Source organism: Eubalaena glacialis, chromosome 17, assembly GCF_028564815.1.
Source record: "Eubalaena glacialis isolate mEubGla1 chromosome 17, mEubGla1.1.hap2.+ XY, whole genome shotgun sequence".
Classification (NCBI taxonomy): Eukaryota; Metazoa; Chordata; class Mammalia; order Artiodactyla; family Balaenidae; genus Eubalaena; species Eubalaena glacialis.
The window spans coordinates 34,614,929-34,687,017 of record NC_083732.1 but is presented as its reverse complement, the minus strand read 5'-3'; positions in this window follow the sequence as shown (position 1 = coordinate 34,687,017).

Sequence of the window (72,089 nt, the reverse complement as noted above, 5' to 3'; positions counted from 1 at the left end):
AAAATATAAAAGCTGCCTGCTTTGGCCACATCTCAGGTCCCATTTCTATGAGAACTCCATGTGCACAAATTAAAATTTTGTTTCATTTTCTCCTGTTAATCTGTCTCATGTCAATTTTATTATTAGTCCAGCCACAAGAACTCAAGAAGGCTAGAGGGTGAAATCCCTCTCCTGCCTGGGTGAGCCAGACTGGAGGCTGGCTGGACCCTGTTTCCTGTCCTGAGGCTGCTCCAGCTGAGAGATCCTGGGAACATGTGACAAAGGTCTGCAGAAGGTAAGATTTCTTATCATATCAGCATTCTGGATCTCTGCCTGCAAGCTGTGGTGGAAGGGAAAGTGGTGAGAGTCCCTTTTCTCTCTATAAATTTAGATTAGCAAGGGAAAGTATTTGTAGAGCAGTTCCTTGATTAACAACTCTTGGGGATTTTTTCCTCTCAGGCATGGTCACTGTTTTTGTCTCTGTCTGTTGTTTTTTCTGTCATAAGGAAGAAGAACCATAGGACAGAAGGCAGGAGTAGGCCCTGTAAGCCTTTTGTTTGAGCTGGCCTCACTCACTGGTCAATTAACTGTTCTCACCAGACCAGCATCTATTCAGACAAACTTTGCTGTGGGTCCTCTATGAAAAAATGGATGAGGTTTTCCCTTCCATCTTGTTCTATGTACTGAGAGCTTGGCTTTGTACCTGGTGAGAATATTCTCTTTAGTCTCCACCATCTGAAAGGTGATTTACCAGGGTTCATCTGGTGGCCAGTCAAATTGACTGGGCTTCCAAGACACAAAGTGACAAGCAGCACTCTCTTTGTCCAGTTATGCCAGCTATCAGGGGGTTTGTCATAAGGGGTCCCAGTCCATAAGGGGCCTTTGTCATCTGTCTTCATTGCTTGTTAGTGCTGGAAAAGTCCCATTCCAGTAGTGCCTGCCTGGTTCCATAAATTAGTGGGATATGGCTGGAGGCATCCCACAGTTTTGTGGGATGCCAGAGACACCATCTCCACTACACCACTGTAGCAATGAAGGGCTTTTTTCCTAGACTAACAACTTGGGAGTGAACTTTCTGGATCTTATGAGGGCTAAATACTCTTGTGAGATAACTCTTGCATCTTTGTTTAAGTAATAATAAAATAGTGGTATGAGTCACTATTTGTTGTTAATATAAGATCCTACTTGTCAATAGGCACAGGATGGATCATTTAGATTGGCTATATTTGAAAGGAAAAAATTTTTGGTTTTTTTAAGGAACCTCCATACCGTTCTCCATAGTGGCTGTACCAATTTACATTCCCACCAACAGTGTAGGAGCGTTTCCTTCTCTCCACACCCTCTCCAGCATTTATCGTTTGTAGATTTTTTTTGATGATAGCCATTCTGACTGGAGTGAGGTCATTGTAGTTTTGATTTGCATTTCTCTAATAATTAGTGATGTTGAGCATCTTTTCATGTGTTCATTGGCCATCTGTATGTCTTCTTTGGAGAAATGTCTATTTAGGTCTTCTGCCCATTTTTTGATTGGGTTGTTTGTTTTTACAATATTGAGCCACATGTGCTGTTTGTAAATTTTGGAGAGTAATCCTTTTGACATGATCCAGCAATCCAACTCCTGAGAATATATCTGGAGAAAAACATGGTTTGAAAGGATATATGCACCTCCATGTTCATTGCAGCACTGTTTACAGTAGCCAAGACATGGAAGCAACCTAAATGTCCATTGGCAGATGAATGGATAAAGAAGATGTGGTACATATATACAATGGAATATTACTCAGCCATTAAAAAGAATGAAATAATGCCATTTGCAGCAACATGGATGAACCTGGAGATTATCATACTAAGTGAAGTAAGTCAGACAGAGAAAGACAAATATCATATGATATCACTTATATGAAGAATTTTTTAAAAAGTGATACAAACAAACTTATTTACAAAACAGAAAGACTCAGAGACTTAGAGAGTGAACTTATAGTTACCGGAGGGAAGGGTGGGTGGGGATAGATTGGGAGTTTGGGATTGACCTGTACACACTGCTATATTTAAAATAGATAACCAACAAGGACCTACTGTATAGCACAGGGAGCTCTGCTCAATATTCTATAATAACCTACATGGGACAAGAATTTGAAAAAGAATAAAGACATGTGTATGTAAAACTGAATCACTTTGCAGTACACCTGAAACTAACACAACATTGTTAATCAACTATACTCCAATATAAAATAAAAATTTAATAAAAAATAAAATAAAATAAAAGGAAAAAAATTTTTGAGAGCCCTCATCATAAATACTTGTCATATTGGTATTTATGGGAGGATAAAACTGAAAGAAAAAAAGAAAGAGTTATAAGGACTAGTCTTAAAGAATCCCTCATTAAGATGAAAGAACAGAAATTAGACTTAAAACAAAAATTCAACATAAATTCCCTTTCTTAAAAATTGGCCTATCTCCTCAGCAGTTCCCCAGGCCCTCTTACAAATAATTAGGAAATAAATCAGCTGGAATCTAACACTCAAGAGAATAGAAACAACTGTCTTTGTCTTGCAAATATCTACAAGACCAGAAGTACAACTCTAGAAACAAGTCAAAGCCCATCTAAATTTACCAGTTCCAAGGCCTCATATACTCCTCTCAAAATACTTGTAGACACTATAATAGATCAGGATATTGGAGCAAAATTGTCCTGTACTTAAGAAAAAAATTAAACAATAATTACCCTGAGACTTATGATAACAAACAAATACACTCCAAAACTCCTAGGAGAAAATTTACATTTTATTTAGCTCTACCACTTAAAGTTAAAATAACCCTTAAAGTCATAAATCTTATCATGTATTTGAAATGTAAATGCATTGCACATAGCCTGAGCCTGAGCCAAGATTAACTCAATTGGAAGAACCTGAAATTAATAATAATAATAACAACAGCAAAAATAATATTAATACGAAAAAAAGCCTTTTAAAACACTACTTAAAAAACTCTCTTGCCCAACAAACTTCTTAAAATTGTTTGTCAATGGCAAAAACAGATCTTAAAAGTTTTCCCCACAAATAAGAAAACTTTAGCCATCTCATTAAATAATCTTATTTTTCCAACTGTTATTTGTAAACTAGTGAGGTTTTTCTTTAATTGTACCTGATTCTAAATAAAAACTAGATCTCTGGTTGTGTCCATCTATATGTCTATATGTATTTTACTTCTGGATTGTATTGCCAAAATTAATTGTAAAAGAGTTCTATTTAATTGATTTAAGCACTATTAGTAAAAATTCTCAAAAATATAATAAAAACCTACCCAAATAATTTTCAACTTCACATGATCTAGGATAATCTTTAGTAAATAGAAGCTAATTTTAATCTTCTTTGTTCAATTAATACAGGTAAGACTTCAGAGTTAGCATCAAATATAATGCAGATAAACAAATTTTGTTCTACCTGGGTTTACCAGTCAAATGGGTTAATATTGTCTCTGTTGCAGTTTTTCAGCCAAAAAACCCAAAACAAACAAACGAACAACAAAATAAAACCATGGTAATGACTAACTGCTTTAATGTCTCATAACGTTTTCATGAGTAACATATGTATGATTGTTAAGAACAAATAGATTAAATAGATGTAAATATTTTAGGTGAACATTTTAACAATTGTTTTATGATATGACATAAATCTCTTTGGTAACTTACATCTATGGAGTTTTACTAAATAAATTAAATAGTGGGAATTCATTGAATGTCCAGATCATTTTCAAATGAGTTAAAATATTGAAACATTAGTTGCTAAACAAGTGTAAGTTTACACCTACTTTTGACCTCTTGTTACAGGTACACTAAGTATGTTTGGCTCTATCAGTAAATATATCTTGTGCTTTATTGAAATATTGTACTATAAAGTAGCATATGCTTCTAGAAATTACAAAATGTGTTTACAAGTTCACCAAGCCACAAAATGATGTTAATACAGTTCACAATTGTTTAATTCTTTATTTTCACTAAAAAATTAAGATTTCAAAGGGTTAAGAATTCTAATTAATATGTGTGGTTATAACTACCAGACACAATAATAATAAAAAAAAAACCCACAAGATTTTGTGTCTTGTCAAAATAATTTCTTATATTCTGTGTTGTCTTTATCAGATCTTTGATTACTTAGCAAACCTAGTCTTCTTGATATTAAAAGAGTTAAGTTTGCTCAACTATATAACCTTCTATATTTACCTATGAAGTCTTTGATTGTTGTTTTGGTTAAAAGGGTAGTTAAGCATTGTTTCATAGTGACTTATTTGACAAAATGTTTTAAAACCCTTTTGATATTCTTGACAAACTTCCCCCAAATCAAATTCTAAATGAATTTTTTTTGACTTAGAACTAACTTTGTGATATGAGATACTTAAAAGGCCCCTGAAATATCTCAAAGATTTGTTTTCTTTCCTTATAAAGAGAGAGAGATTAGACTCATTAGGCATATTTCTTATGTTAAATTACATGGGAAGCATTATCAAATAAGAAGTAACATTGAGCCTGTGTCTGTAAATATTCCAGAAATTGTGTGAATTTCCTGGAAGTTATATATATCCTGGCATAAAATGTTATCTGTTATCAAAATTGAGGCTCACTAAAAAAACTGAACCCAGGGAACAGAGAAATGCCGTTTCATGCAAAGGCAGCAGAAACAAAAATATCTAAAAGATTGTGACATGTGGGTGAAGTCCATACTGCTTCTGCCAAAAACAAAAACAAAAACAAACCTGACCCCTTATTTCCAGACTTTTGTCATGCTGATGTCCTTGTGCCAGAGCAACAGTCTGCTCTTGAGTCAGAGAAATTAAGATGGATACACAATCGTGGTAAATTAAACAGTTTTTATACCCAAATTACTGGTATACAGGTGAGTCTGATGACAAGTCTTTGGCATGGCTTTCTGGACTTGAGAGGCTATTAAAAGTTCAATCTGAAAAGCAAAGTATATTTAAATGAGCCTATATGACCATTGCTATTCTTGCTGCACTTACAAATAATTAGGCCAAATTTATTGAATATAGACTTATTTTTTTTAAAAGGCTTAATTTGGTTATCTTTGGTAGAAATGAAGGTGATTTTAGAGAGAAAAATGTTTCAATAAAAACTATAATACACTAGTGGATAATAGATTCTAGTACTATTAATTTTCCTTTAGGTTTTGTTATTTACCTGCAAACCAGACTAGAACCTGAATTTTTCTAGTTTCCTCCAATAACTGACTACAACTCTCTAACCTAACATTTCCAATTTTCTCCCACCCTTTGACTTGAAATCACTGAGAACTAAAACTGCCATCTCCCTGAAAATTGAAGTTGGACAATTTGATATAAACTTAAGAGATATTGCCACAACAGCTCATATTTAAACAATCCTCATGTCTGTTGCTGTATGAGATACTCAGATACCTTAACACCTGCTAACATCATCAAAGACATTTCCAACTGCAAAAGATGGTTTGACCCTGACATCTAGAAATCTTCTTGACTGACTGTCTCCTGGGCTCAGAAACTAGTTTATAATCTGCTCCAATCATTAATTTTTTCCCCTTTGTTTCCGTAGAATTTTCTCTTATTAAATACCCAATTACTTGCACCATATGCCTAGCTTTGGGAGCCCATCTGCATCACTGCTTCCTGAAATAAGATATAACTGTTTAACTGAACTGATCTGTTCTCAGAACAAAAAAACTGGTCAGTGAAACAGAGGACTCTACTAACGTGTTCTGTCTCTCCACAGCTACCACATCAGCTTTTAATATGTGAAACTTCCAGGGAATTTTCAGAGGTGGGAGTTGTTGGGGCTCAGGACAATCCACCCCAAAATGTGCAATGACATACTGATTATTTTGAATAGAAGTTATCTAAGAAACAGCCAGCACAAGAGGGACACTCTGACTCTCCTTTCTGTCTCCCTGAAAACAGAAAATAAATCTCTCAGGTGAAAGGTGAACTCACTGCATCTGGAGGTAAAAGGACACCCTTAATGCCAAAGATAGGGAATTTGTGGCTGAGAAGCCTGTATAAACAAACCATGTAACTTCTTTAATTTACTACACAAGCCCAAACTCTGTTTAGATTCTTAACTACTGGGCATTCAAAATCTAAATTTCTTTTTATAAAAGAAAATGTATAAAAGCTGTCTGCTTTGGCCACTTCTTAGGTCTCATTTCTATGAGACGTCCATGCATATGATTAAAATTCGTTTACTTTTCTCCTTTAATCTGTCTTGTGTCAATTGTATTAGTCCAGCCACAAGAACTCAAAGGGGTAGAGGAGGAAATTTACCCTTCCGTAACAGTATTTTCAGTGGTTGCATAATAGATAGAGACATCAATGGAACATTTAGTTGTTGCTCGGGTTTGGGGAGATGTAGCCAGCACCTTGGGGAAAAGATTCAGTATTCCAAATGACCTAGGTGGATTCATAAGTGATTCAAAATAAGCTGAAGAGGCTCAATGAATGGATCTTCAAGAAATTGCCCTGGAGCAGGAAAATCCAATGATGGGGAAAAAAATGCAAGCCCCACTGAAGTCATATCTCTCCAAGAAGCTTTACCCAACTATGCCTTCCAGCTTGACCATATGGCATGCCTTCTGCCCTACATCAATACTAAGTCAAAATTAAATCAAGTTAAAACTTATAGGCTTCATATATGACCCAGATACTTTTTTTACTTAAGTATTCTATATTTAGAACATTATTAATATCATATTAAGAACATGATTAAGAATATCTGAAATATTTCCCTATGTAGTATTCTTAGCTCACCAAATAGGCTATGAATTCACTGAGGACAGGGACCATGTTTTATTATTTCTAATTTCTTTTCTCTCCAGAGAAATATATAAAACATATTGAAAAAATATTTTTGGTTTGTTTAATGGCCACAAGTACTGGTAAATTAAGCTTAGGAATTTGCTAGATGAAATTTCAATCTGACTCTATTACTTATTTTCATGTAAACTTGGACAAGTCATTATCTTTTCTGGGCATCCACTTTCCTTACTAAAGATCACTTGAAATAATTTATATAAAACCCCTGGCAGGAGTAAGTGCTAAAAGAAGAGATATCTTCTTTATTACTGTATTATGACCAAGAAGAATGGGATGTGCAAACAGTTTAAGAAAGAAATCTCAATTACTAAAGGGCTAGAAAAGAACCTGGAGGACCAACAACACAATGACCTTGACTACTTTCAAGATGGTAACCTAATATTAGTGTCTACCTAATATATTACAAGGAAGGAAAGACAACTACAGGACAACATGAAAGATTTGGGCTAGATATGTAGAAGGGCTTTCAAAAGCGTGTTATAATGTTAGAATACATGATTATAGATAAAGGTTATAAAATTCCTTGAGAATACATGAAAATAGTTTGTAGGAAAGAATAAGGTAAAAATGCATGCACAAATTTTTGTGGCATATATATATATATATGTATGTATACACTAAAGAAATGTAAACATAAGAAAATTGAGATTCAACAATATGAGCCTATGGTTACAAATAACATTACAGCTGAGAAAGAAAAAAGATATAAAGTAACTTACAGTGTCAGTTGTGATGAAGAAAACGTGCACATATAAGGAAGAGTGATAGTTTAAGTATAGAGTTCATTAAAGCATGACTCAGCTCTAGTATGGTACCTACAACACTGTTATTTTAGTAAGTTTCAATGATATAAAACCTATCATTTACAGGTTTGATTTACAAAACATCAGGGTCCTCATTTTGATCTATTAATTAGAGAGAGAGAGAGGGTCTATCACAAACACTAAAAGGAATCCAGTAAAAGAGTGCAATCAAAAGTTAGGGTTCTGTCAACAAATGTTTGTTAGCCACCTAATATGTCTCAAGATTTAGGACCTCAATGATTCAGGAGAATATAATGGTTTTTTTTTTTTTTTTTTTTTTTGTCTTTTTAAATTGGAGTATAGTTGCTTTACAATGTTGTGTTAGTTTCTGCTGTACAGCAAAGTGAATCAGCCACATGTATATATATATCCCCTTTTCCTTGGATTTCCTTCCCATTTAGGTCACCACAAGTGTTGAGTAGAGTTCCCTGTGCTATACAGTCTGTTCTCATTAGTTATCTATTTTATACATAGTAGTGTATATATGTCAATCCCAGTCTCCCAATCCATCCCACCCTCTCCTTCTACCTTGGTATCCATACATTTGTTCTCTATGTCTGTGTCTTTATTTCTGCTTGCAAATAAGTTCATCTATACCATTTTTCTAGATTCCACACATATACGTTAATATACGATATTTGTTTTTCTCTTTCTGACTTACTTCACTCTGTATGATAGTCTCTAGGTCCATCCACGTCTCTACAAATGACCCAACTTCGTTCATTTTTATGGCTGAGTAATATTCCATTGTATATATATACCACATCTTCTTTATCCATTCCTCTGTTGATGGACATTTAGGTTGCTTCCATGTCCTGGCTATTGTAAAGAGTGCTGCAATGAACATCAGGGTGCATGTATCTTTTTGAATTATGCTTTTCTCCAGGTATATGTCCAGGAGGGGGATTATTGAGTCATATGATAGTTCTATTTTTAGTGTTTTAAGGAACCTCCATACTGTTCTCCATAGTGGCTGTACCAATGTACATTACCACCAACAATGCAGGAGAGCTCCCTTTTCTCCACACCCTCTCCAGCATTAATTGTTGTAGATTTTTTTGATAATGGCCATTCTGACTGGTGTGAGGTGATAGCTCACTGTAGTTTTGATTTGCATTTCTTTAATAATTAGTGATGTTGAGCATCTTTTCATGTGTTCGTTAGCCATCTGTATGTCTTCTTTGGAGAAATATCTATTTAGGTCTTCTACCCATTTTTTGACTAGGTTGTTTTTTTGTTGTTATTGAGCTGCATGAGCTGTTTGTATATTTTGGCGATTAATCCTTCATCAGTTGCTTCCTTTTGTAGATATTTTCTCCCACTCTGAGGGTTGTCTTTTCATCTTGCTTATGGTTTCCTTTGCTGTGCAAAAGCTTTTAAGTTTCATTAGGTCCCATTTGTTTACTTTTGGGTTTTTTTTTCCATTACTCTAGGAGGTGGGTCAAAAAAGATCTTCCTGTGATTTATGTCAAAGAGTGTTCTGCCTATGTTTTCCTCTAAGAGCTTTATAGTGTCTGGCCTTACATTTAGGCCTTTAATCCATTTTGAGTTTATTTTTGTGTATGGTGTTAGGGAGTGTTCTAATTTCATTCTTTTACATATATCTGTCCAGTTTTCCCCACACCACTTATTGAAGAGACTGTCTTTAGGAAAATATAATGTTAAATCTGCTCCTGATACCATATTGCTAATAGTCTAATGAAGGAGAGCAAGGCCTCAATTAAAATCAATGTAGGGGTTATGATAAGGGATACACACAGTGCAATAAGCATCCAGGGAAGAGACTTAATCTGTCTCATAGTGAAAATAAAATTTTACTTTGGTCAAGAGCAGAGGAGGATTAATATTATTTATTGGAAGAAAAAGTATCATCTGCAAAGTCTTTTTAAAAACTCCAGAATTATGGTCAAAACAGGATGTAGGAGGGGTAGAATGTAGGAGGGGGTGGGGCAGGGCAGCAGTGTGTACATTCAAACTTAAGGTTAAAATTCCAATTCTTCCTGTGTCTTCGTATATTCTTTTTAGTGAATGTGCCTGTGTCCTAATCACCTCTTTTTATACGGACAGAAGTTGTATTGGATTAGGGTCCATGCTAATAACTCCATTTTACCTTAATTGCCTCTTTTAAGACTTTATCTCCAAGTACATTACATTTTGCAGTATTGGGTGAGAACCTAAATATACATATTTTGGGGGAACACAACTTAGCCCAAAACAAGCATAGCAGAGATACTAGTAGAGTATGTATCTTGGCAGTGTACAAGTTTTAATTTTTATTTTTGTTGTGGTTTGGCTTTATTTGTTCTGTTTTGCTTTTAATAATCCACCTTAAATTCAGGTCCTGATGACTCTTCCAATCAACTTCTCCTCCATCATTAGTGGCTACAAGTCCTCAAGGCTGATTACAAAATAAAGTAAGTGGGTGGGGAGTGGAAAGGTAGAGAATAGTTTGGAGTTGAATAAGCCAAAGGACCATGGAGAAGGTAGGAGAGACATCCAAAAGAAAGCAGTCAGTTCACACTAGTAAATAGTAGCAAGCTCACCACATACTTGGATTACTTTGTTGTCCTTCATATTCCACCCCAAGATATACAAGTCCTATTTTCTTTCAGGCTCCTGATGCAGTTTGGGTAGTGATGAAATTGAGGGAGCTCTCGATCCAGACTACAGAAGTTCAACATCCAGCTCTATTACTTATTAGGTATGTGACTTTGGACTAACAACATAACCTCTTCTTGCTCCAGTTTCCTTATTTACAAAATGAGAGTAACAGTAGTATCTGTGACATAGGGTTGTTCATAGGAAATGAGAGACTATATGTACAGTGCTTAACAGTAAGTGTTGTCATTAATATGGACCAAACTTACCATATTATAAGATGGTTTCAAGTTAAAATATTCCTTACAATAAGACTCCAGAGAGAGAGAGAGAGTTCACTGAATTTGTATACAAGTGAATAAATATATCTTATTCTTTCTTTTCAAACATCGTTATTGGAGTATGATTGCTTTACAATGGTGTGTTAGTTTCTGCTGTATAACAAAGTGAATCAGCTATATGTGTACATATATCCCCATATCTCTTCCTTCTTGTGTCTCCCTCTTAAGTCTTTTCTGGAAAGAAATCTTCCCCAGGAGTTTTACTCAGCATCATCTATCATGTTGCTGTCACTCAATTAAGTCAGGGTAGAAAAATAACTAAATAAAAACTCTGAGGCAGGATATTCAAACACACAAATCCCTACTTGCATGCCTTCTAATAACTAAAAGCAAAAGGACTCTTCCAGGTGTCTGGTTAAACAACTTGAATGGCGTCATTTCTAAAGGAATACTTATGTTAAGCAAACTTGGTTCTACGTTATCATGAAAGGTTCTCCTCATTAACAAGTTATTGAGGTCCACAGTATACTAGGTGTAGAATGCTTCTGCCTGGATTTTCCACTCATATACAATAAGCAGGTAAGAATCAAAATCCACAGAGAAAGAGTAGTTTCGGTATAGCACCTCAGAGATACACCTGTACTTCCACATTGACTACAGCCTCTTTCACAGTTTATGTAAGGCTCAGTTTTCTGATCTATTTTTCATCACTTCCCCAAAGACATTTCAGAGAAAATAAAGAACACATGTTTTCTCCCCTTCCACAAACATGAGACAAAAACACTGAGAGATAGAAATGATTGAAATGGGTATGGCAGGTCAAGAGAGGTCTTAGCTGTCATTCTTTCCACCTGAGTATTTTGGTCCAGGATGTTACTGTGAAGTGTAATAATTCAGTCTTCCATTGGCAATTTATTTCCCCATACTCTCTGCAGTGAAAACTCACTGTTCTAGCCCTCTGACAGTATCTGTCTCTTCCTTTCCTTTCATGTTTCCTTGGTCTCTTTACCTCTTCCAACTTTAGCAATTAGGGTTTTAGGTATCACTATTCCAGTTCCTTTCTTCTTCCCTTCTCTGAGTCAGATATCAATAGAGCCCAGGCTTCAAACTTTAGCTGAATTCCTCAGGACATTCAATCTTCCCCAGAGTCATGGAGAGATATGTGAGACAAACAAAGCAGAATATGGCTCAGCCAACCTGCAGTCTGCTAGCCTGTGTTGTAAGGCTGCTGAGTCAGTTGAGTCAAGTTTCCAAGTGTGGATAACAATTTCCCCAGTAAGAGTAGGATTAAAGCAGTGTAGAAGGGGTAATGAGATATGAGTCTGTGGTAAACATCAGAAAGGGAGTGAGTCATAATGTTCTCTCAGAAACCACTGTGTTAACTCAGCAGAAAGTCAGGTAGGAAGAATTTTTCTAGTAAACAGCTGCTTCTGTTTACCTCCAGCTACACTTTTCCAAACATTTTGAACATCTTTTGAAGAGGATTAAAGTTCATGGACTGAATCTAAGGGATCAAACTGCTTATAACACATGCATTAAATCCAGAAGTCATCATTCACTGTAGATTGAGGTCATAACTTGATCTTTTTCTCCATGGTCTATAGTTTAATGGTGATCTTTAATTCATGACCTGGTCTAATTAAAAAGTCACATTTCTCAATTAAAATTATTAAAGCATTAATTTTACTTAGGTCATATTTTCATTTTAGCTAATACTTTTTGAAAGATTTGATTTTTAAAAAATATCCAGAGGATAGGGCAAGATGGCGGAAGAGTAAGACGTGGAGATCACCTTCCTTCCCACAGATACATTAGAAATACATCTACACGTGGAACTGCTCCTACAGAACACCCACTGAACGCTGGCAGAAAACGTCAGACCTCCCAAAAGGCAAGAAACTCCCCCACGTACTTGGGTAGGGCAAAAGAAAAAAGAAATAACAGAGACAAAAGGATAGGGATGGGACCTGCACCAGTGGGAGGGAGCCATGAAGGAGGAAAGGTTTCCACGCACTAGGAAGCCCCTTCGCAGGCAGAGACTGCAAGTGGCAGAGGGGGGAAGCTTCGGAGCCACGGAGGAGAGCGCAGCCACAGGGGTGCAGAGGGCAAAGCGGAGAGATTACCGCACAGAGGCTCGGCGCCGACCAGCACTCACCAGCCTGAGAGGCTTGTCTGCTCACCCGCCGGGGCGGGCGGGGGCTGGGAGCTGAGGCTCAGGCTTCAGTCGGATCACAGGGAGAGGACTGGGGTTGGCGGTGTGAACACAGCCTGAAGGGGTTAGCGCACCACAGCTGGCTGGGAGGGAGTTCGGGAAAAAGTCTGCAGCTGCCGAAGAGGCAAGAGACTTTTTCTTGCCTCTTTGTTTCCTGGTGCGTGAGGAGAGGGGATTCAGAGCGCCACCTAAACGAACTCCAGAGACTGGCGCGAGCCGCGGCGATCAGCGCGGACCCCAGAGACGGGCATGAGACGCTAAGGCTGCTGCTGCTGCCACCAAAAAGCCTGTGTGCGAGCACAGGTCACTCTCCACACCGCCCCTCCCGGGAGCCGGTGCAGCCCGCCACGGCCAGGCTCCCGTGATCCGGGGACAACTTCCCCGGGAGAACACACGGCGCGCCTCGGGCTGGTGCAACGTCACGCCGGCCTCTGCCGCCGCAGGCTCACCCCGCATCCGTATCCTTCCCTCCCCCACTCCCGAGTGAGCCAGAGCCCCCGAAGCAGCTGCTCCTTTAACCCCGTTCTGTCTGGGCAGGGAACAGACGCCCTTAGGCGACCTACACGCAGAGGCGGGTCCAAATCCAAAGCTGAACCCCGGGAGCTGTGCGAACAAAGAAGAGAAAGGGAAATCTCTCCCAGCAGCCTCAAAAGCAGTGGATTAAAACTCCACAAACAACTTGATGCGCCTACATCTGTTGAATACCTGAATAGACAACGAATCATCCCAAATTGAGGAGGTGGACTTTGGGAGCAGGATATATTAATTTTTTCCCTTTTCCTTTTTTTGTGAGTGTATATGTATATGCTTCTGGGTGAGTTTTTGTCTGTATAGCTTTGCTTTATAATAGCTTTATTTTGCTTCACTATATTTTACCCTCTTTCTTTCTTTCTTTCTTTCTATTTTTTCTCCCTTTTACTCTGAGCCGTGTGGATGAAAGGCTCTTGGTGCTCCAGCCAGGCATCAGGACTGTGCTTCTGAGGTGGGAGAGCCAACTTCAGAGCACTGGTCCACAAGAGACCTCCCAGCTCCACGTAATACCAAACAGCGAAAATCTCTCAGAGATCTCCATCTCAACATCAAGACCCAGCTTCCCTCAAAGACCAGCAAGCTACAGTGTTGGACACCCTATGCCAAACAAATAGCAAGACAGGAACACAGCCCCATCCATTAGCAGAGAGGCTGCCTAAAATCATAATAAGGCCACAGACACCCCAAAATACACCACCAGACGTGGACGTGCCCACCAGAAAGACAAGATCCAGCCTCATCCACCAGAACACAGGCACTAGTTCCCTCCACCAGGAAGCCTACACAACCCACTGAACCAACCTTAGCCACTGGGGACAGATACCAAAAACAACGGGAACTACGAACCTGCAGCCTGTGAAAAGGAGACCCCAAACACAGTAAGATAAGCAAAATGAGATTACAGAAAAACACACAGCAGATGAAGGAGCAGGGTCAAAACACACCAGACCTAACAAATGAAGAGGAAATAAGTAGTCTACCTGAAAAAGAATTCAGAATAATGATAGTAAGGATGATCCAAAATCTTGGAAATAGAATAGACAAAATGCAAGAAACATTTAACAAGGACATAGAAGAACTAAAGAGGAACAAAGCAACAATGAAAAACACAATAAATGAAATTAAAAATACTCTAGATGGGATCTATAGCAGAATAACTGAGGCAGAAGAACGGATAAGTGACCTGGAAGATAAAATGGTGGAAATAACTATTTCAGAGCAGAATAAAAAAAAAAGAATGAAAAGAATTGAGGACAGTCTCAGAGACCTCTGGGACAACATTAAACGCACCAACATTCGAATTATAGGGGCCCCAGAAGAAGAAGAGAAAAAGAAAGGGACTGAGAAAATATTTGAAGAGATTATAGTTGAAGACTTCCCTAATATGGGAAAGGAAATAGTTAATCAAGTCCTGGAAGCACAGAGAGTCCCATACAGGATAAATCCAAGGAGAAACACGCCAAGACACATATTAATCAAATTGTCAAAAATTAAATATAAAGAAAACATATTAAAAGCAGCAAGGGAAAAACAACAAATAACACACAAAGAAATCCCCATAAGGTTAACAGCTGATCTTTCAGCAGAAACTCTGCAAGCCAGAAGGGAGTGGCAGGATATACTTAAAGTGATGAAGGAGAAAAACCTACAACCAAGATTACTCTACCCAGCAAGGAACTCATTCAGATTTGATGGAGAAATTAAAACCTTTACAGACAAGCAAAAGCTGAGAAAGTTCAGCACCACCAAACCAGCTTTACAACAAATGCTAAAGGAACTTCTCTAGGCAAGAAACACAAGAGAAGGAAAAGACCTACAATAACAAACCCAAAACATTTAAGAAAATGGGAATAGGAACATACATATCAATAATTACCTTAAATGTAAATGGATTAAATGCTCCCACCAAAAGACACAGACTGGCTGAATGGATACAAAAACAAGACCCGTATATATGCTGTCTACAAGAGACCCACTTCAGACCTAGAGACACATACAGACTGAAAGTGAGGGGATGGAAAAAGATATTCCATGCAAATGGAAATCAAAAGAAAGCTGGAGTAGCAATTCTCATATCAGACAAAATAGACTTTAAAATAAAGACTATTACAAGAGACAAAGAAGGACACTATATAATGATCAAGGGATCGATCCAAGAGGAAGGTAAAACAATTGTAAATATTTATGCACCCAACATAGGAGCACCTCAATACATAAGGCAAATACTAACAGCCATAAAAGGGGAAATCGACAGCAACACAATCATAGTAGGGGACTTTAACACCCCACTTTCACCAATGGACAGATCATCCAAAATGAAAATAAATAAGGAAACACAAGCTTTAAATGATACATTAAACAAGATGGACTTAATTGATATTTATAGGACATTCCACCCAAAAACAACAGAATACACATTTTTCTCAAGTGCTCATGGAACATTCTCCAGGATAGATCATATCTTGGGCCACAAATCAAGCCTTGGTAAATTTAAGAAAATTGAAATCATATCAAGTATCTTTTCCAACCACAATGCTATGAGACTAGATATCAATTACAGGAAAAGATCTGTAAAAAATACAAAAACATGTAGGCTAAACAATACACTACTTAATAATGAATTGATCATTGAAGAAATCAAAGGGGAAATCAAAAAATACCTAGAAACAAATGACAATGGAGACACAACGACCCAAAACCTATGGGACGCAGCAAAAGCAGTGCTAAGAGGGAAGTTTATAGCAATACAAGCCTACCTCAAGAAACAGGAAACATCGCGAATAAACAACCTAATCTTGCCCCTGAAGCAATTAGAGAAAGAAGAACAAAAAAACCCCAAAGCTAGCAGAAGGAAAGAAATCATAAAGATCAGATCAGAAATAAATGAAAAAGAAATGAAGGAAACAATAGCAAAATTCAATGAAACTAAAAGCTGGTTCTTTGAGAAGATAAACAAAATTGATAAACCATTAGCCAGACTCATCAAGAGAAAAAGGGAGAAGACTCAAATCAATAGAATTAGAAATGAAAAAAGAGAAGTAACCACTGACACTGCAGAAATACAAACGATCATGAGAGATTACTACAAGAAACCCTATGCCAATAAAATGGACAACCTGGAAGAAATGGACAGATTCTTAGAAATGCACAACCTGCCAAGACTGAACCAGGAAGAAATAGAAAATATGAACAGACCAATCACAAGCACTGAAATTGAAACTGTGATTAAAAATCTTCCAACACACAAAAGCCCAGGACCAGATGGCTTCACAGGCGAATTCTATCAAACATTTAACGAAGAGCTAACATCTATCCTTCTCAAACTCTTCCAAAATATTGCAGAGGGAGGAACACTCCCAAACTCATTCTATGAGGCCACCATCACCCTGACACCAAAACCAGACAAAGATGTCACAAAGAAAGAAAACTACAGGCCAATATCACTGATGAACATAGATGCAAAAATCCTCAACAAAATACTAGCAAACAGAATCCAACAGCACATTAAAAGGATCATACACCATGATCAAGTGGGGTTTATCCCAGGAATGCAAGGATTCTTCAATATACGCAGATCAATCAACGTGATACACCATATTAACAAATTGAAGGAGAAAAACCATATGATCATCTCAATAGATGCAGACAAAGCTTTCGACAACATTCAACACCCATTTATGATAAAAGCCCTGCAGAAAGTAGGCATAGAGGGAACTTTCCTCAGCATAATAAAGGCCATATATGACAAACCCACAGCCAACATTGTCCTCAATGGTGAAAAACTGAAACCATTTCCACTAAGATCAGGAACAAGGCAAGGTTGCCCACTCTCACCACTATTATTCAACATAGTTTTGGAAGTGTTAGCCTCAGCAATCAGAGAAGAAAAAGAAATAAAAGGAATCCAAATCGGAAAAGAAGAAGTAAAGCTGTCACTGTTTGCAGATGACGTGATACTATACATAGAGAATCCAAAAGATGCTACCAGAAAACTACTAGAGCTAATCAATGAATATGGTAAAGTAGGAGGATACAAAATTAATGCACAGAAGTCTCTTGCATTTCTATACACTAATGACGAAAAATCTGAAAGTGAAATTAAGAAAACACTCCCGTTTACCATTGCAACAAAAAGAATAAAATATCTAGGAATAAACCTACCTAAGGAGACAAAAGACCTGTATGCAGAAAATTATAAGACACTGATGAAAGAAATTAAAGATGATACAGATAGATGGAGAGATATACCATGTTCTTGGATTGGAAGAATCAACATTGTGAAAATGACTCTACTACCCAAAGCAATCTACAGATTCAATGCAATCCCTATCAAACTACAACTGGCATTTTTCACAGAACTAGAACAAAAAATTTCACAATTTGTATGGAATCACAAAAGACCCCGAATAGCCAAAGCAATGTTGAGAACGAAAAATGGAGCTGGAGGAATCAGGCTCCCTGACTTCAGACTATATTACAAAGCTACAGTAATCAAGACAGTTTGGTACTGGCACAAAAACAGAAATATAGATCAATGGAACAGGATAGAAAGCCCAGAGATAAACCCACACACATATGGTCACCTTATCTTTGATAAAGGAGGCAAGCATATACAGTGGAGAAAAGACAGCCTCTTCAAAAAGTGGTGGTGGGAAAATTGTACAGATACATGTAAAAGTATGAATTTAGAACACTCCCTGACACCATACACAAAAATAAACTCAAAATGGATTAAAGACCTAAGTGTAAGGCCAGACACTATCAAACTCTTAGAGGAAAACATAGGCAGAACACTCTATGACATAAATCACAGCAAGATCCTTTTTGACCCAGCTCCTAGAGAAATGGAAATAAAAACACAAATAAACAAATGGGACCTAATGAAACTTAAAAGCTTTTGCACAGCAAAGGAAACCATAAACAAGACCAAAAGACAACCCTCAGAATGGGAGAAAATATTTGCAAATGAAGCAACTGACAAAGGATTAATCTCCAAGATTTACAAGCAGCTCATGCAGCTCAATAACAAAAAAACGAACAACCCAATCCAAAAATGGGCAGAAGACCTAAATAGACATTTCTCCAAAGAAGGTATACAGATTGCCAACAGACACATGAAAGAATGCTCATCATTAATCATTAGAGAAATGCAAATCAAAACTACAATGAGATATCATCTCACACTGGTCAGATTGGCCATCATCAAAAAATCTAGAAACAATAAATGCTGGAGAGGGTGTGGAGAAAAGGGAACACTCTTGCACTGTTGGTGGGAATGTAAATTGTTACAGCCACTATGGAGAACAGTATGGAGGTTCCTTAAAACACTACAAATAAAACTACCATACGACCCAGCAATCCCACTACTGGGCATATACCCTGAGAAAACCATAGTTCAAAAAGAGTCATGTACCAAAATGTTCATTGCAGCTCTATTTACAACAGCCAGGACATGGAAGCAACCTAAGTGTCCATCATCGGATGAATGGATAAAGAAGATGTGGCACATATATACAATGGAATATTACTCAGCCATAAAAAGAAATGAAATGGAGGTATTTGTAATGAGGTGGATGGAGTTAGAGTCTGTCATACAGAGTGAAGTAAGTCAGAAAGAGAAAAACAAATACAGTATGCTAACACATATATATGGAATCTAAGGGGAAAAAAAAAAGGCCATGAAGAACCTAGTGGCAAGACAGGAATAAAGACACAGACCTACTAGAGAATGGACTTGAGGATATGGGGAGGGGGAGGGGTGAGATGTGACAGGGTGAGAGAGTGTCATGGACATATATACACTACCAAATGTAAAATAGATAGCTAGTAGGAAGCAGCCGCATAGCACAGGGAGATCAGCTCGGTGCTTTGTGACCACCTAGAGGGGTGGGATGGGGAGGGTGGGAGGGAGGGAGATGCAAGAGGGAAGAGATATGGGAACATATGTATATGTATAACTGATTCACTTTGTTATAAAGCAGAAACTAACACACCATTGTAAAGCAATTATACTTCAATAAAGATGTTTAAAAAAAAATATCCATATTGCCTAGTCTAATACCCTTTACATCCAGTGGATGAGAAAGACAGTCAAATCCAACAAAATATGTCTGGGGACTTTAACTGTCAACTGTTGTTATTGTGTTACAATTGTCAGGAAGGAATAAATTTCCTCTACCTTTCTAAATTCTTCTGGTTGGTCTAAGTATTAAATTGATATGAGACAGATTAACATTGATATGAAACAGATTAACAGGAGAAAATCAAACACAAGTTTAATAACATGTATACATGGGAGAGACCCAGGAAAACAGTAACTCACCAAAATGGCCAAAGCCCTCACTTGAAATAACATCCTTCGTTAAAGACAAAAGAGGATGTAGAGGTAGAGAGAATCAGTTATGGGAAGTTGCCAGGAAAAACACAGTGAACAAGGATAAGATTGTTATGCATATTTGTGAGAGCTTTCTCCATTGATGAGTTTCTAGAAATTTTTCATTCTCCTCTTCCTGGTACAGGAAGGGAGACACCCTTATAAGTGGAGATTTCTTTTTATAAATGTAAATGTTTCTTAGAAAAGGGTAACTCTTTCTTGGTTTGCAAGTTTTTCGCATGTCTGCTGTTTCTTAGAAAATAACCAAATTAAAATAATTAATATACCAAAGAGACATATTTTGGGGTGGCAAATTCTGCTCCCCTACACAACTAAATATGATTTTTAAAAAGTCTTCAGTGTTAGAGGCCATGTATTTACAATTCTCCCTCCCCACCCTACTGTAGGGGAGCAAAACTTAACACCCCAAAATGTCTCTTAGGCATGCGGATTGTTTTGAGCTGAAAGCAATTAAGGCCCAAAAGACTCAGGAAGAAACTTTGACTCCCTCTCAAATGTCTTCAAAAATTTAGAGGGCCTGTTCCTGGAATAGAGCTATCACCAGAGATGTCTATAAAAATATGCGTTAGGTGTGGAGGGGGCCGAGTGCTTTCCATCTCCATGTCAACTGCCTTCCTCTTCTTTTGAAGTCCCAAACCACTACCCCAAACATCCTCTTATGTCTTTAGCTGAGGATGGTATTTAAGGTGAGGGTTACAGCCATTTTGGTGAGTTACCCAGTTTTCCTTGGTCTCTCCCATGTATTCATGTTATTAAATGTTTATTTGATTTTCTCTTGTTAATTTGTCTTATGTCAATTTAATTCTTGGACCAGCCAGAAGAACCTGGAAGGTAGAGGAAAATTTCTTCCTCCCCAACACCACAAACAGCCATACCCATAACACTAGACCTAGCAGATATTTTAATATAACAAATAATTACCATTTGCTAGGATGGGTCCAACAAAAAAAAATATGTACAAGATACAAAAGTAGTAAAGAAAATGGAGTCAATAATTTGCGGTGGAGGTGTGGAGATGGGGAAACTCATAGGGAAGGAAGGAATGGATAGAAGGATTAAAAACCCTTGCCTTACTGTACAAGAATCCAACTTTTGGTTAACCCTTCTCCCCTCAACTCTGTTACTTGGAAGCCAGGTAAGATATGTTATAACTGTATTGTTAGGCAACTTTATTTATGGTAAAATGACTTTGACTCATAAATTGTATTTAGACTGGGAGAACAATAAATAAACTACAAATACCATTTGGAGGAATCATTTGGGGTAGCTTTGAGCTTTCCTGAGCACAGTGACACTGGAAGCAATGCCTATGGAATTTTTACAAGAAATACTGGCCCTATGAGGCATGTGGCTTCTTCTATGGCAGAGCAGCACCTGCACTTGCCCCATGTGGATCTCATGTGCTTGGCCCTGAGTCATAACCTGGGGAAATGATAGTGCTTGAAAGGCTAAGTGGATCTCTGCATCAGCTGCCCTAGAAACCACCTGATTTTGCCATGTTGGCAAGCTATGGTTCCTCTGTGGCACTCTCTGAGTAAATTGGTCCCAACTGTGACTTAGGCTAGCTCTGTAAGTCTGCATGTTTAATACAGACTTAGAAGACCCCCTTGGTGGGCAAAGCAGAAAGGGTACCAAAGGTACTGGCAAATTAGAATGCAGGGAAAGGGCATTCCAGGATATAGTGTAAAGTGTCTGACAACTAGCTTTTTTTTTTTTATTGTAATGTAAGTGCTTTGATTACTGACTCACCCACTCCAAATAAATTGCCAGCTAAACAACTAGATAAAAAACTTACGTGAAGTTTCCCTTTAAAAAAGTCCTCTTTGACCTGGATAACTGACCATTATGAGTAACCCTGCTTTTCTGTTCCCCCACTTTAATTCCTGCTCTTATGTTTTAAATTTGTCAATAAAGAGTGAACCCATGAAACCCTACTCACCCCACCTTTACCCTAATAAAGGCAGAATCCCAGATCTATGCTCTCTCACTCACATGCACTCACTCTCTCTTTCCCCATGACCTCGCTCCTTGCTGTGTGGCCCTGGTGTGCCATGTGCCCTCCAAGACCTTTGAGTAATAAACCTTGTTTTTTCAGAGTTCCCTGGTGGTGTTGCTGAGGTGCATCTTGCAATCATTATAATAAGAACCACAGGGGCTGGTGCAGCCACAACATTGGCTCTGGTCAGGGAAATATCTATGGGGGCTTGCCAGAAGTAGTAAGGGCCCTGTTGAGTGCCCCCAGGCTTTTTTTTTTTTTTTTTTTTTTGCCACACTGCAAGGCTTTCAGGGTCTTAGTTCCCTGACCAGGGATCAAACCTGTGTCCCCTGCAGTGGAAGCACAGAGCCCTAACCACTGGACCACCAGGGAATTCTCCCCCAGGCATTTCTGGATAATAACAACACTATCTATAGGCTGATATCTATGCAAAATAGGAATAGAAACAATCTTAGGGAGGGAAAATAAGCATAAAACTGTTTAGGAGAACTAATCAGTGTTGCTGGGAGGGAAAGAATGGTAGGAGATAAAATAGGAGTGGAGTCAGGGCCAACTCAAAGCTTTAGAATCTGTGCTGTCATCAAGAAGGAGTACTGATGGATTTTAAGAAAGTGATATAACTTGCATTTCAGAGAGATGGACAGGAGCTGACATGGCTGGAGTCAGGGAGACCACAGAAGAAACTATTGCAATAGTTCAGGTAAGACTTGAACTAGGGCAGTAGGAATGGATTAGAAAAGAAGGAACTGATTTGAAAGCTACTTTCAACAGACAATATTTAGTGACTGAGTAAATGGAAAATGAGGGATAACAAAGCGTCTAGGTGATTCCCAGATGGGTTATGGGTGACATCTTGAGCAACAGTATTGAGCCCGTTACTGAAACCGAGCAAAAGCCTGTGGGGTTCCTGGGCACTGAAGCTTTTCTGTCCCTTGTTTTTTGTAGGGAACAGACCCCAGTCTCCATGACCTTCCCTGAGTTCCAAAGGACAGATTCAAACAGTTACTAATTCAGGCAGGGAAAAGATACAAAGACAAGGAAGGGGCAGCCAAGAAACAATAGGGAGGCCTTGGGGCAGGGTCTTGGTTCTGCCTCAAGGGATACACATAACAATGTCTTTAAGCTCTTTATAGAATTAAAACCCAACAAATAGAAGACATCAGCATTCTTCATACCAGAGAAGCTCATCAAGAAGATTCCCTGAAACCAGATTAGAGGAGTGCAGGTCCTGCATACACCCTGATCTTATCAGCAACCCCACCCTTGAACTGTTACTATAAAACTCCTCATCAAATTCTCCCAGATGGGGACACAAAGGTTTTGAGGACAGGAGCTTGCTGTGTCCCCCTTTCCCTGGCAAAGCAATAAAGTTATTCTTTTCTACTTCACCCAAAACTCTTCCTCCAAGATTCAATTCAGCACTGGTGCAGAGGCTGAGACTTGGCATCATTGTCATGAACTTTGGCAAACTTCTTTTACAATAAATGTTGAATATTTTTAACATTTCTAATTATCATTATGCTTATGGCATTTTATTTCAGAGAACTATGTAAATCCTGCTGTATTGTCATTTCTTAATTAATAAAAGGCTACTTTAGCTTATTCCATTGTGTGCATAAAAATTCATTGAATAGGCCAACTCAAGTTATGCCAATCAGAAAAATCTTCTTCTCCTCATGAAAGTCCTTCAAACTCATTTTAGCTAATCTACCTTCTAATCTCTCTTCCCTGTCTCTAACAGTGTCCCTGGAAGATTCCAATTATAAACAACAGAAAAATTCCATTTTCAGTATTAACATATCGTCAGATCTAAATCATAATATCAACTTCCATCCAATGGAAAGATCTCTCCTGCAGTGAAGGTGGCAGGCAGGTGATTTATTGCTTCCTGCTCCTTTTTCCACCTCCTGCCAACTGGCTATGCTGCCTCTGGCCCTTCCAGAATGGGGAAGGGGGAGAAAGAGAGGAAAATTTTACTTAATTGAGGCTGTTTTTCCCTGGCATCCTTGTCTAGGTAATAGGCAGGACCTCTCTGTGACCCCATAGAAATCCAGGAGTCTGTCATGTTGCCTGCCCTAGCCATTACCTTTCCTTCTGGCTTTGTGGCAAACACTCAGTAATTGCTCCAAAGGCACACCCATTTAGGTTCTTGCTTCTGTGGTCACATCTTTGGCAGGCAGTCCTCTCAAACAACATACACTCAAATGGCTTAAGCACAGCTACTTGTCCACTCTGGCCATTGGGAAGCAAAGCATATCCTTGCTCTTCCCAACTCTGACTCCTCCCACTGGCCCTGACCCTCACTTTCCCTTATAGTCATTTTCACAAAGCCCCTTAACTTTGGACATTTCCAAATCAAAGTAAAACAAACAAAACACATAGTCTCTGGAACACACCACCAGATACTCTAGTAGACACAGGGTTAGTTTTCTCAGGAAACCCAAGGCAGCACAAATTCTCTTTTATTTACCCTATCAATTATTTTCAAACTTTCACTTCTTATATAGGATAAAATTCTATGTATAATATAAATTCTTATACAGGATCACAGAAGCAGTTTACACCTTACTAAGTATGTTATCAAATGGAACTCCAGTTCACTCATCCTATGCACAACAAAATCAATCTACTGACACCAAGTTGTGATGAAGAAAAGTACAGTGTTTATTTGCAGGGTGCCAAGCAGGGAGTACAGGCAGTTAATGTTCAAAGGACCTCAACTCCCTGATGGCTTATGGGCAAGTGTTTCTGAAGGCAACACTAAGGGTAAGGGTTACAGGGTATGTAATCAGCTGATTGGCTGGTGGTGAGGTGACAAGGTGATATTTTGGTAAACTTAGTCATCAACCTTCTGATTCCAACTAGTCTGGGGTTTATGTGCTTGTGGTCAGCATGTAGTCAACATCCTCCACCTGGGGGTGGGGTGGGTGTATGATTCTTTGTTTCTGCAAAACAACTCAAGGATATGTATCAGATTGTTTTTTATATCCCTTGAGGAGGAACTAGGAATCCTGTGATTGTTTTATGGCTAAACTGTTGTTGAAACTATTATTACTTTTCTTGCTTAACTGCTTTTCCTTTGTTTCTGCATTCTCTCACTTCTCTAATTATTAATTGCTTGAGTCTGCTCCTTGGAACTCAGGGAAAGCCGAGGACACTAAAGCTTTTTCTACAAACAAGAAGTAGGGCATACAGCAAAGCCCCAGTAAACATCATTCTCAATGGTGAAAAACTGAAAGCATTTCCTCTAAGATCTGGAACTAGACGAGGATGTCTACTCTCACTATTCTTATTCAATATAGTTTTGGAAGTCATAGCCATGGCAATCAGAGAAGAAAACAAAATAAAAGGAATCCAAGTTAGAAAAGAAGAAGTAAAACTGACACTGTTTGCAGATGACATGACACTATACATAGAAAATCCTAAAGATGATACCAGAAAACTACAAGAGTTAATCACTAAATTTGGTAAAGTTGCAGGATACAAAATTAAAACAGAAATCTCTTGCATTTCTATACCCTACCAAGGAAAGATCAGAAAGTGAAATTAAGGAAACAATCCCATTTACCATGACATCAAAAAGAATAAAATACCTAGGAATAAACCTACCTAAGGAGACAAAAGACCTGTATTCAGAAAACTATAAAATGCTGATGAAAGAACTCAAAGATGACATAAACTGATGGAGAAATATACCATGTTCTTGGATTGGAAGCATCAATATTGTGAAAATGACTATACTACCCAAAGCAATCTACAGATTCAATGCAATCCCTATAAAATTACCAATGGTATTTTTCACAGAATTAGAACAAAAAAATTCACAATTTGTATGGAAACACAAAAGACCCCGACTACAAAAAGCAATCTTGAGAAACAAAAACAGAGCTGGAGGAATCAGGCTCCCTGACTTCAGACTATACTACAAAGCTACAGTAATCAAGACAGTATGGTACTGGCACAAAAACAGAACTGTAGATCAGTGGAACAGGATAGAAAGTCCAGAGATAAACCCACACACCCATGGTCACCTAATCCATGACAAAGGAGGCAAGACTATACAATGGAGAAAAGACTGTCTCTTTAATAAGTCATTCTGGAAAAACTGGACAGCTACATGTAAAAGAATGAAATTAGAACACTCCCTAACACCACACACAAAGATAAACTCAAAATGAATTAAAGACCTAAATGTAAGGTTGGACACTATAAAACTCTTAGAAGAAAACATAGGCAGGACACTCTCTGACATAAATCACAGCAAGATCTTTTATGATCCACCTCCTAGAATAATGAAAATAAAAACAAAAATAAACAAATGGGATCTAATTAAACTTAAAAGCTTTTGCATGGTATATGAAACCATAAACAAAACAAAAAGGCAACCCTCAGATTGAGAAAATATATTTGCAAACAAAGCAACTGACAAGGGATTAATCTCCAAGCTATACAAACAGCTCATGAAGCTCAATATCAAAAAAACAAATAACCCTGTCAAAAAATAGGTGGAAGATCTAAATAGACATTCCTCCAAAGAAGATATACAGATGACCAAAAAGCCCATGGAAAGATGCTCAACATCACTAATTATTAGAGAAATGCAAATCAAAACTACAATGAGGTATCACCTCACACTGGTCAGAATAGCCATCATCAAAAATTCTACAAACAATAAATGCTGGAGAAGGTGTGGGGAAAAGGGAATGTTGGTGGGAATGTAAATCGGTACAGTCACTATGGAGAACAGTATGGAGGTTACTTAACAAACTAAAACTAGAAATACCATATAACCCAGCAATCCCACTGCTGGGCATATACCTGGAGAAAACCATAATTCAAAAAGATACATGCACCCCAATGTTCATTGCAACACTATTTACAATAGTCAGGACATGGAAGCAACCTAAATGTCCATCAACAGAGGAATGGATATAGAAGACATTGTACATATATACAATAGAATATTACTGAGCTATAAAAAAAAGAACAAAATAATACCATTTGCAGCAACATGGGTGGACCTAGAGATTGTCATAATGAGTGAAGTAAGTCAGAGAGAGAAAGACAAATGTCCCATGATACTGCTTATATGTGGAATCTAAAAAAAAAGGGGGGGGGTACAAATGAAGTTATTTACAAAATATAAGTAGAGCCAAGTATGTAGAAAACAAACTTATGGTTACCAGGGAATAAGGGGTTGGAGGATAAATTGTGAGATTGGGACTGACATATACACACTACTATATATAAAATAGATAACTAACAATAACCTGCTGTATAGCACAGGTTTGGAACTCTACTCAATACTCTGTAATGGCCTACTTGGGAAAAAATCTAAAAAAAGAGTGGAGATATATATATACACATACATATAACTGATTCACTTTTCTATACACCAGAAACTAACACAACATTGTAAATCAACTATACTCCAATAAAAATTTTTTTAAAAAAGAAGCAGGGGACACAGAGGGACTTACACCCAGGAAGGCCCCATGGGGTCCTGCTCAATTTCAAATCTAAGTGCTAACATCTCTCTTTAAAACTTGTCGGCATTTAACACCTATTATCCTTAACTTTGGACCCCTCAGCTAAACACTGAGAGAACAGGAAAGGTACCATTTATCATCCAGTTACATGTATTAATTATATGTCAATGCAAGTAAGCCAAACACTTTTACATTTGCTACCAGAAGCACAAGTGGTAATTAATGGTACAATAAGCCTTGAATGACCAGGGAGATGGAAATGAGGGTTCACCTCAGGGAGGGGAGTTCAGTGTGTTCTTGTTTTTGTTTTTTTGTATTCACCTGGCTACAAGGGTATTATTTACATGCTTATACCTAGTATGCTAAATAGCACTTTGATGGTCTGTCCGGATGGTCTATCAGACTTTCCCACTGATGGATGCTTTTAGGCGTGAATTTTGTTTTCTTTTAGGACCAATAAATAACTAGCAAAACAGCAACACAAATCAACCATGCAGTTCATGTGGAGTAGAGCAATTTACCCATACTAATTTGAAATTTTATGTTTATTTTTTGCTTTGGAAAATCATCAATTAATTTTTACTGATAGGCAATCAATAAGTAGAATAATAGTCTCTCTTCCAAAACATTTAATTCTATATCTGGACTGTATATCCACTATTATGGAATTTTCTTGCAATGCCCACTCAGTTTGGACACCAATTCAAAAGGCTAAACAAAAGCCTGGTTGAGAGAATTGGGGTGGGGGGTGGGTGGGTCATGAATAATTTGTTTTTAGACAATGGTTCCACATCTGTTAAAGCTTTTTAGGTTGAGTTCTGTATCAGCTTTTATGCAATAGGTTCCTATTCATGTAAAGTTGTGTGTAAATCAATTTTTCATAAATTGATTCATACTTTGAATGCACTGAAATCCTGCTATTTAAAGAAACACTACTCTAAATTCTCTTGTAACATAAAGAATTCATTTCCATTTTGTGAAATAGATATGAGAGAGAGAGAGAACAGGTATATTTTAAGAAAGACATGCCTACATAACAAGCCTATAAGCTACCATCTGAAAAGAAATATAGACATGCATGGCTTATTTTTAAAGTAGCTTATCACCGGGGTCTCAGAAATTCTAATGGCTAAGTGCTTTGTGACAAAATTTTCTTCCTCAAACTTTATAAAGAAGTTTGTACAGTACAACCCATAACTAGAGAGCTCTTGCTCTCTTTTTCTGCTTTTATCAGAGCATCTCACACGAGTGGGTAGAAAAGGAATCAATGAGATCACTTGTTTGTTCCCTAGCAGCAGACATGAAAATGCCCATAAAGTTAAGAACGTTATTGGAAAACCAGAGCCAAAAGTAATCTCAGTTTTCAGAATAACTCTATGCCCTAGTGACTCATTATACAAATGAGGAAACTAAGGCACTGAGAGGTTCACTAACAGTTGGCAGAGTTAAGATTTAGTCCTCAACAGTCTGATTCTGGAGCTTAGACTTACTTGAACAGCTACACTTCATAGGTATATGTTTATTGGCAGATAGGTGGTTAGTTAATTGGAGATAAAGTATAAAACGTTTCAGTACTGATAAATAATGTAAGATTATATGAATCATTTGTAACTAACACTTTTATTTTTAAATAAAATAGTCGTTTTCAGCATGGATCTTGGACACAGTTAATTGGTTTTTACTCTCCAGGAGGCCAAACATTTGCCAAATTTATTACCATACAAAGTTTACAAAACATATTAATAGTGACCCTGAAGCCTAGATACCCTCACAGCCATGCATACAACTATTTTTAATAGGGAAGTTTTATATCAAATTCTAGTATTCTAGCTACTTTTACAAAATTGAATATTCGATTAGCCCACATTTTTATATGGGAAACAATAAGGTTAGGACTAGCTATGCTCTTCAGTTTGTCACAGTTGCCATAATGCCTTACAGTCTTTCCATGGCTTTCCTCACACATTTACTTTACCTCTTGGCCTCTCTGGGTAAATGAGAAAGAAAGAAAGAAAAACCTCCCTGTGAAAGAGTTCAAAGAGATATATGTGTATATATATCCATATATATGTATGTATATGTATATATATATGTATGTATATATGTATGTATATTTATATATGTATACATATGCATATGTGTATATATATATATATATATCGCTATTCAGAAAAGACTTTCAAAAAAAATTCAAACACTTGTGCATACTATTTTTAACATAATTATTTATTTAGTTAGTATTAAAATTTTCCACTGCAAGGCAGCATTTGACATCTTGGTCACAACATACATGTTTTAAGGATTCCTGGCTCTGCTGATACATTCATGAAGGGATGCAGAAGTGTTGAAAGCCCCTTCACCCAAGAAGGAAGCCTGGAGATTTTAAATTCTTTCTGTGTGTTATCCAAGTATGAGCAAAAAGAAAATAGCAAAAATGATGTCTGTACACAGACATCAATAGAAACCAATAGAAAAGTATGAAGTGGAAGGAAAAACAACCTTATTTCCAATACATTCCTAAATCCTATACTAAATTGAAATTAGCACTTGTAAGTAAATAGGGTCCTACTAAATATGTATTTTAAAATTCTATCATAGTATAGAAATATTGGCTGGTTTAAGACATTCTTTTTCTTTTACTTTCATTCTATTCTATCTGAAATTAGGTTCTGATTGTCTCAGTAGGAGACTATGGCATTACTTGTAGTAATTATACTACTTTGAAGGAAGTCTATGAAAATAACTGTATGCTGTTCTATTTCTTTTCACAACTCTCCAAACATCATTAATGAGCAATCAAAAGTGCCCTGAAATCAGAACAGTGATATAAATACCCACTAACCCTCTTGTGTAGCTAGCACAAACAATGAATGCAAGTTTCCAGACTGAAGAAATATGCTTCCTACTTCCCGTCCTATTGGTAGGAAGATTCCAAATGTGAGAGGCAGTCATGTAGATCCACTGAAATAGCCTCTTTCAATGTACTGCTAGTCATGTTTCAAAGAACATTTTGTAATCATCCTTGGCAACTGCTTTCCAGAAGGAAAACACTAAAACATTGAAAAACTCAAGCATTTGGAAGCAAACTGAAACAACATAACACTTGTGAGAAGGCTTATGATCCTTGGATATCTACCACCAAGGTAACAGGGGAGAAAAATACTTGTTTTTAGGACTAAATATTATTTAGGACCAAATATTTTTTAGGACCAAATATTTTATAAACTCCTCCAGAGAAACCAGAACTTGTTTCTGGGAGCATGGGCAGAGCCATATGTTTAAAAATGTCGACAGCTTATGAAATGCTTGATAATTTCTTCTATAACCAAGATTAATGCTTTTATCCATAATATTACTTTCTGCGAATGCCTTGGTTAAACAGGTATATTCAGTATTTGCCCAAGCTGTTTACCCCACCTGAAATTGCCTCCCTTCTCTTCTCTGCTTAGCTATGTATTACCAGGTCCAGAAGCATCATGGATTATATAAGCCACAGATGATCCAGCCTTTGCCCCATGTACCCTTACACCAACTAAGAAGTGACCAAAGCAGACAGCTTTTATATTTTTAGACAAAGAAACAATAAATGTGTGAGTGTTAACATAGAGTAGATTCTTATCTCATTGCAGAAAGTATTCAGAGATGAGACATGAAGGTCAAGAGAGCAAAATGAGGATTTATTAAGTGATAGTAGACTCAAGGGGAGAATGAGCAGACTCAGGTGAGTAGCTGCCTGCCCTGAGTTTTTTGGCAAGCTGGTTTATGGGGTGTGAAAATGAATGCGTGGAATATTCATTGAGGAGGGAGGGGTTTGGGGTTGTGTTTCCTGATTTTCATCCCAGCTCCACCTTCCCAAGAGGAAGAGGGATTTTTGTCCTTATTTAGCCTTGATAGGAAGTGCCATGACATCAGGGCAAGATGGGTGCTTCTTATATGCAAAGCTAATGTTATTGTACTGAGGGCATAATGAGCAAAAGGTTACATTTGGGCACCAAAGATCCCCACCTTTTCCACCTTTCTTTGTTTGCCTCCAGGACCTTTGTCACCCCAGAATGTGTGGTTTCCTGTCAGTCTAGAGGTTCCTGTTTTTCTTTGTCTGCCCAAGCATGCCCATTGTTCACAAGATGTATGGTTTTCTGCCATTTAGCCTGTGTCCACTTTTCTCTGTTCATACTTAGCTATATGCCTCTTCTAACATGTGGAATTGATAGGACAAAGAAACTGAGGTTTTGGAGGCCTGATTAATGAAGAATCTAAACAGAGTTTCAGCTTGAGGAAGTAAATTAAGGAAGTAACAAAGTTTATTTATACAAGCTTTTCAGCCCCAAATTCCCTATCTCTTGCTATAAGGGTGTTCTTTTACCTCCAGATGCAGGGAGTGCATCTTTTGCATGAGAAATTTACTTTATGCTTTTAGGGAGTCAGAAAGAAGTGTCAGAGTGTCCCTCTTGCACTGGCTATTTCTTAAGTAACTTTAATTCAAAATAATATGACATTGAGGCATGGGGTGACCTACCCTGGCCCCATCAGTTCTTCTTCTGAAACTTCCCTGGAAGATTCACATATTAAAAGTGGAGCTGGTGATTATATATAGAGAGAATGCATTAGTAGAGTCTTCCATTTCATTGAACTAGTTTCTTAGTTCTGAGAACAGGTCAGTTCAGTAAAACAGTTGTATTTCATTTCAGGAGGCAGTGATGCAGATGGGCTCCAAAAGTTAGGCCTATGATGAAAGCAATTGGGTATTTAATAAAAGGAACTGCTATGGAAACAAAAGGAAAAAAAAGGTTAAAAATTGAAGAAGAATATAAATCACTTTTTGAGCCCAAGGGACAGTCAATCAAGGAGATTTCTAGGTTTCTGGGTCAAAGCACCTTCTGGAAATGTTGGAAATGTCTGATGATGTCATCAGGTGTTCAGGTAAACTTTCTGAATGACTCATACAGAAACAGGCATGAGGATTGTTTAAATATGAGCTGTTGTGGCAATTTCTCTGAGATTTACATCAAGTCATCTAACTATAATTTGTGGGGCTTCAAAAAAAGGGGCAGTTTTTAACTGTTCTCAATGATTCCAAGTCAAAGTTGGGAGAAAATTGGAAACATAATTTAGGGATTTGTATCAGATATAGGAGGAAACTAAAAAATTCAATCCAGTCCAGTTTTCAGGTAAATAACAAAATGTAAAGGAAAATTGATAGCACTAGATTCTGATATCCACAAGTGCATATTATAGTTTAATCAAAATATATTTTTCTCTGTAAAATCACCTTCATTTCTAGCAAAGATAACCAAATTAAGACTAATTTGTTTGCAAAATAAGTCTAGATTTAGTAAACTTGGTCTGATTATATAAGTCAAATGAGAATAGCAATCCACCCTTTAGGGTCTTTTAAATCTGCTTTGTGGGGGACCTTTGAGATGGTGCAGGAGTAAGATGTGGAGATCAAAAATACAAATACATCAAAACACATCAAAAATACATCTACATGTGGAACAACTCTTACAGAACACTTACTGAATGCTGGCAGAAGGACTCAGACTTCCCAAAAGGCAAGAAAATCTACAAGTACCTGGGTAGGGCAAAAGAAAAAAGAAAAAGCAGACACAAAAGAATAGGGATGGGACCTACACCTCTGAGAGGGAGCAGTGAAGGAGGAAAAGTTTCCACACACTAGGAAGTCCCTTCACTGGTGGGGATGGCGAGTAGGCGGGGGGAAGCTTTGGAGCCACAGAGGAGAGCACAGAAACAGGGGTGCAAAGGGCAAACTGGAGAGATTCCCACACAGAGGAACCATGTCGACCAGCACTCACCAACCTGAGACACTTGTCTGCTCACATGCCAGAGCAGGTATGGGCTCAGAGCTGAGGCTCGGACTGCAGAGGTCAGACCCCAGGGAGGGGACTGGGGTTGGCTGCGTGAAGAGAGCCCAAAGTGCACCACAACTAGCTGGGAGGGAGTCAGGGGAAATGGCTGGACCTGCCAAAGAGGCAAGAGACCATTGTTTCAGGGTGCGTGAGGAGAGGGGATTCCTTCCTCGTGTACTGACAGAAGACAGGGCACCGCCTAAGCAAGCTCCAGAGAAGGGCGTGAACCACAGCTATCAGCTCAGACCCCAGAGACAGGCATGAAACACTAACACTGCTGCCACTGTCACCAAAAATCCTGTGTGCAAGCACACAGATCACTACCCACAACCTCCTGGAAGCCTGTGCAGCATGCCACTGCCAGGGTCCCAAGACCCAGTGACAACTTCCCTGGGAGAACACATGGCATGCCTCAGGCTGTTGCAATGTCATGCTGGCCTCTGCTGCCTCAGGCTTGCCCTGCATTCCAATTATGAATACTGTACCCCTCCCTCCCCCCGGCCTGAGAGAGAAAGAGAGCCCTAATCAGCTCCTCCTCTAACCCCCTCCTGTCTGGGAGGGGAACACATGCCTGAAGGTGACCTACACACAGAGGGGGGGCCAAAACCAAAGCTGAACCCCAGGAGCTGTGTGAACAAAGAGGAGAAAGGGAAATTTCTCCCAGCAACCTCAGAAGCAGTAGATTAAATCCTCACAGCCAACTTGATGAACCCTGCATCTGTGGAATACCTGAAAAGACAATGATTCATCCCAAAATTGAGACAGTGGACTTTGGGAGAAACTGTAGACTTGGGGTCTGGTGTCTGCAACTGATTTGTTGCTGATTTTTATGTTTATCTTAGTATAGTTTCTAGTGCTTGTTATCACTGGTGGATTTGTTTATCGGTTTGATTGCTCTCTTCTTTCTTTTATTTTTTTTATTTTTTATTTATTTTTTAAAATTTTATTATTCATTTTATTTTATTTTATTTTATTTTTCTGCCTTTTGTTTCTTCCTTTTCTTCTGAGCTGTGTGGCTGACAGGGTCTTGGTGTTCTGGCTGGGTGTCAGGCCTGAGCCTCCGAGGTGGGAGAGCCGAGTCCAGAACATTGGACCACCAGAGACTTCCCTGCCCCACGTAATATCGATCAGTGAAAACTCTCCCAGAGATCTCCGTCTCAACACTAAGACCCAGTTCCACCCAACGGCCAACAAGGTCCAATGCTGGATGCCCCATGCCAAACAACTAGCAAGACATGAACACAAACCCACCCATTAGCAGAGAGGCTGCCTAAATTCATACTAAATTCACAGACACCCCAAAACACACCATGGGATATGGCCCTGCACACCAGAAAGACAAGATCCAGTCCCACCCACCAGAACACAGGCATCAGTCCCCTCCACCAGGAAGCCTACACAAGACACTGAACCAACTTCATTCACTGAGAGCAGACACTAAAAACAATGGAAACTACAAACCTGGAGCCTGCGAAATGGAGAGCCCAAACACAGTAAGTAAAACAAAATGAGAAGGCAGAGAAATGTTCAACAGGAGCAAGGTGAAAACCCACCAGACCAAACAAATGAAGAGGAAATAGACAGTCCACCTGAAAAAGTATTCAGAGTAATGATAGTAAAGATGATCCAAAATCTTGGAAATAGAATGGAGAAAATACAAGAAACTTTTAACAAGGACTGGAAGAAGTAAAGAGTAAACAAACAATGATGAACAACACAATAAATGAAATTAAAAATTCTCTAGAAGGAATCAATAGCAGAATAACTGAGGAAGAAGAACAAATAAGTGACTTCGAAGATAAAATAATGGAAATAACTGCCACAGAGCAGAATAAAGAAAAAAGAATGAAAAGAATTGAGGACAGTCTCAGAGAACCCTGGGAAAACATTAAATGAACCAACATTAGAATTATAGGAGTCCCAGAAGAAGAACAGAAAAAAAAAGGGTCTGAGGAAATATTTCAGAGATTATAGTTGAAAACTTCCTTAACATGGGAAAGGAAATAGTCAATCAAGGCCAGGAAGCACAGAGAATCCCATACAGGATAAATCCAAGGAGAAACACACCAAGACACATATTAATCAAGCAATCAAAAACTAAATACAAAGAAAAAATATTAAAAAGCAGCAAAGGAAAAGCAACAAATAACATACAAGGGAATCCCCATAAGGTTAACAGCTGATCCTTCAGCAGAAACTCTGCAAGCCAGAAGGGAGTGGCAGGACATAATTAGAGTGATGAAAGGGAAAAACCTACAACCAACATTACTCTACCCAGCAAGGATCTCATTCAGATTTGATGGAGAAATTAAAACCTTTGCACATAAGCAAAAGTTAAGAGAATTCAGCACCACCAAACCAGCTTTACAACAAATGTTAAAGGAACTTTTCTAGGCAGGAAACATAAGAGAAGGAAAAGATCTACAAAAGCAAACCCAAAACAATTAAGAAAATGGTAATAAGAACATACACATTGATAATTACTTTAAATGTAAATGGATGAAATGCTCCAACCAAAAGAAACAGACTAGCTGAATGGTTACAAAAACAAGACCTGTATATATACTGTCTACAAGAGACCCACTTCAGACCTGGGGACACATGCAGACTGAGAGTGAGGGGATGGAAAATGATATTCCATGCAAATGGAAATCAAAAGAAAGCTGGAGTAACAATTCTCATATCAGACAAAACAGACTATAAAATAAAGACTATTACAAGACACAAAGAAGGATACTTCATAATGATCAAGGGATTGGAACTTCCTTTTGGCATGGTGGTTAAGAATCCACCTGCCAATGCAGGGGACATGGGTTCGAGCCCTGGTCTGGGAATATCTCACCTGCTGCAGAGCAACTAAGCCTGTGTGCCACAACTACTGAGCTTGCACTCTAGAGACTGTGAGCCACAACTACTGAGCCCACATGCCACAACTACTGAAGCCTGTACGTCTAGAGCCTGTGCTCTGCAACAAGAGAAGCCACCACAATGAGAAGCCTGCACACCAAAACAAAGAATAGCCCCTGCTTGCTGCAACTAGAGACTGCCCAGGTGCTGCAATGAAGATCCAAAGCAGCCAAAAATAAATAAATAAAAAAGAAAGAAAGAAAGAAAGAAAGAAAGAAAGAAAGAAAGAAAGAAAGAAAGAAAGAAAGAAAGAAAGAAAGAAAGAAAGAAAGAAAGAAATGTACCAAATAAAATGAGCAAGGTACAATCCAAGAACAACATATAACAAATGTAAATATTTATCCACCCAACATAGGAGCATCGCAATACATAAGGCAAGTGCTAACAGCCAGAAAAGGGGAAATAGACAGTAACACAAAAATAGTAGGGAACTTTAACACCCTACTTTCACCAATGGACAGATCATCCAAAATGCAAATAAATAAGGAAACACAAGCTTTAAATGACACATTAGACAAGATGGACTTAGTTGATATTTATAGTACATTCCATCCAAAACAACAGAATACACTTTCTTCTCAAGTGCTCATGGAACCTTCTCCAGGATAGATCATAGCTTGGGTCACAAATCAAACCTCAATAAATTTAAGAAAATTGAAATTGTATCAAGTATATTTTCCAACCACAACGTTATGAGACTAGAGATAAATTACACGAAAAAAACTAAAAAATACAAACACATGGAAGCTAAACAATATGCTACTAAATACCCAAGAGATCACTGAAGAAATCAAACAGGAAATCAAAAATTACCTAGAAACCAATGACAATGAAAACACGACCACCCAAGATCCATGGGATACAGCAAGAAAGTTCTACGAGGGAAGTTTATAACAATACAATCCTACCTCAAGAAACAAGAAAAATCTCAAATAAACAACATAACCTTACACCTAAAGCAATTAGAGAAAGAAGAACAAAAAAAGCCCAAAGTCAGTAGAAGGAAAGAAATCATAAAAATCAGATCAGAAATAAATGAAAAAGAAATGAAGAAAACAATAACGAAGATCCATAAAACTAAAAGCTGCTTCTTTGAGAAAATAAACAAAATTGATAAACCATTAGCCAGAAGCATCAAGAAAAAAGATAGAAGACTCAAATCAACAGAATTAGGAATGAAAAAGGAGGAGTAAAAACTGACACTGCAGAAATACAGGGATCATCAGAGATTACTACAGATAACTATATGCCAATAAAATGGACAACCTGGAAGAAATGGACAAATTCTTAGAAATGCACAACCTTCCAAGACTGAACCAGGAAGAAATAGATAATATGAACAGACCATTCACAAGCACTGAAATTGAAACTGTGATTAAAAATCTTCCTACAAACAAAAGCCCAGGACCAGATGGCTTCAGAGGTGAATTGTGTGAACATTTAGAATAGAACTAACACCTGTCCTTCTCAAACCCTTTCAAAATATAGCAGAGGGAGGAACACTCCCAAATTCATTCTACAAGGCCACCATCACGCTGTTACCAAAACCAGAAAAACATGTCCCAAAAAGAAAACTACAGGCTAATATCACTGATGAACATAGCTGTAAAAATCCTCAACAAAATACTAGCAAGCAGAATCCAACAGCACATTAAAAGGATCATACACCATGATCAAGTAGGGTTTATCCCAGGAATGCAAGCATTCTTCTGTCTATGCAAATCAATCAATGTGATACACCATATTAACAAACTGAAGGATAAAAACCATGTGATCATCTCAATAGATGCAGAAAAAGCTTTCAAGAAAATTCAACACACATTTATGGTAAAAACTCTCCAGAAAGTGGGCATAGAGGGAATTTGCTGCAACATAATAAAGGCCATATATGACAAACCCAAAGCCAACATCGTGCTCAATGGTGAAAACCTGAAAATATTTCCTCTAAGATCAGGAACAAGACAAGGTTGCCCACTCTCACCACTATTATTCAACATAGATTTGGAAGTTTTAAAAAGGGCAATCAGAGAACAAAGAGTAATATAAGGAATCGAAATCGGAAAAGAAGTAAAACTGTCACTGTTTACAGATGACCTGATACTGTACATAGAGAATCCTAAAGATGCTAACAGAAAACTACTAGAGCTAATCAATGAATTTGGTAGAGTAGTAGGATACAAAATTAATGCACAGAAATCTCTTGCATTCCTATATACTAACAACTGAAAAATCTGAAAGAGAAATTAAAGAAACACTCCTATTTACCAGTCCAACAAAAAGAATATAATATCTAGGAATAAACCTACCAAAGGAGACAAAACACCTGTATGCAGAAAACTATAAGACACTAATGAAAGAAAATAAAGATTATACAAAGAGATAGAGAGATATACCATGTTCTTGCATTGAAAGAATCAACACTGTGAAAATGACTATACTACCCAAAACAAACTACAGATTCAATGCAATCTCTATCAGACTGCCAATGGAATTTTTCACAGATCTAGAACAAAAAATTTCACAATTTATATGGAAACACAAAATACCCCAAATGGATAAAGCAATCTTGAGAAAGAAAAACGGAGCTGGAGGAATCAGGCTCCCTGACTTCAGACTATACTACAAAGTACCGTAATCAAGACAATATGGTACTGGCACAAAAACAGAAATATAGATCAATGGAACAGGATAGAAAGCCCAGAGATAAACCCACGCACATATGGTCACCTTATCTTTGATAAAGGAGGCCAGATTATACAATGGAGAAAAGACAGCCTCTTCAATAAGTGGTGCTGGGAAAACTGGACAGGTACATGTAAAAGAATGAAACTAGAACACTTCCTAACACCACACACAAAAATAAACTCAAAATGGAATAAGACTTAAATGTAAGGCCAGACACTACAAAACTCTTTGAGGAAAACATAGGCAGAACACTCTATGACATAAATCACAGCAAGACCCTTCTTGACCCACCTCCTAGAGAAATAGATATAAAAACAAAAATAAACAAATGGGACCTAATGAAACAATAGCTTTTGCACAGCAAAGGAAACCATAAACAAGATGGAAAGACAGCCCTTAGAATGGGAGAAAATATTTGCAAACGAAGCAACTGACAAAGGATTAATCTCCAAAGGATGTATCTCCAAATACAAGTAGCAGATGCAGCTCAATATCAAAAAAGCAAACGACACAATCCGAAAATAAGCAGAAGACATAAATAGACACTTCTCCAAAGAAGATATACAGCATGCCAACAAACACATGAAAGGATGCTCAACATCACTAATCATTAGAGAAATGCAAATCAAAACTACAATGAGGTATCACCTCACACTGGTCAGAATGGCCATCATCAAAAAATGTATAAAAAATAAATGCTGGAGAGGGTGGGGAGAAAAGGGAATCCTCTTGCACTTTTGGTGGGAATGTAAATTGATACAGCTACTATGGAAAACACTATGGAGGTTCCTTAAAAAACTAAAAATAGAACTACCATATGAACCAGCAATCCCACTACTGGACATATACCCTGAGAATACCATAATTTGAAAAGAGACATGTACCACAATGTTCATTGCAACACTATTTACAATAGCCAGGACATGGAAGCAACCTAAGTGTCCATCGACAGGTGAATGGATAGAGAAGATGTGGCACATATATACAATGGAATATTACTCAGCCAGAAAAAGAAACGAAATTGAATTATTTGTAGTGAGGTGAATGGACCTAGAGTCTGTCATACAGAGTGAAGTAAGTCAGAAAGTGAAAAATAACTACCATATGCTAACACATATAGATGGAATCTAAAAAAAAAAAAAAAAAGGTTCTGACGAACCCAGGACAAAAATAAAGACACAGATGTAGAGAATGGACTTGAGGACATGGGGAGGGGGAAGGGTAAGCTGGGACGAAGTGAGAGAGTAGCATTGACATATATACACTACCAAATGTAAAATAGATAGCTATTGGGAAGCAGCTGCATAGCTCAGGAAGATCAGTTCTGTGTTTTGTGACCACCTAGAGAGGTGGAATAAGGAGGGTGGGAGGGAGGTGAAAGAGGGAGGGTACATGGGGATATATGTATACATATAGCTGATTCACTTTGTTATTCAGCAGAAACTAACACAACATTTTAAAGCAATTACACTCCAATAAATATGTTAATAATAAATAAATCTGCTTTGGTAGAACTTTTTATGTGGAATTTCCAGATTGAATTTTTAATAGTTTCTTGAAGCTAAGGAGCTAAGCCGAACAACTGCCATCAGTCTTCACCTGCAATGCTCACAGATTTGGGTACATTCCTCCCTTCTGGAGGTCCCCCAAATATCCAGGAGTTTCTGTGCCTGCCAGGAAGTTATCTTATTTACCAGTTAGCCTGCTGGGAACCCTGTGAGCAAGGTACCAGGCTGTTTTTCCAAGAGGTTTTAACGGTTCCATTAAGTCAACCTTGGTTCCTTCAAGCTGTCTGATCGTGCCTTTCTGGCCTGTGTGTATATGTGCCTCTCTCAAATATGACATTCCAGTCAAAGCCTTGGTAATATAACCAATGCTTCCAACTGTGTACTGTATAACTGTACACAGAATAGATTCTTACTGAAACTATGAAAATAAATATATTGCCAAGAAAATAAGAATACTTATAGAGGGTTTCTGAATTCTGAAGGGATATGGTAGGGAGAAAAACATAAATGTTTCAATTCTGCCTACAAATGTATAATTCATAATATTTCTATAAATCTTTAAAATATCCTTGTATCTGGAAAGCAAAGATTTTAAAAACTAGGAATATTTTAGACAGAGTTATAAAAAATTAAGTCCATATTCATCAATTCATTCAATCACGTGTAATTACTTCTTGTTCTGCTTGAGTCTAGTTTTCTGTTAGTTCTGACACTTTGCCTGATTACTGAGGGTGGTAGTGACACTGATAATTCCAAGAAGTTTGCAAGTTTTTTGTTAAGGCTCCTATGATTTTTTTTAATAAGTAAAATTTATTCTTGATTCAAAGTTCAAAATGTACACATGAGTATATGATGAAAAATCAATCTCTCTCCTACTACTATTTCCCAACCACTCAGTTTCCTTCGTTTTCCTGTGAATCCTTCCAGAGATTTTCTGTGTATGTGCATGTGCATGTGTGTGTGTGTGTGTGTGTGTATACAAAATTTTCCTCCATATATGCTGTCATAATCTATATACTCTTCTATACCTTGCTTTTTTTTTAACATCTTTATTGGAGTATAACTGCTTTACAATGGTGTGTTACTTTCTGCTTTATAACAAAGTGAATCAGTTATACATATACATATGTTCCCATATCTCTTCCCTCTTGCGTCTCCCTGCCTCCAACCCTCCCTATCCCACCACTCTAGGTGGTCCCAAACCACCTAGCTGATCTCCCTGTGCTATGTGGCTGCTTCCCACTAGCTATCTATTTTACGTTTAGTAGTGTATATATGTCCATGCCACTCTCTCACTTTCTCACAGCTTACCCTACCCCTTCCCCATATCCTCAAGTCCATTCTCTAGTAGGTCAGTGTCTTTATTCCTGTCTTACCCCTAAGTTCTTCATGACCTTTTTTTTTCTTAGATTCCATATATATGTGTTAGCATATGGTATTTGTTTTTCTCTTTATGACTTACTTCACTCTGTATGACAGACTCTATGTCCATCCACGTCACTACAAATGACTCAATTTCGTTTCTTTTTCTGGCTGAGTAATATTCCATTGTATATATGTGCCACATCTTCTTTATCCATTCACCTGTCGATGGACACTTAGGTTGCTTCCATGTCCTGGCTATTGTAAATAGAGCTGCAATGAACATTTTGGTACATGACTCTTTTTGAATTATGGTTTTCTCAGGTTATATGACCATAGTGGGATTTCTGGGTCGTATGGTAGTTCTATTTTTAGTTTTTAAGGAACCTCCATACTGTTCTCCATAGTGGTTGTATCAATTTACGTTCCCACCAACAATGCAAGAGTGTTCCCTTTTTTTCACACCCTCTCCAGCACTTCTTGTTTCTAGATTTTTTGATGATGGCCATTCTGACTGGTGTGAGATGATATCTCATTGTAGTTTGGATTTGCTTTTCTCTAATGATTAATGATGTTGAGCATTCTTTCATGTGTTTGTTGGCAATCTGTATATCTTCTTTGGAGAAATGTCTATTTAGGTCTTCTGCCCATTTTTGGAATGGGTTGTTTGTTTCTTTAATATTGAGCTGCATGAGCTGTTTATATATTTTGAAGATTAATCCTTTGTCAGTTGCTTCATTTGCAAATATTTTCTCCCATGCTGAGGGTTGTCTTTTGGTCTTGTTTATGGTTTCCTTTGCTGTGCAAAAGCTTTTAAGTTTCATTAGGTCCCATTTGTTTATTTGTGTTTTTATTTCCATTTCTCTAGGAGCTGGGTCAAAAAGGATCTTGCTGTGATTTATGTTATAGAGTGTTCTGCCTATGTTTTCCTCTAAGAGTTTGATAGTGCCTGGCCTTACATTTAGGTCTTTAATCCATTTTGAGTTTATTTTTGTGTATAGTGTTAGGGAGTGTTCTAATTTCATTCTTTTACATGTACCTGCCCAGTTTCCCCAGCACCACTTTTTGAAGAGGCTGTCTTTTCTCCACTGTATATTCTTGCTTCCTTTATCAAAGATAAGGTGACCATATGTGTGTGGGTTTATCTCGGGCTTTCTGTCCTGTTCCATTGATCTATATTTCTGTTTTTGTGCCAGTACCATACTGTCTTGATTACTGTAGCTTTGTAGTATAGTCTGAAGTCAGGGAGCCTGATTCCTCCAGCTCCATTTTCCATTCTCAAGATTGCTTTGGTTAAACGGAGCCTTTTGTGTTTCCATACAAATTGTGAAATTTTTTGTTCTAGTTCTGTGAAAAATGCCAGTGGTAGTTTGATAGGGATTGCATTGAATCTGTAGATTGTTTTGGGTAGTAGAGTCATTTTCACAATGTTGATTCTTCCAATCCAAGAACATGGTATATCTCTCCATCTATTTGTATCATCTTTAATTTCTTTCATCAGTGTCTTATAATTTTCTGCATACAGGTCTTTTGTCTCCTTAGGTAAGTTTATTCCTAGATATTTTATTCTTTTTGTTGCAATGGTAAATGGGAGTGTTTTCTTAATTTCACTTTCAGATTTTTCATCATTAGTGTATAAGAATGCCAGAGGTTTCTGTGCAGTAATTTTGTATCCTGCTACTTTACCAAATTCATTGATTAGCTCTAGTAGTTTTCTGGTAACATCTTTAGGATTCTCTATGTATAGTATCATGTCATCTGCAAACAGTGAGAGTTTTACTTCTTCTTTTCTGATTTGGATTCCTTTTATTTCTTTTTCTTCTCTGATTGCTGTGGCTAGGACTTCCAGAACTATGTTGAATAAGAGTCGTGAGAGTGGGCAACTTTGTCTTGTTCCTGATCTTTGTGGAAATGGTTTCAGTTTTTCACCATTGAGGACGATGTTGGTTGTGGGTTTGTCATATTTGGCCTTTATTATATTGAGGAAAGTTCACTCTATGCCTACTTTCTGCAGGGTTTTAATCATAAATGAGTGTTGAATTTTGTCAAAAGCTTTCTCTGCATCTATTGAGATGATCATATGGTTTTTCTCCTTCAATTTCTTAATATGGTGTATCACGTTGATTGATTTGGGTATATTGAAGAATCCTTGCATTCCTGGAATAAACCCCACTTGATCATGGTGTATGATCCTTTTAATGTGCTGTTGGATTCTGTTTGCTAGTATTTTTTGAGGATTTTGCATCTATGTTCATCAGTGATATTGGCCTGTAGTTTTATTTCTTTGTGACATCTTTGTCTGGTTTTGGTATCAGGGTGATGCTGGCCTTGTAGAATGAGTTTGGCAGTGTTCCGCCATCTGCTATATTTTGGAAGAGTTTGAGGAGAATAGGTGTTAACTCTTCTCTAAATGTTTAATAGAATTCGCCTGTGAAGCCATCTGGTCCAGGGCTTTTGTTTGTTGGAAGATTTTTATCACAGTTTCAATTTCAGTGCTTGTGATTGTTCTGTTCATATTTTCTATTTCTTCCTGGTTCAGTCTTGGAAGGTTATACCTTTCTAAGAACTTGTCCATTTCTTCCAGGTTGTCCATTTTATTGGCATAGAGTTGCTTGTAGTAATCTCTCATGATCGTTTGTATTTCTGCAGTGTCAGTGGTTACTTCTCCTTTTTCATTTCTAATTCTATTGATTTGAGTCTTCTCCCTTTTTCTCTTGATGACTCTGGCTAATGGTTTATCAATTTTGTTTATCTTCTCAAAGAACCACCTTTTAGTTTTACTGGTCTTTGCTATCATTTGCTTCATTTCTTTTTGATTTATCTGTGATCTGATATTTATGATTTCTTTCCTTCTGCTAAGTTTGGAGTTTTTTTGTTCTTCTTTCTCTAATTGCTTTAGGTGCAAGGTTAGGTTGTTTATTTTAGATGTTTCCTGTTTATTAAGGTAGGATTGTATTGCTATAAACTTCCCTCTTAGAACTGCTTTTGCTGCATCCTATAGGTTTTGGGTTGTCGTGTCTCCATTGTCATTTGCTTCTAGGTATTTTTGATTTCCTCTTTGATTTCTTCAGTGATCAATTCGTTATTAAGTAGTGTATTGTTTAGCCTACATGTGTTTGTATTTTTTACAGATCTTTTCCTGTAATTGATATCTAGTCTCATAGCGTTGTGGTCGGAAAAGATACTTGATATGATTTCAATTTTCTTAAATTTACCAAGGCTTGATTTGTGACCCAAGATATGATCTATCCTGGAGAATGTTCCATGAGCACTTGAGAAAAATGTGTATTCTGTTGTTTTTGGGTGGAATGTCCTATAAATATCAATTAAGTCCATCTTGTTTAATGTGTCATTTAAAGCTTGTGTTTCCTTATTTATTTTCATTTTGGATGATCTGTCCATTGGTGAAAGTGGGGTGTTAAAGTCCCCTACTATGATTGTGTTACTGTCGATTTCCCTTTTTATGGCTGTTAGTATTTGCCTTATGTATTGAGGTGCTCCTATGTTAGGTGCATAAATATTTACAATTATTATATTTTCTTCTTGGATCGATCCCTTGATCATTATGTAGTGTCCTTCTTTGTCTCCTGTAATAGTCTTTTTTTTAAAGTCTATTTTGTCTGATATGAGAATTGCTACTCCAGCTTTCTTCTGATTTCCATTTGAATGGAATATCTTTTTCCATCCCCTCACTTTCAGTCTGTATGTATCCCTAGGTCTGAAGTGGGTCTCTTGTAGACAGCATATATAGGGGTCTCGTTTTTGTATCCATTCAGCCAGTCTGTGTCTTTTGGTGGGAACATTTAATCCATTTACATTTAAGATAATTATCAATATGTATGTTCCTATTCTCATTTTCTTAATTGTTTTGGGTTTGTTATTGTAGATCTTTTCCTTCTTTGGTGTTTTTTGCCTAGAGAAGTTCCTTTAGCATTTGTTGTAAAGCTGGTTTGGTGGTGCTGAACTCTCTCAACTTTTGCTTGTCTGTAAAGGTTTTAATTTCTCCATCAAATCTGAATGAGATCCTTGCTGGTAGAGTAATCTTGGTTGTAGGTTTTTCTCCTTCATCACTTTAAGTATATCCTGCCACTCCCTTCTGGCTTGCAGAGTTTCTGCTGAAAGATCAGCTGTTAACCTTATGGGGATTCCCTTGTGTGTTATTTATTGTTTTTCCCTTGCTGCTTTTAATATGTTTTCTTTATATTTAATTTTTGATAGTTTGATTAATATGTGTCTTGGCGTGTTTCTCCTTGGATTTATCCTGTATGGGACTCTCTGTGCTTCCAGGACTTGATTAACTATTTCCTTTCCCATATTAGGGAAGTTTTCAACTATAATCTTTTCAAATATTTTCTCAGTCTCTTTCTTTTTCTCTTCTTCTTCTGGGACCCTTATAATCCAAATGTTGGTGCGTTTAATGTTGTCCCAGATGTCTCTGAGACTGTCCTCAGTTCTTTTCATTCTTTTTTCTTTATTCTGCTCTGCAGTAGTTATTTCCACTATTTTATCTTCCAGGTCACTTATCCGTTCTTCTGCCTCAGTTATTCTGCTATTGATCCCTTCTAGAGTGTTTTTAATTTCATGTATTGTGTTGTTCATCATTGCTTGTTTGCTTTTTAGTTCTTCTAGGTCCTTGTTAAATGTTTTGTGCATTTTCTCTATTCTATTTCCAAGATTTTGGATCATCTTTACTATCATTATTCTGAATTCTTTTTCAGGTAGACTTCCTATTTCCTCTTCATTTGTTAGGTCTGGTGGGTTTTTACCTTGCTCCTTCATCTGCTGTGTGTTTTTCTGTCTTTTCATTTTGCTTATCTTATGGTGTTTGGGGTCTCCTTTTCACAGGCTGCAGGTTTGTAGTTCCCGTTGTTTTTGGTGTCTGTCCCCAGTGGCTAAGGTTGGTTCAGTGGGTTGTGTAGGTTTCCTGGTGGAGGGGACTAGTGCCTATGTTCTGGTGGATGCGGCTGGATCTTTTCTTTCTGGTGGGCAGGTCCACGTCTGGTGGTGTGTTTTGGGGTGTCTGTGGCCTTATTATGATTTTAGGCAGCCTCTCTGCTAATGAATGGGGCTGTGATCCTGTCTTGCTAGTTGTTTGGCATAGGGTGTCCAGCACTGTAGCTTGCTGGTCGTTGAGTGAAGCTGGGTCTTGGTGTTGAGATGGAGATCTCTTGGAGATTTTCGCCATTTGGTATTACACGGAGCTGGGAGGTCTCTTGTTGACCAGTGTCCTGAAGTTGGCTCTCCCACCTCAGTGGCACAGCCCTGACACCTGGCTGGAGCACCAAGAGCCTGTCCTCCACACGTCTCAGAATAAAAGGGAGAAAAAATAGAAGGAAAGAAAGAAAGAAAGAAAGAATGAAAGAAAGAAAGAAAGAAAGAAAGAAAGAAAGAAAGAAAGAGGATAAAATAAAATAAAGGAAGATGAAATAAAATAACGTTATTAAAATAAAAAATAAAAAATAATTAATAAGGAAAAATTTTTTTAAACTAAAAAAAAAAAAGGAAAAAGAAAAAGAAACTGGACGGACAGAACCCTAGGACAAATGGTGAAAGCAAAGCTATACAGACAAAATCTCACACAGAAGCATACACATACATACTCACAAAAAGCGAAAAAGGGGAAAAAATAATATATCTTGCTCCCAAAGTCCACCTCCTCAATTTGGGATGATTCGTTGTCTATTCAGGCATTCCACAGGTGCAGGGTACATCAAGCTGATTGTGTAGCTTTAATCTGCTGTTTCTGAGGCTGCTGGGAGAAATTTCCCTTTCTCTTCTTTGTTCGCACAGCTCCCGGGGTTCAGCTTTGGATTTGGCCCCACCTCTGTGTGTAGGTCACCTGAGGGCATCTTTTCTTCGCTCAGACAGGACAGGGTTAAAGGAGCAGCTGATTTGGCGGCTCTGGCTCACTCAGGCCGTGGGGAGGGAGGGGTACGGATGCGTGGCGAGCCTGCAGGAGCAGAGGCCGGCATGACGTTGCACCAGCCTGAGGTGCACCTTGCGGTCTCCCGGGGATGTTGTCCCTGGGTCTCGGGACCCTGGCAGTGGTGGGTTGCACAGGCTCCCGGGAGGGGAGGTGGAGATAGTGACCTGTGCTCACACAGGCTTCTTGGTGGCTGCAGCAGCAGACTTAGCATCTCATGCCCGTCTCTGGGGTCTGCGCTGATAGCCGCGGCTCGCGCCCGTCTCTGGAGCTCCTTTAAGCAGTGCTCTTAATCCCCTCTCCTCGGGCATCAGGAAACAAAGAGGCAAGAAAAAGTCTCTTGTCTCTTCAGCAGCTCCAGACTTTTTCCTGGACTCCCTCCCAGCTAGCAGTGGTGCACTAACCCCTTCAGGCTGTGTTCACGCCGCCAGCCCCAGTCCTCTCCCTGCGATCCGACTGAAGCCTGAGCCTCAGCTCCCAGCCCCCACCCACCCCAGCGGTTGAGCAGACAAGCATGAGTGCTGGTGAGTGCTGGTCGGCACCGATCCTCTGTTCGGGAATCTCTCCACTTTGCCCTCCGCACCCCTGTTGCTGCACTCTCCTCCGTGGCTCTGAAGCTTCCCCCTCCGCCACCTGCAGTCTTCACCTGCGAAGGGGCTTCTAGTGTGTGGAAACCTTTCCTCCTTCACAGCTCCCTCCCACTGGTGCTGGTCCTGTCCCTATTCTTTTGTCTCTGTTTTATCATTTTTCTTTTGCCCTACCCAGGTACGTGGGGAGTTTCTTGCCTTTTGGGAGTTCTGAGGTCTTCTGCCATCGTTCAGTGGGTGTTCTATAGGAGCAGTTCCACGTGTAGATGTATTTCTGTTGTATCTGTGGGTAGGAAGGTGATCTCTGCATCTAACTCTTCCGCCATCTTCTCAAAATATCCTCCTATGATTTGACCAGTCAAGTTGGTGCCCTGATCACAGAATATTCTTGAAAGCATAACTCAAGTGGAAAACACATCTAACAGTTTTATTGCTACTGTGAGGGCATCAGCCTTGTAGCCAGGGAAGACTTCAACACATCTAGAAAACATATGTACAATAACAAGAACATTTTGACAACCCATACTAGGTGGGAGATGAAAGAAGTTCAGTTGCTGGTGTTTAATGGGTTCAGAGGAAGGAAGTCTGAGGCCTTTGTGGACAAAAATAGATTTTTTTCCCCTAAGTTATAAACCTGACAGGTCAGATATTGCTGGTAAACTGTTTTCACAACATTACAGACATCTTCCCACCAATAGTTACAATTTGAATCATCTTAAATGCACTATGGTGGGTGAAGGAATGCAAATTTTAAAATGTGGTTTGCCAGAGCCAAGAAGAAACAAGTGCTGTCTTGGGTTTCCCATAGCCCCAACTGGTTGTTTAATTTACCATGCTTAGTTATCCACTTAACCAAAATAACAATTAAAGACTTTATAGGTAAATATAAGTTATAGCTAAAAAATATTTAGTTATTTTAATACAACGAAGACTAGGTTTGCTTAAATAATCAAAGACCTGATAAAGATAATACAGAACATAATTGATTAGTTTGAAAAGACACAAGACATTTTTTTAATAGGTAAATTACTTAAAGGTAAAGAAAAACCTTTCATAATCTCTTACTATCAAGAACAGATCAATAAAAAATGCACAACTTTGTCCTTAGAGAGAAAACCAAATTCCAATTTTTGCATCAGTTTACTTTAATATTAAAAATCATTTACCTAATTAAATTAATTGCAATCTTGTCCAGTCCTGACCACACATAAAATTCTTTTCCAAAGATTCTTTATTCAGAAACATTTTGCAACTTTCTATGTCCATTTTAGTTTGTCTCTCATTTTCTTTCCCATTTAGAAATAACCAGCTTTAGGATAAAATCACTTTCTTTATACTTAACGAAATATTTCCAGATCTTATACCTTTTCTTAAAGCAAAATACATCCAATTTCTATTATTATAACTGGTAGTGTAACCACACATATTAATTAAAATTCATAATCCTTTGAAATCTTAATTTTTTCACGAAAAGAAAGAAGTTAACAATTGTGAACTTTATTAACATTTTGTGGCTTGGCAAACTTGTAAACACATTTTATACTTTCTAGAAACAATTTAACACATAATTTAACATAGCAAACTCTAAGGATGTAAATTACCAAAGAGATTTAGGAAATTATTTAAGTAGACATATCTAGAAAAATTATTGTTAAAAAGTTCACTTAAAAACTCTTATAGCTTCTGCTCATTTTTGGATTGGGTTGTTTGTTTTTTTTGTTATTGAGCTGCATGAGCTGCTTGTAAATTTTGGAGATTAATCCTTTATCAGTTGCTTCATTTGCAAATATTTTCTCCCATTCTGAGAGTTGTCTTTTGGTCTTGTTTATGGTTTCCTTTGCTGTGCAAAAGCTTTTAAGTTTCATTAGGTCCCATTTGTTTATTTTTGTTTTTATTTCCATTTCTCTAGGAGCTGGGTCAAAAAGGATCTTGCTGTGATTTATGTCATAGAGTATGGACTTGAGGATATGGGGAGGGGGAAGGGTAAACTGTGACAAAGTGAGAGAGTGGCATGGACATATATACACTACCAAACGTAAAATAGATAGCTAGTGGGAAGCAGCCACATAACACAAGGAGATCAGCTCGGTGCTTTGTGACCACCTAGAGGGGTGGGAGAGGGAGGGTGGGAGGGAGGGAGATGCAAGAGGGAAGAGATATGAGAACATATGTATATGTATAACTGATTCACTTTGTTATAAAGTGGAAACTAACACACCATTGTAAATCAATTATACTCCAATAAAGATGTTAAAAAAAAACTCATCGCATTTAGGTCTATTTAATTTATTTGTTCTTAACAATCATGCAAAGATTACTTGTGAAAATTTCATGAGACACTAATGCAGTTTGCCATTTCCTTAATTTTGTGTTTTTTTCTTTTTTACCAACAAATTTTACAATAGAGACAAAATTAGCCCGTTTGACTAGAAAATCTAGGTAGAATGAAAGTTGAATAAATGTATTATATTTAATGCTAACTCTGAAGACACAACTGTATTAACTGACAATCTTAAAATTAGCTTTAACTTACTAAATATCATTCTAGATCATGTGAATTTGAAAATCATTTGAGTTAGTTTTTTACTATATTTTTGAAAATTTTTATATAGGCACTTGTTTGCTAAAGCCAATATTTTCTAAATATATGACAAATTATATTTTCCCTCCTTATTTTATGCAATTTATATTTAGACAACCATTTTCTTTTAACTTTTATTTTATATTGGAGTAGAGATGATTTACAATGTTGTGTTAGTTTCAGGTCTACAGCAAAGTGATTCATTTATACATATACACATATTTATCCTTTTTCAGATTCTTTTCCAATTTAGGTTATTGCAGAATATTGAGTAGAGTTCCCTGTGCTATACAGTAGGTTCTTACTAGCTATCTATTTTATACATAGTAGTATGTATATGTCAATCCCAATCTCCTAATTTATCCCTCACCCCACACCTTTCTCCTCTGGTAACAAAAGTTTGTTTTCTAAGTCTGTGAGTCTATTTGTTATGTAAATAAGTTAATTTTTATCACTTTTTAAGATATCACATATAAGTGATACTATATGATATTTGTCTTTCTCTATCTCACTTATTCACTTAATATGATAATCTCTAGGTCCATCCATGTTGCTACAAATGGCATTATTTCATTTTTTTTTTTTGAGGCTGAGTAATATTCCATTGTATAAATGAACCAAATCTTCTTTATCCATTCATCTGTCAATGGACATTTAGGTTGCTTCCATGTCTTGGCTATTTTAAATAGTGCTGCAATGAGCATTGGGGTGCATGTATCTTTTCAAAGTAGGCTTTCTCCAGATATATGCCCAGAAGTTAAGTTGCTGGATCATATTCTAGCTCTATTTTTAGATTTTTAAGGAACCTCCATACTGTTCTCCATAGTGGCTGTATCAATTTACATTCCCACCAACAGTGCAAGAGGCTTCCATTTTCTCCACACCCTCTCCAACATTTATTTGTAGACGTTTTGATGATGGCCATTCTGACTGGTGTGAGATGATAACTTATTGTAATTTTGATTTGCATTTCTCTAATAATTAGTGATGCTGAACATCTTTTCATGTGTTTGTTGACCATCTGTATATCTTCTTTGGAGAAATGTCTATTTAGATCTTCTACCCATTTTTTTAATTGGGTTGTTTCCTATTTAGTATTGAGCTACATGAGCTGTTTGTATATTTTGGAGATTAATCCCTTATCAGTTGCATCATTTGCAAATAGGTTTTCCTACTCTGTGTGTAGTCTTTCCATTTTGTTTATGGTTTCCTTTGCAGTGTGAAAGCTCTGAAGTTCAATTAGGTCCCATTTGTTTATTTCTGGTTTAATTTCCATTACTCTAGGAGACAGATCCAAAAAGATATTGCTGCGATTTATGTCAAGAGGTGTTCAGCCTACGTTTTCCTCTCAGAGTTTTATAGTGTCTGGCCTTACATTTAGGTCTTTAATCCATTTTGAGTTTATTTTTTATGTGGTGTTAGTGAATGTTCTAATTGCATTATTTTGTATGTAGCTGTCCAGTTTTCCCAGCACCACTTATTGAGGAGACTGTCTTTTCTCCATTGTATAGTCTTGCCTCCTTTGTCATGGATTAAGTGACCATGGGCATGTGGGTTTATCTCTAGACTTTCTATCCTGTTCCATTGATCTACATTTCTTTTTTTGTGCCAGCACCATATAGTTTTGATTACTGTAGCTTTGTAGTAGAGTCTGAAGTCAGGGAGCCTGATTCCTCCAGCTCTGTTTTTCTTTCTCAATATTGCTTTGGCTATTCGGGGTCTTTTGTGTTTCCATACAAATTGTAAAATTTTTGGTTCTAATTCTGTGGAAAATGCCTTTGGTAATATGATAGGGATTGCATTGAATCTGTAGATTACTTTGGGTAGTATAGTCATTTTTAAAATATTGATTCTTCCAATCCAAGAACATGGTATATCTCTCCATCTGTTTGTGCCATCTTTGATTTCTTTCATCAGTATCTTCTAGTTCTCTGAGTACAGGCTTTTGCCTCATTAGGTAGGTTTATTCCTATGTATTTTATTCTTTTTGTTGCAATCGTAATGGGATTGTTTCCTTAATTTCTCTCTCTGATCTTTCCTTGGTAAGGTGTAGAAATGCAACAGATTTCTGTATATTAATTTTGTATCCTGCAACTTTACCAAATCCATTGATGAGCTCTAGTAGTTTTCTGGTAACATCTTTAGGATTTTCTATGTATAGTGTCATGTCATCTGCAACAGTGACAGTTTTACTTCTTTTCCAACTTGGATGTCTTTTATTTCTTTTTCTTCTCTGATTGCCAAGGCTAGGACTTCCAAAACTATGTTGAATAAGAATGGTGAAAGTGGGCATCCTTGTCTTGTTCCTGATCTTAGAGGAAATATTTTCAGCTTTTCACCATTGAGTATGATGTTACCTGTGGGTTTGTCATATATGGCCTTTTTAAGGTTGTGATAGGTTCCCTCCATCCCCACTTTCTGGAGAGTTTTAATGATAAATATGTGTTGAATTTTGTCAAAAGCTTTTTCTGCCTCTATTAAGATGATCATAGAGATTTTATTCTTCAATTTCTTAATGTGGTGTGTCACAATGTTTGATTTGCACATATTGAAAAATACTTGCATCCATGGAATAAATTCCACTTGATCATGGTGTATGATCCTTTTTATGTATCGTTGGAGTCAGCTTCCTAGTATTTTGTTGAGGATTTTTACATCTATGTTCATCAGTGATATTGACTTGTAATTTCCTTTTTTTGTGATGCTTTGTCTGGTTTTGGTATCAGGGAGATAGTGGCCTCATAGAATGAGTGTGGGAGTGTTTCTTCCTCTACAATTTTTTGGAATAATTTCAGAAGGATAAGTGTTACCTCTTCCCTAAATGTTTGATAGAATATGCCTATGAAGCCATCTGGTCCTGGACTTTTGTTTCTTGGAATTTTTTAAATGACAGATTCAATTTCATTCCATGTGATTTGTCTGTTCATATTTTCTATTTCTTTCTGCTTCAGTTTTCAGAGATAGTACCTTTTATGAATTTTTTCCTTTTCTTCTAGGTTGTCCATTTTATTGGCATATAGTTGCTTTTAATAGTCTCTTATGGTCCTTTGTATTTCTGTAGTGTCCATTGTAACTTCTTTTTCATTTCTAATTTCATTGATTTGAGCATTTTCCCTTTTTTCCTGATGATTCTGGCTAAAGTTTTATCAATTTTATTTGACTTTTAAAAGAACCAGATTTTAGTTTCACTTGTCTATGTTTTCTTTGTCTCTATTTCATTTATTTCTGCTCTGATATTTATGATTTCTTTCATTCCACTAACTTTAGGTTTTGTTTGTTCTTCTTTCTCTAGTTCCTTTAGGTGTAAGGTTAGGTTGTTAATTTGAGATTTTTCTTGTTTCCTAAGGTACAATTGTATTGCTGTAAACTTCCCTTTTAGAACTACTTTTGCTGTGTCCCATAGGTTTTGAATCATCGTGTTTTCATTTTCATTTGTCTCTAGGTATTTTTGATTTACTCTTTGATTTCCTCAGTGATCTGTTTGTTGGTTAGTAGCTTATTGTTCAGCCTCCATGTGTTTGTGTGTTTTGCAGGGTATTTTTTTTTTTTTGTATTTGATTTCTAATTGTGAGCAAAAAAGATGTTTGATATGATTTGTTTTCTTAAATTTACCGAGGTTTGCTTTCTGCCCCAGCATTTGCTCTATCCTGGAGGATGTTTCATGTGCACTTGAGAAGAATGTGTATTCTGCTGTTTTTGAATGGAATGTTCTATAAATGTCAATTAAATCCATCTGATGTAGTGTTCATTTAAGGCCTGCATTTCCTTATTGATTTTCGGTCTGGATGATCTGTCTGTTGATGAAAGTGGGGTGTTAAACTCCCCCACTATTATTGTGTTACTGTTGATGTCTCCCTTTATGGCTGTTAGTATTTGTCTTATATATTGAGGTGCTCCTATGTTTGATACATATATATTTACAATTTTGTTATCTTCTTCTTGGATGGCTTCCTTAATCATTATGTAATGTACTTCTTTGTCTATGTAACATCATTTATTTTAAAGACTGTTTTGCCTGATATACGTAATGCTATTCAGGCTTTCTTTTAATTTCCTTTTGCCTAGAATAACTTTTTAATAAATTTTTATTGGAGTATACTTGTTTTACAATATTGTGATAGTTTCTACTGTACAGCAAAGTGAATCAGCAACACCTATACATATATCCCCTCTTTTTTGGATATCCTTCCCATTTAGTTCACCAGAGAGCACTGAGTAGAGTTCCCTGTGCTATACAGTAGGTTCTCATTAGTTATCTATTTTATATGTAGTAATGTATATATGTCAATCTCAATCTCCCAATTCATCCCACCCCACTTTCCCCCTTTATATCCATACTTTTATTCTCTACGTCTCTGTCTCTATTTCTGCTTTGCAAATGAGACAGTCTATACCAATTTTTTCAGATTCCACATATATTTGTTAATACATGAAATTTGTTTTTCTCTTTCTGACATACTTCACTCTGTTTGACAGTCTCAAGGTCCATCTATGTCTCTACATGACCCAATTTTTCTCTTTTTTATGGTTGAGTAATATTCCATTGTATATATGTACCACATCTTATTTATCCATTCCTCTGTTAATGGACATTTATGTTGATTCCATGTCCTAGCTATTGTAAATAGTGCTCCAATGAACATTGGGGTGCATGTGTATTTTTGAATAATGGTTTTCTCTAAGTATATGCCCAGAAGTGGGATTGCTGGGTTATATGGTAGTTCTATTTTTAGATTTTTAAGGAACCTCCATACTGTTCTCCATAGTGGTTGTATCAATATACATTCCCACCAGCAGTGCAAGAGGGTCCCTTTTCTCCACACCCTCTCCAGTATTTATTGTTTGTATATTTTTTAATGATGGCCATTCTGACCAGTGTGAGGTGACACTTCATTGTAGTTTTGATTTGCATTTCTCTAATAATTAATGATATAGAGCATCTCTTCTTGTGCCTCTTGGCCATCTGTATGTCTTCTTTGGTGAACTGTCTATTTAGGCCTACTGCCCATTTTTTGATTGGGTTGTTGGTTTTTTTGATATTGAGCTTCATGAGTTGTTTGTATATTTTGGAGATTAATCCTTTGTCAGTTGCTTCATTTGCAAATATTTTCTCCCTTTCTGAGGGTTGTCTTTTGGTCTTGTTTATGGTTTCCTTTGCTGTGCAAAAGCTTTTAAGTTTCATTAGGTCCCATTTGTTTATTTTTGTTTTTATTCTTATTACTCTAGGAGATGGCTCAAGAAAGATCTTGCTGTGATTTATGTCAGAGTGTTCTGCTTATGTTTTCCTTTAAGTTTTATAGTGTCTTGTCTTATATTTAGGTCTTTAATCCATTTTGAGTATACTTTTGTGTATGGTTTTAGAGAGTGTTCTAATTTCATTTTTTTTTTTACATGTAGCTATCCAGTTTTCCCAGCACCACTTATTGAAGAGATTGTCTGATCCACTGCATATTCTCACCTTCTTTGTCATGGGTTAGGTGACCATAGGTGCGTGGGTTTATCTCTGGGCTCTCTATCCTGTTACATTGATCTATATTTCTGTTTTTGTGCCAGTATCATACTGTCTTAATTACTGTAGCTTTGTACTATAGTCTGAAGTCAGGGAGCCTGATTCCTCCAGCTCTGTGTTTTTGTTTGTCACGATTGCTTTCTCTATTTGGGGTCTTTTGTGTTTCCATACAAATTGTAAAATTTTTTGTTCTAATTCTGTGAAAAATGTCATTGGTAATTTGATAGAGATTGCATTGAATCTGCAGATTATTTTGGGTAGTATATTCATTTTGAAAATATCGATTCTTCCAATCCAAGAACATGATGTATTTGTCCATCTGTTTGTTTCATCTTTGATTTTTTTCATCATCACCTTATAGTTTTCTGAGTACAGGTCTTTTACCTCCTTCAGTAGGTTTATTCCTAAGTATTTTACTCTTTTTGTTGCAATGGTAAATGGGATTGTTTCCTTAATTTCACTTTCTGATATATTGTTGTTAGTGTATAGGAATGCAAGAGATTTCTTTGTATTAATTTTGTATCCTGTGACTTTACTAAATTCATTGATTAGCTCTAGTAGTTTTCTGGTGACATCTTTAGGATTTTCTATATGTAGTATCATGTCATCTGCAAACAGTGTCAGTTTTGCTTCTTCTTTTCCAATTTGTATTCCTTTTATTTCTTTTTCTTCTCTGATTGCAATGGCTAAGACTTCCAAAACTATGTTGAATAATAGTGGCAAAAGTGGGCACACTTTTCTTGTTCCTGATTTTAGAGGAAATGCTTTCAGTTTTTCACCATTGAGAATAATGCTTGCTGTGGGTTCATCATATATGTCCTTTATTATGTTGATGCTCACTTTCTGGAGAGTTTTTTATCATAAATCGGTGTTGAATTTTGTCACAAGTTTTTTCTGCATCTATTGAGATGATCACATGGTTTTTAATTCTTCAATTTTTTAATATGATGTATCATAGTTATTGGTTTGTGTATATTGAAGAGTCCTTGCATCCCTGGGATAAATCCCACTTGATCATGGTGTATGATCTTTTTAATGTGTTGTTGGATTTGCTTTGCTAGTATTTTGTTGAAGATTTTTGCATCTATGTTCATCAGTGATATTGGTCTGTAATTTTCTTTTTTTGTGATATCTTTGTTTGGTTTTGGTACTGGTGTGATGGTGGCATCATAGAATGAGTTTGGGAATGTTCCTCCCTCTGCAATTTTGTGGAAGAGTTTGAGAAGCATAGATGTTAGCTCTTCTCTAAATGTTTGATAGAATTTCCCTGTGAAGCCATCTGGTCCTGGACTTTTGTATTTTAATCACAGTTTCAATTTCATTAATTGTGATTGGTCTGTTCATATTTTCTGTTTCTTCCTGGTTCAGTCTGTTAATGTTTTCCTTATATATTGAGGTGCTCCTATATTGGATGTCTGATATAAGTATTGCTACTCCAGTTTTCTTTTGATTTCCATTTGCATGGAATACCTTTTTCCATTCCCTCACTTTCATTCTGTATGTGTTCCTAGATTTGAAGTGGGTCTCTTGTAGACAGCGTATATATGGTTCTTGTTTTTGTATCCGTTCAGCCGGTCTATGTCTTTTGGTTAGAGCATTTAATCCATTTGCATTTAAGGTAATCATAAATATGCATTTTTTGCCATTTTATTAATTGTTTTAGATTTGTTTTTGTATTTTTTTGTTTCCTTTCCTCTTTTGTTTTCTTTTCTTGTGATTTGATGACTAAACATATTGTTTATTTGGATTCCTTTGTGTGTGTGTGTGTGTATATGTATCAATTGTAGATTTTCAGCTTGCTGTTCCTATGAAGTTTTTATTTTTATTTTTTTAATATATTTATTTATTTATTTATTTTTGTCTGTGCTCATGCTTTCTCTATTTGTGGCAAGCAGGGGCTACTCTTCGTTGTGGTGCAGGGGCTTCTTATTGTGGTGGCTTCTCTTGTTGCAGAGCATGGGCTCTATGTGCACAGTCTTCAGTAGTTGCGGCATGTGGGCTCAGTAGTTGTGGCTTGCAGGCTCTAGAGCACTGGCTCAGTAATTGTGGCACACGGACTTAGTTTCTCCATGGCATGTGGGATCTTCCCAGACCAGGAATTGAACCCATGACCCCTGTATTGGCAGTCAGATTCTTAACCACTGTGCCACCAAGGAAGTCTCTCCCATGAAGTTTGATATAGCAGTCTCTCTCTCTCTCTCTCTCTCTCTCTCTCTCTCTCTCTCTCTCTCTCTCTATATATATATATATATATATATATATATATATATATATATATATATATAACTGTTTTAAGTTGCTGTTCTTTTAATTTCAAATACATTTCAATATAATGCATTTGTACTCTCCTCACAATTGCTGGTTTTGTTATCATATTTGTGTTTGAATGATTTCCTACCTTTACTGTACTTTTGCCTTTACGAGTGAGCTTTCCCATTCATAATTTTCTTGTTTCTAGCTGTGGCCTCTTCTTTTCTGCCTGTGGAATTTCCTTTAGCATTTTTTGTAAAGCTGGATGGTGGTGCTGAATTCTCTTATCTTTTGCTTGTCTGTAATGCTTTTGCTTTCTCCTTCAAATCTGAACAAGAGCCTTACTGGGTAGATAATTCTTGGTTGTAGGTTTTTCCCTTTCATCACTTTAAATAGATCATCCCACTCCCTTCTGGCCTACAGATTTTCTGCTGAAAAATCAGTCTATAACCTTATAGGAATTCCCTTGTATGTTATTTGTTGCTTTTCCCTTGTTGTTTTTAATATTTTCTCTTTGTTTTTAATTTTTGTGAGTTTGATTAATATGTGTCTTGGCCTGTTCCTCCTTGGGTTTATCCTGTATGTTACTCTCTGTGCTTCCTGGACTTTGGTGAGTTTTTCCTTTCCCATGTTAGGAAAATTTTCAGCTGTTATCTCTTCAAATATATTCTCAGCCCCTTTCCCTCTCTTCTCCTTCTGGGACCCCATAATGTGAATGCTGGTGTGTTTAATGTTGTGTTGTGTGAATGTTGTGCTGTGTGAATGTTGTGTGTGTTTATATATATACAAACACTTCTTAATCCAATTGTCTGTTGATAGGCACTTGGGTTGCTTCCATCTCTTGGTGATTGTAAATAGTACTGATATGAACATTATTGTGCATGTGCCTTTTCAAAATAGGGTTTTCATTTTTTTCTGGATGTATACCCAGAACTGGAATTGCTGGATCTTATGGTACTTCTATTTTTAGTTTTTTGAGGAATCTCCTTACTGTTTTCCATATGGCTGCAACAATTTGCACTATCACTAACAGTGTATGAGGGTTCTCTTTTCTCTGCCACCTTTCCAACATTTGTTATTTGTAGACTTTTTGAGAATAGCCATTCTAACAGGTGTGAGGTGATACCTTATTTGGGTTTTGATTTGTATATTTCTAGTAACTAGGGAATGATGAGCATCTTTTCATGTTACCTATCTGTATGTCTTCTCTGGAAAAAAATGTCTATTCAAGACTTCAGTCTATTTTTTGATTGAACTTGTTTTTTGTTTTTGATATTGTGTTGTATGAGCAGTTTGTATATTTTGGATATTAACTCCTTGTCAGTTGCATCATTTGCAATTTTTTTTTTCCATCCTGTAGATTTTCTTTTCGTTTTGTTTATGGTTTCCTTTGCTGTGCAAAAAGTTTTAAGTTTGATTAGGTTCCATTTGTTTGTTTCTGTTTTTATTTATTTTGCCTTAGGAGACTGATTTTAGAAAATATTACCACAATTTTTGTTAAAGAGTGTTTCATCCATTTCTCTACTAGGAGTTTTATGGTTTCATGTTCTACATTTATGTCTTTAAACCTAAATTTATTTTTGTATATGGTATGAGGAAATGTTCTAAGTTCATTGTTTTATGTGTGGCTTTCCAGTTTTCCCAGCACCACTTGTTGAATAGATTGTCTTTGTCCATTGTATATTCTTGCCTCCTTTGTCATATATTAATTGACTGTAGGTGCATGGGTTTATTTCTGGGTTCTCTATTCTCTTCTGTTGATATATGTATCTTTTCTTGTGTTAATACCATGCTGTTTTGATTACTGTAGTTTTGTAGTAGAGTCTAAAGTCTGCTAGGGTTATACCTCCAGCTTTGATCTTTTTCTCAGGATTGCTTTGGCAATTCAGAGTCTTTTGTAATTCCACACAAATTCTAACATTATTTGTTCTCATTCTATGAAAAATATACTGGGTATTTTGATAGGGATTTCATTAAATCTGTGGATTGCTTTGGGTAGTATGGCCATTTTAATAATATTGATTTTTCCAATCAAAGAACACAGGATATCTTTCCATTTCTTTGAATCATATTCAATCTCCTTCATTAATGTTTTATAGTTTTCAGAGCACAGGTCTTTACCCCTGTTGATTAACTTTATTCCGAGTTAATTTTTTTTCATGACATTTTAAACAGAATTTTTTTTTTAACTTTCTCTTTCGGATATTTCATTATTGTGTATAGAAATGCAACAAATTTCTGTATACTAATCTTATGTCCTGCAACCTTGCTGAATTCATTTATTAATTATAATAATTTTTTTCTAGAATTATGACTTATAACATTATATCAGAACGTGTAAGATTTTTAAAAATTTCATGTAAAGTCTGAAACATTTATATTAACATATTTCCATACAAATAAACCAAAGAAAATTTAGTATTAGTTGTTTTATTTGTTTCTCTGTTTTTTTATACTGCAGGTTCTTATTAGTCATCAATTTTATACGTATCGGTGTATACATGTCAATTCCAATCAATTCCAATCACCCAATTCAGCACACCACAATCCCCACCCCACTGCAGTTTTCCCCCGTTTGTTCTCTACATCTGTGTCTCATTTCTGCCCTGCAAACTGGTTCATCTGTAACATTTTTCTAGGTTCCACATACATGTGTTAATATACGATATTTGTTTTTCTCTTTCTGACTTACTTCACTCTGTGACAGTCTCTAGATCCATCCATGTCTCAACAAATGACTCAATTTTGTTCCTTTTTTATGGCTGAGTAATATTCCATTGAATATATGTACCACCGCTTCTTTATCCATTCGTCTGTCAATGGGCATTTAGGTTGCTTCCATGACTTGACTATTGTAAATACTGCTGCAATGAACATTGGGGTGCATGTGTCTTTTTCAATTATGGTTTTCTCTGGGTATATGCCCAGTAGTGGGATTGCTGGATCATATGGTAATTCTATTTTTAGTTTTTTAATGAACATCCATATTGTTCTCCATAGTGGCTGTATCAATTTACATTCCCACCAACGGTGCAAGAGGGTTCCCTTTTCTCCACACGCTCTCCAGCATTTGTTGTTTGTAGATTTTCTGATGATGCCCATTCTAAATGGTGTGACATGATACCTCACTGTAGTTTTGATTTGCATTTCTCTAATAATTAGTGATCTTGAGCAGCTTTTCTTGTGCTTCTTGGCCATCTGTATGTCTTCTTTGGAGAGATGTCTATTTATGTCTTCCGCCCATTTTTGGATTGGGTTGTTTGTTTCTTTAATATTGAGCTGCATGAGTTGTTTGTATATTTTGGAGATTAATCCTTTGTCCATTGATTCATTTGCAAATATTTTCTCCCAGTCTGAGGGTTGTCTTTTCATCTTGTTTATGGTTTCCTTTGCTGTGCAAAAGCTTTTAATTTACATTAGGTCACATTTGTTTATTTTTGTTTTTATTTCCATTACTCTAGGAGGTGGGTCAAAAAGGATCTTGCTGTGATTTATGTCACAGAGTGTTCTTCCTATATTTTCCTCTAACAGTTTTATAGTGTCCGGTCTTACATTTAGGTCTTGAATCCATTTTGAGTTTATTTTTATGTATGGTGTTAGGGAGTGTTCTAATTTCATTCTTTTACATGTAGCTGTCCAGTTTTCCCAGCACCACTTATTGAAGAGACTGTCTTTTCTCCATTGTATATCTTTACCTCCTTTGTCATACATTAGTTGACCATAGGTGTGTGGGTTTATCTCTGGACTTTCTATCTTGTTCCATTGATCTATGTTTCTGTTTTTGTGCCAGTACCATATTGTCTTGATTACTGTAGCTTTGTAGTATAGTCCGAAGTCAGGGAGTCTGATTCCTCCAGCTCCGTTTTTTTTTCTCAAGACTGCTTTGGCTATTTGGGGTCTTTTGTGTCTCCAACAAATTTTAAGATGATTTGTTCTAGTTCCATAAAAAAATGCCATTGGTAATTTGATAGGGATTGCATTGAATCTGTAGATTGCTTTAGGTAGTAGAGTCATTTTCACAATATTGATTCTTCCAATCCAAGAATATGGTATATCTCTCCATCTGTTGGTATCATCTTTAATTTCTTTCATCAGTGTCTTATAGTTTTCTGTATACAGGTTCTTTGTCTCCCCACATAGGTTTATTCCTAGGTATTTTATTCTTTTTGTTGAAATGGTAAATGGGAGTGTTTCCATAATTTCTCTTTCAGATTTTTCATCATTAGTGTACAGGAATGCAAGAGATTTCTGTGCATTAATTTTGTATCCTGCAACTTTACCAAATTCATTGATTAGCTCTAGTAGTTTTCTGGTTCCTTTTTTAGGATTCTCTCTGTATAGTATCATGTCATCTGCAAACACTGACAGTTTTAATTCTTCTTTTCCAATTTTTATTCCTTTTATTTCTTTTTCTTCTTTGATTGCCATGGCTAGGACTTCCAAAACTATGTTGAATAATAGTGATTAGAGTGGACATCCTTGCCGCATTCCCGATCTTAGAGGAAGTGCTTTCAGTTTTTACCATTGAGAATGATGTTTGCTGTGGGTTTGTCATATATGGCCTTTATCATGTGAGGTAGGTTTCCTCTATGCCCACTTTCTGGAGAGTTTTTTTATCATAAATCAGTGTTGAATTTTGTCAAAAGCTTTTTCTGCATGTATTGAGATGATCATATGGTTTTTATTCTTCAATTTGTTAATATGGTGTGTCACATTTTGTTGATTTGCATATATTGAAGAATCCTTGCATCCCTGGGATAAATCCCACTTGACCGTGGTGTATGATCCTTTTAATGTGTTGTTGGATTTTGTTTGCTAGTATTTGGTTGAGGATTTTTGCATCTATATTCATCAGGGATATTGGTCTGTAATTTTCTTATTTTGTAGTATCTTTGTCTGGTTTTGGTATCAGGGTGATGGTGGTCTCATAGAATGAGTTTAGGAGTGTTCCTTCCTCTGCAATTTTCTGGAAGAGTTTGAAAAGGATGGGTGTTAGCTCTTCTCTAAATGTTTGATAGAATTCACCTGTGAAGCCATCTGATCCTTGACTTTTGTTTGTTGGAAGATTTTTAATAACAATTTCAATTTCATTAATTGTGATTGGTCTGTTCATATTTTCTATTTCTTCCTGGTTCATTCTTGGAAGGTTCTACCTTTCTAAGAATTTGTCCACTTCTTCCAGGTTGTCCATTTTATTGGCATAGAGTTGCTTGTAGTAGTCTCTTAAGATGCTTTGTATTTCTGCAGTGTCTGTTGTAACTTCTCCTTTTTCATTTCTAATTTTATTGATTTGAGTCCTCTCCCTCTTTTTCTTGATGAGTGTGGCTAATGGCTTATCAATTTTATCTTCTCAAAGAACCAGCTTTTAGTTTTATTGATCTTTGCTATTGTTTTCTTTGTGTCTATTTCATTTATTCCTGCTCTGATCTTTATGATTTCTTTCCTTCTGCTAACTTTGGGTTTGTTTGTTCTTCTTTCTCTAGTTCCTTTACGTGTAAGGTTAGATTGTTTACTTGAGATTTTTCTTGTTTCTTGAGGTAGGCTTGTATAGCTATAAACTTCCCTCTTAGAACTGCTTTTGCTGCATCCCATAGGTTTTGGATCATCGTATTTTCATTGTCATTTGTCTCTAGGTATTTTTTGATTTCCTCTTTGATTTCTTCAGTGATCTCTTGGTTATTTAGTAACGTATTGTTTAGCCTCCATGTGTTTGTGGTTTTTACGTTTTTTCCCCTGTAATTCATTTCTAATCTCATAGCATTGTGGTCAGAAAAGATGCTTGATATGATTTCAATTTTCTTAAATTTACTGAGGCTTGATTTGTGACCCAAGATGTGATCTCTCCTGGAAAATGTTCTATGTGCACTTGAGAAGAAAGTGTAATCTGCTGTTTTTGGATTGAATGTCCTATAAATATCAATTAAATCTATCTGGTCTATTGTGTCATTTAAAACTTGTGTTTCCTTATTAATTTTCATTTTGGATGATCTGTCCATTGGTGTAAGTGAGGTGTTAAAGTCCCCCACTATTATTGTGTTACTGTCGATTTTCTCTTCTATAGCTGTTAGCAGTTGCCTTATGTATTGAGGTGCTTCTATGTTGGGTGCATATATATTTATAATTGTTATATCTTCTTGGATTGATCCCTTGATCATTATGTAGTGTCCTTTCTTGTCTCTTGTAATATTCTTTATTTTAAAGTCTACTTTATTTGATATGAGGATTGCTACTTTAGCTTTCTTTTGATTTCCATTTGCATGGAATATCTCTTTCCATCCCCTCACTTTCAGTCTGTATATGTCCCTAGGTCTGAAGTGGGTCTCTTGTAGACAGCATATATATGGGTTTTGTTTTTGTATCCATTCAGCAAGCCTGTGTCTTTTGTTTGGAGCATTTAATCCATTCACGTTTAAGGTAATTATCTATATGTATGTTCCTATGACCATTTTCTTAATTGTTTTTGGTTTGTTTTTGTAGGTCCTTTTCTTCTCTTGTGTTTCCCACTTAGCATTTGCTGTAGAGCTGGTTTGGCGGTACTGAATTGTCTTAGCTTTTGCTTCTCTGTAAAGCTTTTGATTTCTCCATCACATCTGAATGAGATGCTTGCCAGGTAGAGTAATCTTGGTTGTAGGTTCTTCTCTTTCATCACTTTAAGTATATCATGCCACTCCCTTCTGGCTTGTAGAGTTTCTGCTGAGAAATCAGCTGTTAACCTTATGGGAGTTCTCTTTTATGTCATTTGTCATTTTTCCCTTGCTGCTTTCAATAATTAGTCTTTGTCTTTAATTTTTGCCAATGTGATTAGTATGTGTCTTGGCGTGTTTCTCCTTGGGTTTATCCTGTATGGGACTCGCTGCTTTTCCTGGACTTGGGTGGCTATTTCCTTTCCCATGTTAGGGAAGTTTTCGACTATAATCTCTTCAAATATTTTCTCTGGTCCTTTCTCTCTCTCTTCTCCTTCTGGGACCCCTATAATGCGAATGTTGTTGCGTTTAATGTTGTCCCAGAGGTCTCTTAGGCTGTCTTCATTTCTTTTCATTCTTTTTTCTTTAGTCTGTTCCACAGCAGTGAATTCCACCATTCTGTCTTCCAGGTCACTTATCCGTTCTTCTGCCTCAGTTATTCTGCTATTGATTCCTTCTAGTGTAGTTTTCATTTCAGTTATTGTATTGTTCATCTCTGTTTGTTTGTTCTTTAATTCTTCTAGGTGTTTGTTAAACATTTCTTGCATCTTCTCGATCTTTGCCTCCATTCTTTTTCTGAGGTCCTGGAGCATCTTCACTATCATTATTCTGAATTCTTTTTCTGGAAGGTTGCCTAGCTCCACTTCATTTAGTTGTTTTTCTGGGGTTTTATCTTGTTCTTTCATCTGGTATATAGCCCTCTGCCTTTTCATCTTGTCTATCTCTCTGTGAATGTGGTTTTTGTTCCACAGGCTGCAGGATTGTAGTTCTTCTTGCTTCTGCTCTTTGATGTGGTTTTAAAAGTTTTTTTTTTTTTTTTTACATTCCTTTTCTGATATTTCATTGTTAGTGTAAAGGAATGCAACGATTTCTGAATGTTAATTGTGTATCCTGTTACTTCACTGAATTCATTTATTAGATTTAGTAGTTTTTGTGTGGGATCCTTTGTGTTTTCTATATATAGTAACAGATTTTTACTTTCTAGGAGAGACCAACATGCATTGAGTATTGACAATGTACCCATCATTTCATGTATTTTATTTCTTTAATTTTTACAACATCCTATGAGGAAGGTAATATTAACTAAACTTTTAGATAATGAACTTAATTCCTGAAGGTAAGAATGTTCCCCTGCTTACCTGCTAAACAGAAGAACTTAGATTCAATCTTGCCATCATGTGGTTTCCAACCTTGAAGTTTTTCTATTCAGACCTCCTTGGAAGGAAGGAGGAAGCTCAGCCTCCAGCTTCTGAAGCCTGAAGGAAGCAAATAAACCATGTGATCTTAGAAATACTTATTTATAGAAGAGGATGAAAGTTCATAAATGCAATATGACAGAATGCCCTCCAAGAGTCCAATAACTATGAAGCTAAACAGATAACTTTAAACCATCATTCACCATCTCCAGAGAGGCAGTGAATTCAGTCAGGGACCAACTAGAAGAAATATCAAAATATCTCACCCATTACCACCATCTACACATGAACAGACCTCCTTTCTAGGAACTAAAAAGTGTCCAACGAGAAATATCCTCTAAATGCTCCTCCTCTGGGGAAACAGTTAGCTTTCTTGAAACATAGAATGCTTTGTAAAGATAGGTTTTAGTAATCTAAGAAGTTTACATTTCTTAATAATAATTTCTTAATAATATTACAAATCAGGTATTTTCTTCAGATAATGATGTTGCTTTTTCACTATATATATATAATATATATATTATATATATATAATTTTGTCACTATATGTATATAGATAGATAGATAGATAGATTTTAATAGCAAAAAGTAGAATTATGGTCCGCCTATGCATCAAAAATCAGAATTATTAAAATGATCTATTTTTCACATCTGAGCCCATTAATAGGAAATGTTTTTCATGAATATTACATACACTTGTCTTTCTTGTATTTACTGACATTTAAAGAATACAGGAAATTGAACTTTTTAATTGTGAGACTCTCTTGAGGCTCCTGGGCATAAAAGTGTATCTAAAGTGTTCATTTACTTATATTTCTGCATAAGTTAGAGTTTTGAGCTAAAAATAAAACCTCTAGGATGTGGGAAAAAGTGTTGCCATTGCAGAAGTTCTCTCCAAGTCACTTTGGAAACCTCAGTCATAAAAAGCTTAAAGGGGGTTTTCAATTCCCTGGTTGATAGTGAGTGCTACACAATTTTGGAAAGAGTGTGTGTGGGTCTGTGTGTGTGTGTATGTGTTCTACAACTCTTGTCAATAAAGTGAATATGTGATAAACAGAAATTATATCATCCAACGGTTGGAAGACTAGTCAAGGAATCAGGCTAATGCATGTGTGACATATGGTGGAGTCAAACATAAAGTATTAACAACCTTTGGCTCTTTAGACTGAACCTAATGGTTAGAAGATCCCTGAAAGCCCAACAATGAACAGACTTGATGTGGGATTGAGGGTGAGAGAAAGGATTGGGGAGAAGGGATGATACCATGGGAAGGCAACATCTAGGAGGGCACACTTAGGTGAAGAGCTCAAGAGGGTGGTCTTGAGCCACTGGAGAAATGTGGTAGCACAGGATACCTGTAGGAAAACCATGTCCTGTTCTGCTGTGTTGACTAGGGCAACTCTGTCTAACAAATGGGCGTCTTATTGTGAACTGTTTTTCCATCCATAAAATGGAAGTGGTAAAATCTGCCTGACTTATGTTCTGAGAAACATAGTGGGGTTAAATGTGTGAATATAAACTTGTAAACTTGGAGCCTTTCCCAGGAAGTGTGCTACATGAATTAAAAGAATGAGTAGAATTAATTATTATTTTAAATTGAGTTTCAGTTACCAAAATGACTGTAATCATTTAGCAATTAATATTTATCTTGTGTAAAGCACCTAGAAGCTCTCTAATTTCTAGGGATAAAAATTGCCTTTATTGAGTGAGGTAACATTTTTTAAATTTAATTTTGTGTATTTAGAAGTATAAGAACGATATTTAAATATGAGTGAGTAATCAAATAAACGAGTTATACAAAAATGTTTTAAAAGCTTAAAAGCACCATGCAAAAATAAGATATTATTGTTTATTTAAATTTAAATCATTCATTCACTTCTCGAATAATATTTTTAACTATACAAAAGCAAACTTTCTAAATCCAAGAATTAAACTACACCACATATCTGTTTAAGAAATGATATAAAATTAGATAACTATGTGTGCTTTAAAAAGTTTTGTATATGAATATATTTCAAAATATTTATTTAAACAAAATATGACATAATTTTAATCTATTCTTTGTATTTTATTTTCATTCACATTTAAAGATTCTAAATCTTGATTCTAAATACATTTCATCTGTCAGAAAATTTCTTCCATATCCTGAGGTCATGAGCAAGAAACAGCCAGGTGAGAGCTGCCATCTCCTATCACCACAAGATAGAGGAAAGTTCTATTTCCTTCAACCCATTTAACCCAGGCAAAGTTGGAAACTCAAAAGCAAAACTACCTAGAGTCTGTCATACACAGTGAAGTAAGTCAGAAAGAGAAAAAAAATACCATATGCTAACACATATATATGGAGTCTAATAAAAAAAATGGTTCTGAAGAAGCTAGGGGCAGGACAGGAATAAAGATGCAGATGTAGAGAATGGACTTGAGGACATGGGGAAGGGGAAGGGTAAGCTGGGACAAAGTGAGAGAGTGGCATTGACATATATACACGACCAAATGTAAAATAGGTAGCTAGTGGGAAGCAGCCGCATAGCACAGGGAGATCAGCTCGGTGCTCTGTGACCACCTAGAGGGGTGGGATAAGGAGGGTGGGAGGGAGACACAAGAGGCAGGGGATATGGGGATATATGTATACGTATAGCTTATTCACTTTGTTATACAGCAGAAACTAACACAACACTGTAAAGCAATTATACTCCAATAAAGATGTTAAAAACAATTTTTAAAAAAAGCAAACCTGAGAAAAACATAACTCAAAAAGAGTCATGTAACACAATGTTCATTGCAACACTATTTACAATAGCCAGGATATAGAAGCAACCTAAGTGTCCATCGACAGATGAATGGATAAAGAAGATATGGCACATATATACAATGGAATATTACTCTCCATAAAAAGAAACAAAACTGAGTTATTTGTAGTGAGGTGGCTGGACCTAAAGTCTGTCATACAGAGTGATGTAAGTCAGAAAGAGAAAAATGAATACCATATGCCAACACATATATATGGAATCTAAAAAAAAAAAAGGTCCTGACGAACCTAAGGGCAGGACAGGAATAAAGATGCAGACGTAGAGAATGGACTTGAGGACACGGGGAGGAGGAAGGGTAAGCTGGGACGAAGTGAGAGAGTGGCATGGATATATATACACTACCAAATGTAAAATAGATAGCTAGTGGGAAGCAGCTGCATCGCACAGGGAGATCAGCTCAGTGCTGTGTGACCACATAGAGGGATGGGATAGGGAGTGTGGGAGGGAGATACAAGAGGGGGGGATATGGGGATAATTGTATACATATAGCTGATTCACTTTGTTATACAGCAGAAACTAACACACCATTGTAAAGCAATTATACTCCAATAAAGATGTTAAAAATACAAAAAGCAAACCTGGAAGATAACCATAGAATAAACCTTCAGCCATCTTAGAAATGGCTTTAATAGGCTGTGAAAGTTATTCCAAGTCCTTGAAAAAGTTACCCTGATTGGTTCTAAAAGCATGAACATGAACCAGTAATACTGAGATTGTGTGCCTTTGTTGTCAAGTTGCTTTACCCTGAAATAGGCCAAAGTTATTTCCCTGCAGTCTCCGAGGTTAACCTCCTTTACAGACTAAAAGCCTTCCCTAAGTGCAAAGATCTTGACAGTTTAGTAAGGTGAACTTCCCAAAGTCAGAGAAGCAGAAAACAATCAAAAGGATGAGACTGTTATTCAGAAAACACGTGACTTGGACACTCTGTGATTGTCAATTTGATGATCTCCATAATGAAACCAGAACAAAATCCTAGGGAGCAAGGAAGCCTCTAGGTCAGGAGGGGGCTTTTGCAGTCACCTGCCTATGAAAACCAGCCAGGGCACTTGCAGGTCATTGAGCAAATGCTCAGAAAATTTGGTCTAGCTTAACCCTGTCCTCTTGGAATAATCAAGGCCTTGAACAGGCATGGAGAATTCTACCACAAAGCCATCAGGTCCTAGTAATATTGCTGTAGTCACCTCTGATTAAAATGGGTGCTGGTTTCTAGAGGAAACTCCTGCAGCATTCCTGGAAGCAACTGAAAAATTCTGAACAGGAATGAGCTAATTCCAATCTGGCATAACACACTGCCATTAGCAAGGTGAATGTCCAAACCTTCTAATGACCTGGAAGATCTCTAGGGACTAAAATTCCATAATCTTCTCTATAGGTCCCTTAGTATAGTTTTCCTTCTGGTGGTCAGGAAGACGTACTTTATCTCTAAGGAAAAATCGCCTGCTCATTAAATTCTGTATGTCCTTATTTTATTTGCCACTGAAAAGAAAATCTGTTTAGGACTTTTTCAGAAATTAAGTTTTCATATATTAAAAAGTAACTTCTAACCCTTTTTTCTTCCTTTGAAAAACAAAACAGAAAACAAATGAATAAATGAAAATGTATTTACTTTGACCTTTCCTTATGAGACCTAGTTTCCATCCCTCTATTTCTTGTCAGAAAAACAAAGAGGGAGGGAGACCTTCAAGATGGCAGAGGAGTAAGACGTGGAGATCACCTTCCTCCCCACAAATACATCAGAAATACATCTACATGTGGAACAACTACTACAGAACACCTACTGAACACTGGCAGAAGACCTCAGACTTCCCAAAAGGCAAGAAACTCCCCACGTACCTGGGTAGGGGAATAGGAAAAAGAAAAAACAGAGACAAAAGAATTAGGACAGGACCTGCACCTGTGGGAGGGAGCTGTGAAGGAGGAAAAGTTTCCACACACTAGGAAGCCCCTTTACAGGCAAAGACAGGGGGTGGCAGGGGAGAAGCTTCAGAGCCATGGAGGAGAGTGCAGCAACAGGGGTGCAGAGGGCAAAGCGGAGAGATTCCCACACAGAGGATCAGTGCCGACCAGCACTCACCAGACTGAGAGGCTTGTCTGCTCACCCGCCGTGGGGGGGAGGGCTGGGAGCTGAGGCTCGGGCTTTGGAGGCCAGATCCCAGGGAGAGGACTGGGGTTGGCTGCATGAACACAAGCTGAAGGGGACTAGTGCATCACAGCTAGCCAAGACGGAGTCTGGGAAAAAGTCTGGAACTACCTAAGAGGCAAAAGACAATTGTTTCAGGGTGCATGAGGAGAGGGGACTCAGAGCACCACCAAAATGAGCTCCAGAGATGGGCGCAAGCTGTGGCTATCATCACAGACATCAAAGACGGGCATGAAACACTAAGGCTGCCACTGCAAACACAAAGAATCCTAGGTGCAAGCACATGTCACTATCCACACGTCCCCTCCTGGGAACCTGTGCAGCCCACCACTGCCTAGGTCCCATAATCCAGGGACAAATTCCCCAGGAAGTTGCAACGTCACGCCGGCCTCTGCCACCACAGGCTTGCCCCACATTCCGTATCCCACCCTCCCCCGACCTGAGTGAGCCAGAGCCCCCTAATCAACTGCTACTTTAACCCCGTCCTCTCTGGGTAGGAATCAGACACCCTCAGGTGACCTACACACAGAGGCGGGGCCAAATCCAAAGCTGAACCCCAGGAGCTGTGCGAACAAATAAGAGAAAGGGAAATTTCCCCAGCAGCCTCAGGAGCAGCAGATTAAATCTCCACAAACAACTTGATGTACGCTGCATCTCTGGAATACCTAAATAGACAATGTATCAACCCAAAATTGAGGTGGTGGACTTTGGGAGCAACTGTAGACTGGGGGTTTGCTTCCTGTATCTAATTTATTTCTGGTTTTATGTTTATCTTTGTTTAGTATTTAGACTTTATTATCATTGGTAGATTTGTTTATTGATTTGGCTGCTCTCTTCCTTTTTTTAAAATATATAGATATATATATATTTTTTCTATTTCTCTTTTTGGGAGTGTGTATGTGTATGCTTTGTGTAATTTTCTCTGTATAGCTTTGCTTTT